Source organism: Hylobates moloch, unplaced genomic scaffold, assembly GCF_009828535.3.
Source record: "Hylobates moloch isolate HMO894 unplaced genomic scaffold, HMol_V3 SCAFFOLD_15, whole genome shotgun sequence".
Taxonomy (NCBI): Eukaryota; Metazoa; Chordata; class Mammalia; order Primates; family Hylobatidae; genus Hylobates; species Hylobates moloch.
In genome coordinates, this window is record NW_026652290.1 from 51,099,774 (window position 1) to 51,162,235 (window position 62,462).

General features: G+C 38.6%; 1 protein-coding gene and 1 pseudogene across 1 annotated transcript; one reads left to right on the forward strand and one right to left on the reverse strand.

Moving 5' to 3' along the window:
• Window positions 1–4,347: 4,347 nt before the first annotated feature.
• Window positions 4,348–12,565, forward strand: LOC116483123 (vigilin-like). Its single transcript, XM_032176861.2, is given in 4 exon segments — window positions 4,348–5,165; window positions 5,168–5,461; window positions 5,464–7,352; window positions 12,433–12,565. Coding segments are annotated over 4 exon segments (2,925 nt in total). The 5' UTR covers window positions 4,348–4,556.
• A 5,561-nt stretch (window positions 12,566–18,126) lies between these two features.
• On the reverse strand, window positions 18,127–52,574 carry LOC116483127 (putative coiled-coil domain-containing protein 144C; annotated as a pseudogene).
• Between the last annotated feature and the right edge of the window lie 9,888 nt (window positions 52,575–62,462).

Here is a 62,462-nt window from a genome sequence, read left to right on the forward strand (position 1 = left end):
TACAAGTCTATATGAACCCACAACATTACTGGGCTTGGGGTGCCTTCTAAAGATTGTGACACCCAAGTCATTTCAAATATATGAAAAACCTTGCCAAGAAGATTACAACAAATACCAAACTCCTCAATGCCCAGACACAGAGGAACATCTATGAGTAAGAAGACCATGCAGGAAAACATGACCTCATCAAATGAACTAAATAAGGCACCAGAGACTCATTCTGGAGAAACAGAGATATGTGACCTTTCAGACACAGAATTCAAAATAGCTTTGTTGAGGAAACTCAAAGAAATAAGATAACCCAGAGAAGAAATTCAGAATTCTACTGGATAAATTTAACAAAGAGATTGAAATAATATTTAAAAATCAGGCACAAATTCCAGAGCTGAAAAATCCAACTGACATGCTGAAGAATGCATCAGAGTCCTTCAATAGCAGAAAGGATCAAGCAGAAGAATTAGTGAGCATGAAGACAGCTTATTCGACAATACACAGAGGAGACAAAAGAAAAAAAAACAATAAAGTATGCCTACAGGATCCACAAAATAGCCCCAAATGAGACATATTGGCCTTAAAGAGAAGGTACAGTACAAGATTGGGGTAGAGCATTTATTCACAGGGGTGATAACAGAACTTCTCCAACCTAGAGAAAGATATCACATCCAAGTACAAGAAGGCTATATAACACCAAGCAGGTTTAACCCAAAGAAGATTATCTCAAGGCATTTAATAATCAAACTCCTGAAGATCAAGGATAAAGAAAGGATCCTAAAGGCAGCAAGAGAAAAGAAACAACATACAATGGAGCTCCAAAAGGTCTGGAAAAACTCAGTATAATACTGTATTGTGGTATGTAAACTACTCTTATAAGTAGAAAGACTAAATAATGAATGAATTAAAAAATATAACCGTAACAGCTTTTCAAGACAGTCACTACAGTAAAGATATAAATAGAAACAACAAAGTTAGAAAGCATGAGGACAAAGTTAAGGCAATTGCTACAGCAATTTTAAATATATACACACCCAACATGGGAGCACCCACATATATACAGGGAATATTATCAGAGCTAAAGAGAGAGATGGGCCCCAATACGATAATAGCCGAAGGCTTCAACACCCCATGTTCAGCACTGGACAGATCTTCCAGACACAAAATCAATACAGAAACATTAGACTGAAACTGCACTATAGAACAAATGAGTCTAATAGATATTTACAGAACATTTCACCCAAGAGCTGCAGAATACACACGTTTTACCTCAGCTCATAGACAGATCATATGTTAGGTCACAAACAAGTCTTAAAACATACAAAAAAACTGAAATAGTATCAAGCATTTTGTTGACCACAATGGAATAAAAGTAGAAATCAATGGCGAGAGGAATTTTGGAAACTACACAAATACATGGAGATTAAACAATCTAATGATGCATCTTTACAAACTGGAAACACAAGAGCAAACAAAACCAAAATAGTAGAAGAAATAATAAAGATCAGAGCAGAAATAAATGAAATTGAAATGAAAAATAACATACAAAAGATCAATGCAACAAAAGCTGGTTTTTTGAAAAGTTAAACAAAATTGACAAACTTTTAGCCAGACTAAGAAAAAAAGAGAGAAGATCTAAATAAATAGAAATGAAAAAGAAGACACTATAACTGATACTGTGGAAATTCAGGGATCATTAGTGGCTACTATGAGAAACTATATGTCAATAAATTGGAACATCTAGAAGAAATGGACAAATTCCTAGGCACATACAACCTGACAGGACTGAATCAGGATGAAATCCAAAAGCTGAACAAACCAATAACAAGTAACAAGATTGAAGCCATAATAAAAAGTCTTCCAGTAAATAAAAGCCCAGGACCTGATAAATTCACTGCTAAATTCTACCTAACATTTAAAAAGGAACTAACACCAATCCTACTCATACAATTTCAAAAAACAGAGAAGGAAAAGATACTTCCAAAGTCATTCTAGGAGGCCAGTACTACCCTGATACCAAAACCAGACAAAGACACATCCAAAAAAGAAAATCTACAGGCCAACTTCTCTGATGAATATTGATGCAAAAATCCTCAACAAAATACTAGCAAACCAAATTCTACAATACATTAGAAAGATTATCCATCATGACCAAGTGAGATTTATCCCTGAGATGTAGGGATGGTTCAACATATGCAAATCAATCAACATGACACATCATATCAACAGAATGAAGAATAAAACCATTTGATAATTTCAATGGACAGTGAAAAAAATTTGGTTAAATTCAACATCCCTTTATAATAAACACCCTCGAAAAACTTAATATAGAAAGAGTGTATCTCAGCATAATGAAAGCCATGTAAGACAGATTCACAGCTAGTATCATACTGAATGGAGAAAAACTGAAAAAGCCGTTCTTCTAAGATCTGGAACACAACAAAGATGCACACTGTCACCACTGTTATTCAACCTGGTACTGGAAGTCCTAGCTAAAGCAATTAGACAAGAGAAAACTAAAAAGAGCATCCAAATTGGAAAGAAAGAAGTCAATGATCCTTTTTTGCTGATAATATGATCTTATATTAGAAAAATCTAAAGTCTTCACAAGAAAACTGTTAGAAATGATAAACAAATTCAGCAAAGTTGCAGAGTACAAAATCAACATACAAAAATCAGTATTGGTATATGCTAAGAGTCAGTGAACAATCTGAAAAAGAAATAAAAAAAAGTAACCCCATTTACAATAGCCACATATGAAACTAAATACCTGGGAATTAATTTAACCGGAAGTGAAAGATTTCTATAAGGAAACTTTATTAAACAATGATGAAAGAAATTGAAGAGGACACCAAATAATGGAAAAGTATTCCATGTTCATGGACTGGATGACTCAATATTGCTAAACTATCCATTCTACATATTCAATGAAATCCCTCTCAAAATACCAGTGACATTCTTCACAGAAATAGAAAAAATAATCCTAAAATTTACGAGTAACCACAAAAGACTCAGAATAGCCAGAACTATGCAAAGCAAAAAGGGCAAAACTGAAGGAATCACATTACTTGGCTTCAAATACTACTACAGAGCTAGAATAACCAAAACAGCATGGTACTGGCATAAAAACAGACACACGGGCCAATAAAACAGAACAGAGAGCCCAGAAACAAATCCACACACCTACAGTGAATTCATTTTTGACAAAGGTGCCAAGAATGTACATTGGGGAAAAGACAGTTTCTTCAAATAAATGGTGCTGAGAAAACTGGATATCCATATGCCAAAGAATGAAACCAGACTCCTATCTATCACCATCTACAAAAATCAAATGAAAATAAAGACTTAAACCTAATATCACAAACTATGAAACTACTACAAGAAAGCATTGGGGAAAATCTCCAAACACTGGCCTGGAAAAAGATTTCTTGAGCAATACCCCCCTAGACACAGGCAACCAAAGTAAACATGGACAAGTGGGATCACATCAAGTTAGGAAGCTTCTGCAGAGCAAAGGATAAAATCAACAAAGTGAAGAGACAACCCACAGAATGGGAGAAAATATTTGCAAACTACCCCTCTCACAAGGGATTAATAACAAAATATATAAGGAGCTCAAACAACTCTTTAGAGAGTTAATGGGTGCAGCAAACCAACATGGCACATGGATACATATGTAACAAACCTGCACATTGTGCACATGTACCCTAAAACCTAAAGTATAATAATAAAAAAAAAAAAGAAGAAGAAAACATGAGTAGGAAACTCTGATACTACTGTTGATAAACAGTGGTTTCAGACAAGGCTGAAGCAAACCTGGAGCTGTGGGAAGTGGCAGATGAAGAATGTACATCGGGGAAAAGGGGAAAAGCAGTTATAGTCTATCTTTGATAGTGTAAGGAAATAAAAACATAGTAACAAGGGTTTTTAAAAAATTTATTATGTTTTGGTTTTAGGTTGAATATACTATACAAAATGTAGTATCTAGTAAATTTTAACAATGGAATAAGAAAAAAATAGAAAAAATCTAATAAGACTGGCAATAACAAATGCTGGTGAGGATATGGAGAAAAAGAAACCCTTATACACGGTTGGTGGCAATGTAAACTAGGGAAACTGCTATGGAGAACGGTTTCTGAAAAAACTAAAAACTGAGCTACCATATAATCCAGCAATCCCACTGCTGGCTATGTAACTAAAAGAAATGAAATCAATATATCAAGGCAATATCTGCACTCCTATGTTTGCTGCAGCAATGTTTACAATAGCTAGGATTTGGAAGCAATCTAAGTGTCCATCAAAGGACAAACAGATAAAGACAATGTGGGGCCATATAGAGGCTGGGGGTTGGGGGGAGGTCAAGCGTAGCCTCTTCTCCTTTACCAAGATCGCGGCTTGTCCCTGTTTTGCCACAGTTCCTACCTTATGAGCTCGGTTTTCTTATGCTAATAAGAGTGGAAAAGCAAAAGCTGGCAGGCTGACAGAGGCAGCCTCCAGACGGACTTTCTGGCTACTGACCGTTTTACTGTGGTTTTCCCGGATTGTGTGTAGGTGTGAGATCAACCATGAGTTCTGTTGCAGTTTTGACCCAAGAGAGTTTTGCTGAACACCGAAGTGGGCTGGTTCCGCAACAAATCAAAGTTGCCATTCTAAATTCAGAAGAGGAGAGCAACCCTCCAACCTACAAAGATGCCTCCCCTCCACTTCCTGAGAAAGCTGCTTGCCTGGAAAGTGCCCAAGAACATGCTGCAGCCTGGGGGAACAAGATCCAGCCCATCAAGGCTTCTGTCATCACTCAGGTCCATGTGCCCCTGGAGGAGAGAAAATATACGGATATGAACCAATTTGGAGAAGGTGAACAAGCAAAAATCTGCCTTGAGATCATGCAGAGAACGGGTGCTCACTTGGAGCTGTCTCTGGCCAAAGACCAAGGCCTCTCCATCATGGTGTCAGGAAAGCTGGATGCTGTCATGAAAGCTTGGAAGGACATTGTTGGTAGACTGCAGACTCAGGCCTCAGCAACTGTTGCCATTCCCAAAGAACATCGTCACTTTGTTATTGGCAAAAATGGAGAGAAACTACAAGACTTGGAGCTAAAAACTGCAACCAAAATCCAGATCCCATGCCCAGATGACCCCAGCAATCAGATCAAGATCACCGGCACCAAAGAGGGTATATCAAGAAAGCTCGCCATGAAGTCTTACTCATCTCTGCTGAGCAGGACAAACATGCTGTGGAGAGGCTAGAAGTAGAAAAGGTGTTCCACCCCTTCATCACTGGGCCATATAACAGACTGGTTGGCAAGATCATGCAAGAGACAGGCACGCGTATCAACATCCCCCCACCCAGCATGAACCGGACAGAGATTGTCTTCACTGGAGAGAAGGTACAATTGGCTCAGGCTGTGGCTCGCATCAAGAAGATTTATGAGAAGAAAAAGAAGACTACAACCATCGCAGTGGAAGTGAAGAAATCAAATCCCAACACAAGTATGTCATCGGGCCCAAGGGCAATTCACTGCAGGAGATCCTTGAGAGAAGTGGAGTTTCCGTTGAGATCCCGCCCTCAGACAGCATCTCTGAGACTGTAATACTTCAAGGCGAACCTGAAAAGTTAGGTCAGGCGTTGACTGAAGTCTATGCCAAGGCCAACGGCTTCACCGTCTCCTCGGTCACTGCCCCTTCCTGGCTTCACCGTTTCATCATTGGCAAGAAAGGGCAGAACCTGGCCAAAATCACTCAGCAGATGCCAAAGGTTCTCATCGAGTTCACAGAGGGCGAAGACAAGATCACCCTGGAGGGCCCTATAGAGGATGTCAATGTGGCCCAGGAACAGATAGAACGCATGGTCAAAGATTTGATTAACCGGATGGACTATGTGGAGATCAACATCGACCACAAGTTCCACAGGCACCTCACTGGGAAGAGCAGCACCAACATAAACAGAATCAAAGGCCAGTACAAGGTGTCTGTGCGCATCCCTCCTGACAGTAAGAAAAGCAATTTGATCCGCATCGTGGGGGACACACAGGGTGTGCAGCAGGCCAAGCGAGAGCTGCTGGAGCTTGCATCTCGCATGGAAAACGAGCATACCAAGGATCTAATCATTGAGCAAAGATTTCATCATACAATCATTGGGCAGAAGGGTGAACGGATCCATGAAATTCGTGACAAATTCCCAGAGGTCATCATCAACTTTCCAGACCCAGCACAAAAAAGTGACATTGTCCAGCTCAGAGGACCCAAGAATGCGGTGGAAAAATGCACAAAATGCATGCAGAAGATGGTGGCAGATCTGGTGGAAAATAGCTATTCAATTTATGTTCCGATCTTCAAACAGTTTCACAAGAATATCATTGGGAAAGGAGGTGCAAACATTAAAAAGATTCGTGAAGAAAGCAACACCAAGATCGACCATCCAGCAGAGAATAGCAATTCAGAGACCATTGTCATCACAGGCAAGTGAGCCAACTGCGAAGCTGCCCAGAGCAGGATTCTGTCTATTCAGAAAGACCTGGCCAACATAGCCGAGGTAGAGGTCTCCATCCCTGCCAAGCTGCACAACTCCCTCATTGGCACCAAGGGCCATCTGATCTGCTCCATCATGGAGGAGTGCGGTGGGGTCCACATTCACTTTCCTGTGGAAGGTTCAGGAAGCGACACCGTTGTTATCAGGGGCCCTTCCTCGGATGTGGAGAAGGCCAAGAAGCAGCTCCTGCATCTGTTGGAGGAGAAGCAAACCAAGAGTTTCACTGTTGACATCCGCACCAAGCCAGAATATCACAAATTCCTCATGGGCAAGGGGGGCAGCAAAATTCGCAAGGTGCGCGACAGCACTGGAGCACACGTCATCTTCCCTGCGGCTGAGGACAAGGACCAGGACCTAATCACCATTATCAGATAGGAGGATGCTCTCTGAGAGGCACAGAAGGAGCTGGAGGCCTTGATCCAAAACCTGGATAATGTGGTGGAAGACTCCATGCTGGTGGACCCCAAGCATCACCGCCACTTCGTCATCTGAAGAGACCAGGTCTTGCGGGAGATTGCTGAAGAGTATGGCAGAGTGATGGTCAGCTTCCCATGCTCTGGCACACACAGCGACAAAGTCACCCTCAAGGGTGCCAAGGACTGTGTGGAGGCAGCCAAGAAACGCATTCAGGAGACCATTGAGGAACTGGAAGCTCAGGTGTCATTAGAATGTGCTATACCCCAGAAATTCCACCGATCTGTCATGGGCCCCAAAGGTTCCAGAATCCAGCAGATTACTCGGGATTTCAACGTTCAAATTAAATTCCCAGACAGAGAAGAGAACCCAGTTCATAGTGCAGAGCCAGTTGTCCAGGAAAATGGAAAAAATCAAATGTTTATTGATTTTTGTATGTTGAACCAGCCTTGCATCCCAGGGATGAAGCCGTGGATAAGCTTTTTGATGTGCTGCTGGATTCGGTTTGCCAGTATTTTTTGAGGATTCTTGCATCGATGTTTATCAGGGATATTGGTCTAAAATTCTCTTTTTTTGTTTTGTCTGTGCCTAGCTTTGGTATCAGGATGATGTTGGCCTCATAAAATGAGTTAGGGAAGATTCTCTCTTTTTCTGTTGATTGGAATATTTTCAGAAGGAATGGTACCAGCTCCTCTTTGTACCTCTGGTAGAATTCGGCTGTGAATCTGTCTGGTCTTGGACTTTTTTTGGTGGGTAGGCTATTAATTATTGCCTCAATATCAGGGCCTGTTATTGTTCTATTAAGAGATTCAACTTCTTCCTGGTTTAGTCTTCGGAGGGTGTATGTGTCCAGAAATTTATCCATTTCTTCTAGATTTTCTAGTTTTTTTGCATAGAGGTGTTTATACTATTCTCTGATGGTAGTTTGTATTTCTGAGGGATCGGTGGTGATGTCTCTGTATCATTTTTTATTGCATCAATTTGATTCTTCTCTCTTTTCTTCTTTACTAGTCTTGCTGGCGGTCTATCAATTTTGTTGATCTTTTAAAAAAACCAGCTCCTGGATTCACTGATTTTTTTGAAGGGTTTTTTGTGTCTCTACCTCTTTCAATTCTGCTCTGATCTTAGTTATTTCTTGCCTTCTTGCTAGCTTTTGAATTTGTTTGCTCTTGCTTTTCTAGTTCTTTTAATTGTGATGTTAGACTGTGGATTTTAGATCTTTCCTGCTCTTGTGGGCATTTAGTGCTATAAATTTCCCTCTACACCCTGCTTTATTTAAATGCATCCCAGAGATTCTGGTACATTGTGTCTTTGCTCCCATTCATTTCAAAGAACATCTTTATTTCTGCTTTCATTTTGTTATTTACCCAGTAGTTACTCGGGAGCAGGTTTTTCAGTTTCCATGTAGTTATGTGGTTTTGAGTGAGTTTCTTAATCCTGAGTTCTAATTTGATTGCACTTTGGTCACAGAGACTGTTTGTTGTGATTTCTGTTCTTTTACATTTGCTGAGGAGTGCTTTACTTCCAATTATGTGGTCAATTTTAGAATAAGTGTGATGTGGTCCTGAGAAGAATGTATATTCTGTAGATTTGGGGTGGAGAGTTCGGTAGATGTGTATTAGGTCTGCTTGGTGCAGAGCTGAGTTCAGGTCCTGGATATCCTTGTTAACCTTCTGTCTTGTTGATCTGTCTAATATTGACAGTGGGGTGTTAAAGTCTCCCATTATTATTGTGTGGGAATCTAAGTCTTTTTGTAGGTCTCTAAGGACTTGCTTTATGAATCTGGATGCTCCTGTATTCAGTGCATATATATTTATGATGGTTAGCTCTTCTTGTTGAATTGATCCCTTCAGCATTATGTAATGGCCTTCTCTGTCTCTTTTGATCTTTGTTGGTTTAAAGGCTGTTTTATCAGAGACTAGGATTGCAAACCCTGCTTTTTTTTTTTCGCTTTCCAATTGCTTGGTAGATCTTCCTCCATCCCTTCGTGTATGTGCATCTTTGCACGTGAGATGGGTCTCCCGAATACAGCACACTGATGGGTCTTGACTCTTTATGCAATTTACCAGTCTGTGTCTTTTAATTGGGGCATTTAGCCCATTTACACTTAAGGTTAATATTGTTATGTGTGAATTTGATCCTGTCACTATGATATTTACTGGTTATTTTGCCCATTAATTGATGGAGTTTCTTCCTAGCATCGATGGGTCTTTACAATTTGGCATTTTTTTTTAGTGGCTGGTACTGGTTGTTTCTTTCCATGTTTAGTGCTTCCTTCAGGAGCTCTTGTAAGGCAGGCCTGGTGGTGACAAAATCTCTCAGCATTTGCTTGTCTGTAAAGGATTTTATGTCTCCTTCACTTATGAAGCTTAGTTTGGCTGGATATGGAATTCTGGGTTGAAAATTCTTTTCTTTAAGAATGTTGAATATTGGCCCCCACTCTCTTCTGGCTTGTAGAGTTTCTGCCGAGAGATCCGCTGTTAGTCTGATGGGCTTCCCTTTGTGGGTAATCCAACCTTTCTCTCTGGCTGTCCTTAACACTTTTTCCTTCATTTCAACCTTGGTGAATCTGACAATTATGTCTCAGGGTTGCTCTTCTTGAAGAGTATCTTTGTGGTGTTCCCTGTGTTTCCTGAATTTGAATGTTGGCCTGCCTTGGTAGGTGGGGGAAGTTCTCCTGGATAATATCCTGAAGAGTGTTTTCCAACTTGGTTCCATTCTCCCCATCACTTTCAGGTACACCAATCTAATGCAGATTTGGTCTTTTCACATAGTCCCATATTTCTTGGAGGCTTTGTTCGTTTCTTGTTACTCTTTTGTCTCTAACCTTGTCTTCTTGCCTTATTTCATTAATTTGATCTTCAATCACTAACACCCCTTCTTCCACTTGATCGAATCAGCTATTGAAGCTTGTGCATGCGTTGCAAAGTTCTCGTTACATGGTTTTCAGCTCTATTAGGTCATTTAAGGTCTTCTTTACATTGTTTATTCTAGTTAGCCATTCATCTAATCTTTTTTCAAGGTTTTTAGTTTCCTTGAGATGGGTTCGAACATCCTCCTTTAGCTTGGAGAAGTTTGTTATTACCGACCTTCTGAAGCCTACTTCTGTCAACTCGAAAAAGTCATTCTCCATCCAGCTTTGTTCCATTGCTGGTGAGGAGCTGCAATCCTTTGGAGAAGAGGCGCTCTGACTTTTAGAATTTTTAGCTTTTCTGCTCTGGTTTCTCCCTATCTTTGTAGTTTTATCTACGTTCAGTCTGTGATGTTGGTGACCTACAGATGGGGTTTTGGTGTAGATGACCTTTTTGTTGATGTTGATGCTATTCCTTTCTGTTTGTTAGTTTTCCTTCTGTCAGATCCCTCAGCTGTAAGTCTGCTGGAGTTTGCTGGAGTTCCACTCCAGACCCTGCTTGCCTGGGTATCACCAGCAGAGGCTGCAGAACAGCAAATATTGCAGAAGAGCAAATAGTGTTGCCTGATCCTTCCTCTGGAAGCTTCGTCCCAGAGGGGCAGCTGCCTATATGAGGTTTCTGTCAGTCCCTACTGGGAGGTGTCTCCCAGTTAGGCTACACAGGGGTCAGGGATCCAGTTGAGGAGGCAGTCTGTCTGTTCTTAGAGCTCCAACGCCGTGCTGGGAGAACCACTGCTCTCTTCAGGGCTGTCAGCCAGGGACATTTATGTCTGCAGAAGTTGTCTGATGCCTTTTGTTCAGCTATGCCCAGCAGAGGTGGAGTCTAGAGGCAGTAGGCCTTGTTGAGCTGCAGTGGGCTCCGCCCAGTTTGACCTTCCCAGCCGCTTTGTTTACCTACTCAAGCCTCAGCAATAGCGGATGCCCCTCCCCTAGCCAGGCTACCGCCTGGCAGAGCAATCTCAGACTGCTGCGCTAGCAGTGATCACGGCTCTGTGGAAGTGGGACTCGCAGAGCCAGGCATGGGAGAGAATCATCTTGTCTGCTGGTTGCTAAGACCTTGTGGAAAAGCCCAGTATTTGGGTTAGAGTGACCCATTTTTACAGGTAGTCTGTCACAGCTTCCCTTGGGAAGGGAAAGGGAAATCCCCCAACCCCTTGGGCTTCCTGGGGGAGGTGACACCCCGCCCTGCTTCAGCTCACCCTCCATGGACTGCACCCACTGTCCAACCAGTCCCAATGAAATGCACCAGGTACCTCAGTTGGAAATGCAGAAATCACCCATCTTCTGCGTCGATCACGCTGGGAGCTGCAGACTGGAGCTGTTCCTATTTGGCCATCTTTTGGGAAGTTTAAGAGAAGTCTGACTGCATCTTGTGTATAATCTTGTACCTCTCTTTTCACACCAACTTAGCATGCTGCATGTATTTTTTAAACAATGTTTTAGGTGGACTGTGGCCATTTCTCCCCTCTCTCAAGTCTTATTTGATTGTTCGTCCAGAAACAATTTTAAAATTTGCAGAGTTACATCTGGAACAAGGAGTTTGGTTGGAGGAATTTAAACCTGTAGATCATGAAAGGGATTATTCTGAATTGTCACAGCTGACATTGAGTCTGTGCCTAATGATCTAAGTGACGTGGATATTGTAATGTCTTTGAAGTTTTTATTCACAAACTGGCTAAGGAAGTGATGTACTCATTGGTTTATATCTGAAAAGAAGAATGAATAAAAACCATGTAACAATCTTACAGAAAATTAAATTCATCTTGGAATTCTTTGTGGAAATAAATTCAATGAGGTAGAACTTGGGGAAAGTTTTCCTGTAATTTATTGAAATCAAATTTGACTATAGCTTGTTGAGAATTATTGAGAATTAAGCATGTTTCAAGACTCATAGATTTGGGGGTATTTGAAGAGTAAATACTCCTCTTGTGGCTAAAATATTTTGAAGATGGTCTTTGTCCAGCAGTAACCCAAGATTCAAGGCTCCCCAGTTAACTGATGATCCAGTAAGATCACAGTTCCTGTGATAGTGGCAGAAGGTGTCCAGCAAGGAGTTAGCAGCAGCTTGGTTGGCTTGTGTTATACTCCCAATGAAGGCAGAAACCAATCACTAGCACATAAAATAATTAATTCCTGCCCTCTTGTCACAAAGTAAAATTTTATTTCACCAACTACTTTGGGGCTTAACAATTTCTCCAACCAAGAGATATTGAGAGCTTAACGGGGCCCATCGAGCTAGAGTATGGCATTAAGAATTAAACTGATTTTACTCTTTGAAAAGGTATTTCCTGTTCAAAGTAATGTCTTTTCCACCTCAAAATGAAAAATATTACATTGTATCCTGATAATTCAGCATTCTCCATTCTGATTTTTTCAGCAACTGCATTTCTTTCAGTTGCTCATTTCTTTCAGTTGCATTTCTTTCCTTCAACTGCTCAGAAGGTGGATTTCTCAGTGAAATAATCACAACAAAACCATCTCCTTACTATACAATAAATGTCACCATTTAAAATCCAAGGCCAGAGAGCCTCCTGATGCAGCATACATTCTTTTTGCCTTGAAGGGTTTCCTCTTTGCTCTACACATAGGTATTTGTGGAAGCAGACTTTCTGGAACATCGACTTTGAACACAGCAATAGGGATGGCCACACATATGAAATATCACAACAGAACAGGGTTCACCAGTACATTCTTTTGAAAAAGAGAGCAAATTATTTTTGAAACTCATTGATTTTAGCTGTTGACAAATCTACAGAACACAATCAGGCAGAATTTCTGTAAACCCTGGCTGAGATTTAGAATGTGGACATGAATGTGACTGTGAGAATTAAGCAATAATTACTGTAAAAATTCAGGTTGGGGTTGGCCACATATGATGACAACATCTCAGAGACAAAGAGGGTCAAAGAGTGTTTCTTTGATGAGTTTCTCTAAAGGTGGCAGTAAAACGAATGCCTGGCAGTGTTCTACTTTTGTCATATTCCCAGGGAGGGTGAGAGAATCATGGCACACCCAGACCACTTCCTTAGTAGGCAAGGTTAGCACTTCACCTAGAATGAATCCTCCTTGCTGGGGGGAAAAATATAGCAGGCAAGGAGAGATGTTTGTCATTTGGTGATACCTGTGAGAATGTCTCAAGCTCTTTGAAGTAGGATGCACAAGGTCCATTTCTAAATACTAGAAACGTCTTGCTGTGAAAGCACATGATGTCAGGAGTTAAGAACTCCGATGATGCCACATAGGAAATCATGTGGCAATGTGATCACCGATCTTCTTAAATGACCTTGCAGATAGCTATTACTGTACTGCTGAAGTCCAGTGCCAGTGATTTATGTTTCCCCATTGTGTTATCATTCCAGTACAAAGTATTGCCACACTTACAGCTAAGGGAAAATTATCTTCTGGGTGGATGCATACTTTTTCAGTCTCAACTTCCAAAAATTGGTCATCAAGCAGTGTGGGTTTCTGTCTTTCTATCTCAGCTTTCACCTCTACTTCATTGTAGAGATCTGAGGTGTATAGAGTGAATACCTCAGAGTTCTGGTTGCCCTTGTGAAGTTCACTATCATAAACCATTTCAATAAGAAAGTATGCCTAATTTTAGAAATCAATATTGTCCCCTGATCTATATAGAGTTCTGGGTAATTCTTGCCTTTACATTTAATAAATAATAGCTTCTGATAAGCTTGCAATGCCCTGTGGGCTTCTGTCACTAATATGTGTCATCTGAAATGTGACACATGGCCCTCCCATCAAAGAGGTTCTTGTCATGCCTGAGAGAACAAGTCCTGGATCAACATAATTCAAATTTCTTATTGTCTGTAAGTCAACACTGTCATAGAATAATTGGCAATTTTGGACTTTAAGGCCAAAATAAGTTGAGGAAATGCCTCACACCACTTTGTTAGGTATTAAAGAAGTGTTCTTGGGATCTCTTCACTTAGTTTTTTAATTCCCCACATGAATAAAACATGATGGAAGTCCTTGGTTTCAGTTTTCATCATAACACCTACCGTCATCTCAGAATCTTGACTTCTTGTTTCTGATTCCTGAAACCCAATATACTTGGAGTCATAAGGGAAATATTTATTAAGCTGTTCGGCTAGTTCAAATGCGTCAGCAAGAACTAGTAATAAAGGCACTTCACCAGGGTTCTCAAGCACTTGAATCATATTTGCTTCCACATGTTTTCTAGAAGCAAGTTATCATTAGATTATGTTTACTATAGGTGAACACAATCTCTTCTAGTCTTCATTAAGTGGTACCATATTGTAAAGAACCCACATGTGTCAAAGTAGTTTTCTGTAGATTTTGTGACTTTCATGTATATCTGCATTTACCTTGAATAACCTGTTGTGAACTGTTTTCAAACCTTCATAAAAGCATGGCCAGTTAAGATTGTGGCCAAATTCTAGTAGGGAGTTTGCCAAATCAAAAAGTCTCATACCTTTTATTTGGTTGTGAAGAGGAGGACATTAGGCTTCTTCACCTATAATTTCCCTGATGTTTCTTTGGAGGGCTCTCTTAGGGGTTACTTCAACAAACAAAGTGTTTTTTCTTTCACTGGTTGCAGTTGTGATAGAACGGATTAAAGCAACTGGCTCTCAAATGTTCCTGGACCAATATTTGCCCGTAGTAAAACCTTCTTCGGAAGCAGTTTTTCCTGTCACTGTTGAAATCAGTTGCATTTCGGGCTCCCTCCTCACCAGATTCCCAATGCTCTCTTCAATGTCTTTGAACATTGGATCCATCATATAGCTCATATAGCTGTGATAAGCAGCTGGAGCTGATGAGATGTACAGAAATTTGTTTTGTTTTCTCAAACTCCTGAGCCAGCTCTTCATGACACTTGGCTATAGCTTCTTCCTCTCCTGATGAAGTACAGAACAAAGACTGTTAAAAGCTGCACTGCACATGTTTTCAAAGGAGCCTACATCCCTCAGGATTTCTGTTCTGGAAATCTCGAAATGCTCTAAAGAATAAAGTCTATTTTGTAAAAATTTAAATAATTCCCTCCAGTAAACTGCCTTTTACAGTAAAAAGTGGTCTTGTGGTTCTCACATATTTTTCACTGTTTAGCACAATATCATAAACCTTAAATAACACCATGGAAATGAGTGATACTGAAGGGCTCCCAAGAAGTAAAGTTATGACATTACAAAGAAAAGTCGAATTGCTTGCTATGCACCACAGACTGAGGTCTACAGCTGTAGGTGCCCACCATTTCAGACAGATGATTCTTCATCTCAGAAACAGATGATATAAACTTATGATATCAATAAGTATACCATGGAACTATAAATATATGTCCTCTTCCTTATGATTTTCTTAAGTGTTTATTTTATCTAGGTTACTTTTTGTTAACTTTTATTTTAGGTTCAGGAGTACATGTGCAGGTTTGCTATATAGGTAAATTGTGTGTCATGGGAGTTTGGGGTACAAATTACTTTCTGTCACCCAGGTAATAAGCATAGTAACCAATAGGTAGTTTTTCAATCCTCACCCTCCTCCTACCCTCCACCTCAAGTAGACCATGGTGTTTGCTGTTCCCTTCTTTGTGTCCATATATAAGCAATGTTTAGCTCCCACTTATAAGTGAGAACATGTAGTATTTGATTTTCTGTTCTTGCGTTAGTTTGCTTAGGATAATGGCCTCCAGCTGCATCCATGTTGATGCAAAGGACACGATCTCAATCTTTTTAATGTCTTTGTAGTATTCCGTGGTGTATATATACCACATTTTCCTTATCCAGCCTACCAACCATGGGCATTTAGGTTGATCTAATGTCTTTGCCATTGTGAATAGTGCTGTGTGAACATATGCATGCATGTCTCTTTATGGTAGAATGATTAATATTCCTTTGGGTATGTATATGCCCAATAATGGGACTGTTGGGTCAAATGGCAATTCTAAGTTCTTTGAGTAATCGCCAAACTGCTTTCCACAATAACTGAACAAGTTTAAATTCCCACAGAAGTGCATAAGCATCCCCTTTTCTCCACAACCTTGCCAGCATCTCCTATTTTTTGACCTTTTAATAATAATCATTCTGACCGTTGTGAGATGGTGTCTCACTGTGGTTTTGATTTGCATTTCTCTAATGATTAGTGAGTTTGAGCATTTTTTTTTTCATAGCCTTGTTGGCCACATGTTATGTCTTTTGAAAAGTATCCGTTCATGTCCTTTGCCCACTTTTTAATGGGGATGTTTGGTTTTTTTTCTTCTAAATTTGTTTAAGTTCCTTGCAGATGCTGGATATTAGACCTTTGTCAGATGGGTAGATTGCAAATATTTTCTCCCTTTCTGTGAGCTGTTTACTCTGTTGATAGTTTCTTTTGCTGTAAAGAAGCTCTGTAATTAAGTCCCATTTGCCAATTTTTGTTTTTCTTGCAATTACTTTTGGCATCTTTGTCATGAAGATCATTTCCAAGTCCTATGTCCACAATGGTATTTCCTAGGTTATCTTCCACGGTTTTAATAGGTTTTCATTTTAGATTTAAGTTTTTAATCCATCTTGAGTTAGTTTTTGTATCTGGTGTAAGGAAGGGGTCCAGTTTCAACCTGCATATGACTAGCCAGTTATCCCAGCACCACTTATTGAATAGAAAGTCCTTTCCCCATTGCTTTTTTAAAATGGAGTTTGTTGAAGATTGGATGGTTGTGGGTGTGCTGCATTATTTCTGAGTTCTCTATTCTGTTGCATTGGTTTATGTGTCTGCTGTTGTACCAGTACCATGCTATTTCTGTTACTGCAGGTTTGTAGTATAGTTTGAAGTCAGCTAGCAAACTACCTATGACATTCTTCACAGAATTAGGATGAACTATTTTAAAATTTATATTGAACCTAAAAAGAGCTGGAATAGCTAAGGCAATTCTAGCTCACTTTTATAAGAATATACTATATTATACATAGAATATACAGCATATGTATTAATCAACTTTGTTATGGGTAAGGTTTCTGGCCAACAGTAGGTTGTTAAGTCAGTCAGCAGTTACATTTTGGGGAAGTCAAAATTTAGGCAAATTTTCAGCTGTGTGGGGTTCAGCCCCTCTAACTTCCACATTGTTCAAGGGTCAAGAGTACTGAAAGAGGAAAAAAAACTAAAATGAGCCATGTGTGATTCAACTGGAATTAGAATCACCAGGAAAAACTCATGGTTTTCAGTATATTCTAATATAGAAATATGGATGAATGTAAGCATGTATGTTTGTATATTTATCCATCCAGCTGTATTTTTTTGCTCTGTTCACTGAGGAAGCCTATGAGCAATGACAACTCCAATAGCCATACATATCTGCCACAATTAGTGCCCAGATCTTGGTTCTAATTACTGTCCCCTAAAGAAAGTCAGGCCTTCTGGAAAAAAATGAAAATGACTGATCCAAGGGCAATGGCAGGGAAAATAAAAGATAAGGTTGAAAGAGCTTATGCCAGAAAGTAAGCAAGTGTTCGAAGAACAATAGACAGGTCAAAAAGACATGAACTCAGCTTGAAATGGCTACCACTGGTCAAAGCTGAGGGAACCTGAACAATAAAACAACAAATTTTCCTTTCTCCCCTATTTGTTGGTTGGTTTTGTTTTGTTTTACTTATCCATGTAGAAGGAATGAAAGATTAAGACAATCATGATTTGGCAACCACCATAATAATAATTGACCCAACCAAGAATCATCCATGAAATGCTAAATCTAGTGGGTGAGATGTTAAGGAGTAACCAGATACTTACAGACCCTCAAACTATGTCCACATAAGACACTGGTGAAATACAAAGGGTAGATAGTCACTTTACCATGGACATACCTGGCAGATTCTCAACCAAAGTCAACACTGGCCAGTAATGGAGCCAAGTAACAGCATATGCCTCCAGATATGCTGCGCTGGGAAGGACTCAGCCTCACTTGTGTGACCTTCCTGCCTGAATGGCATAACCTGAACTGAATCATGAAGAAACATCCTATGAAACCAAACTGAGAGAAAATCTACAAAAAACTGACCCATACTCTTCAAACATATAAATGTCATGAAAATCAAGGAAAGACTCAGGAATCATCCTAGACTAAAAGAGACTAAAAAGACAGGACAACTTGACACAGATCAACCCCCTCCAGAGGTCAGCAACCTCAAAGATCGAAGGTAGACAGGTCCACAGAGATGAGAAAGAATCAACATAAAAACACTGAAAACTCTCAACATCATGAATTACAAAACTCAACATCATGGATTATAAAATCCTCCATCTTAAATTATTTGGCTATAAAGAATACTATTGAGACAACTGGAAAAAGTAAAATAAGGTTTATAGATGAGATATTAATGGTAAACCATTTTTAATATCCTGATTTTGATAGCTATACTATAATTATGTAAGATAATACCTTATTTTTAGGAGATACACACAAAATTATTTAGAAATAAAGAGGCATCATTCTGGCAACTTATAAACCATTCAGAAAAAGTCTATATTATGCACCTACATTTATATTTATCTAGAAAGAGAAGAGGAGGGAGAAAGGATAAAACAAAGTAAAATGTTCACATTTGGGGAACAGTATCCAAGAAGTTTTGTAATTTTCTTACTATTTCTCTATAGAAGAGGGAGAAAGCATAAAGCAAATACAGTAAAATGTTCACATTTAGGGAATAGTATCCAAGAAAGTTTTGTAGTTTTCTTACTATTTTCCTATAAGTCTAAAATTGTCAAAATAAAACAATTCTAAAAGGACAAAAATTGTAAAAAATATTGACAAATTATAACCTATTAAATGAAATAAACCACAAGTTTATATTGAATCAAGTATACGAATAAATTGAGTTTGATGAAGAACAGAGATATTTACATAGTCTCAGATTATCTCCCCACAAAATATTAATACTAATTAATTACAAGGTGAAAAAGTAACATTACAGAGGAGAAAGCTAGCAGACACCACTGTTAGTGATCAATGCCAACATCACCAGCAAGAAGGCAAATCAAAATTGTAGGTCACTCATGTCCTATGGGGCTAACAGAGCTCTAATTTCTCCCTGGGACTGAGTGCCTGAGGGGTGGGGCAGGCTGCCACTTACACCTTTCAGGCTTCTCAGTCAGTTCAGCCTGTGGGCCTTTGGTAGCCAAAACTGAACGGGAGCTGAAGGGATCCCCAACACAGCACGGCTGGTCTACCAAAAAGCAGCCAGAATCATTCTTTAAGCAGGTCCCTTATCCCATTCCTCTTGACTGGGTGAGACCTCCCAACAGGGGTCTCCAGCCACCTCCTACAGGCACGTTTGAGCCAGCAATAGGTCAGTACCCCACTGGGCTGGAGCTTCCAGAGGAAGTGGCAGGCAGCCATCTTTGCTGTTTCACAGACTTCACTGATGATACTTCCAGCTATGGGAAAAACCGAGGCAACCAGGGTATAGAGCGAACCCCCAGCAAACTGCAGCAGCCCTGCAGAAGAGTGGCCAGACTATTAAAGGAAAAACAAACAGGAAATAACAACAATAACAATTTAAAAAGCCACAAAAACCCCATCCTCAAGGTCAAAGGTTAAGATAGACCCACAGAGATGAGAAATAACCCCCAAACCCTGAAGACTCAAAAAGCCAGAGTGCCCCTGCAACAGCTCAGAACTGAGTTGAGACTGAGATGGCTGAAATGGCAGAAGAAGACTTCAGAATGTGAATAACAATGGACTTCAATGACCTAACGGAGCATCTTGTAACCCAATGCAAAGAAGCTAAGAATCATGATAATACAGGAGTGGACAGCCAAAACAGCCAGTCTAGAGAAAAACATAACTTACCTGTTAGAGTGAAAAACACACTACAAGAACTTCACAATGAAATCACAATTATTAACGGCAGAATAGGCCAAGCAAAGAAAAGAATCTCAGAGCTTGAAGATGATCTTTCTGAAATAAGACAGGCAGACAAGAATAGAGATAAAAGAATGAAAAGGAATGAAACCATCAAAAAATATGGGATTACATAAAGAGACCAAATCTATGATGGATTGGGGTACCTGAAAGAGACAGGGAGAATGGAACCAAATTGGAAAACATACTTCAGCATATCATCCAAGAGAACTAACTTCCCCAACCTAGCAAGATAGGCCAACATTTAAATTCAAGAAATCCAGAGAACCCCAGTAAGATACTCCACAAGGAGATCATCCCCAAGGCACATAATCATCAGATTCTCCAAAGTCTAAATGAAAGAAAAAATGTTAAGGGCAGTCAGACAGAAAGGCCAGGTCACCTACAAAGGGAACCCCATCAGATGAATAGCAGACCTCTCAATGGAAACCCTGCATGTCAGAAGATACTGGGAACCAATATTCAACATTCTTAAAGAATTTCCAACCCAGAATTTCACATCTGGCCAAACTAAGCTTCATAAGCAAAGGATAAAGAAGATCCTTTTCAGACAAGCATATACTGAGGGAATTCATTACTACCAGACCTGTCTTGCAAGAACTCCTGCAGGAAGCAGTAAATATGAAAAGGAAAAACCATTACCAGGCACCAGAAAAACACACTAAAGAACAAAGAACAGTGACACTATGAAGCAACCACATAAACAAGTCTGCAAAATAACCAGTTAACATCATGATGACAAGATCAAATCCACATATACTACTACTAACCTTAAATGTAAATGGGTTAAAGGCTCCAGTGGAAAGAAACAGAATGGCAAACTAGATAAAGAACCAAGACCCATCAGTATGCTGTATTTCAAGAGACCCATCTTAAACACAAAGAAACACATGGGCTAAAAATAAAGGGATGGAGGAAAATTTACCAAGCAAACAGAAAGCAGAAAAAAAACAGAGCTTGCAATCCTAGTTTCTAACAAAACAGACTTTAAGCTAACAAAGATCAAAAAAGACAAAGAAGAGCATGACCTATTGGTAAACGGTTTGATACAAACAGAAGAGCTAAGTATCCTAAATATATATGCACCCAATACAAGAGCACCCAGGTTCATAAAAGCAAGTTATTGGAGACCTTCAAAGAGACTTAGACTCCCACACAATAAAAGTGGGAAACTTTAACACCACAATGAAAATATTATACACATCATGGAGACAGAAAATTAACAAAGATATTCAGGACCTGAACTTGACTGTGGATCAAGTGGACATGATAGATATCTACAGAACTCTCCAACAAAAAAACAGAGAATATACATTCTTCCATAACCACATGACACTCTAAAACTAATCATAAATTCAGAAGAAAAACACTCCTCAGCAAATGGAAAATAACTGAAATCATAACAAAGAGTCTCTCAGACAACAGGGCAATCAGAACTCAATATTAAGAAATTCACTCAAAACCACACAACTATATGGAAACTGAACAACCTGCTCCTGAATGACTTTGGGGTAAATAATAAAATTATGGCAGAAATCAAGAAGTGCTTTAAAACTAATTAGAACAAAGAGACAACATACCAGAATCTCTAGGACTCAGTTAAAACAGTGTTAAGAGGAAAATCTAAAGCACCAAATGCCCACACCAAAAAGATAGATCTCAAGTTAACAACAACGTATCACAACTAAAAGGACTAGAGAACCAAGAGCAAACAAACTTCCAAGCTAGCAGAAGATAAGACAACCAAGATCACAGCTGAACTGAAATAGAGACACAAAAAAACCTTAAAAAAAATCAATGAATCCAGGAGGTGTTTTTTTAAATTTACTTTTTATTTCAATAGGTTTTTAAGTAACAGGTGGTGTTTGGTTCCATAAATAAGTTCTTTAGTGGTGATTTTTGAGATTTTGGTGCACCCATCACCCAAGCAGTGTACACTGTACCCAATGTGTAGTCTTTTATTTCTCATCCCCTTCCCACGCTTTCCCCCAAGTCCCCAAAGTCCACTGTATCATACTTATGCCTTTACATTCTATAGCTTAGTTCTCACGTGTAAGAGAGAACACACAATGTTTGGTTTTCCATTCCTGAGTTACTTCACTTAGAAGAATGGTCTCCAATTCCATCCACATTGCTGCAATTAGAAGAATGGTCTCCAATTCCATCCATGTTACTGCGATTAGAAGAATGGTCTCCAATTCCATACAGGTTGCTGCAATTAGAAGAATGGTCTCCAATTCCATCCAGGTTGCTCCTTTTTATGGCTGAGTAGTATTCCATGGGGTGTGTGTGTACATATGACATTTTCTTTATCCACTCATTGACTGATGGGCATTTGGGCTGGTTCCGTATTTTCACAATTATGAATTTTGCTGCTATAAACATGCATGTGCAAGTATCTTTTTTGTATAATGACTTCTTTTCCTCTGGGTAGATACTGAGGAATGGGGTTGCTGGATCAAATGGTAGATCTACTGTTAGTTCTTTAAGCAATCTCCACACTGTTTTCCATACTGGTTGTATTAGTTTACATTAGCATCAACACTATGAAAGTGTTTCCTTTTCACCACAACCATGACAACATCTATTATGTTTTTTTTTTAATATGGCCATTCTTACAGGAATAAGGTGGTATTGCATTGTGGTTTTGATTTTCATTTCCCTGATCATTAGTGATGTTGAGCATTTTTCCATATGCTTGTTCGCTATTTGTATATTTTCTTTTGAGAATTGTCTATTCGTGTCCTTAGCCCACTTTTTTATGGGATTTTTTTTTTCTTACTGATTTGAGTTCTTTGTAGATTCTGAATATTAGTCCTTTGTTGGATGTGTAGGTTGTGAAGATTTTCTCCCACTCTGTGGGTTGTCTGTTAACTCTGCTAATTATTATTATTATTATTTTTTTTGCTGTGCAAAAGCTTTTTAGTTAAGTCCCATCTATTTATCTTTTGTTTTTGTTGCATTTGCTTTGAGGTTCTTGGTCATGAAGTCTTTGTCTAAGTCAATGTCTACAAGGGTTTTTCCAACATTATGTTCTAGAATTTTTAAAGCTTCAGGTCTTATATTTAAGTCCTTGATCTAGAGTTGATTTTTGTATAAGGTGAGAGGTGAGGATCCAGTTTCATTCTCCTAAATGTGGCTAGCCAATTATCCCAGCACCATTTGTTGAATAGGGTGTCCTTTCCTCACTTCATGTTGTTTGCTTTGTTGAAGATCAGTTGGTTTTAAGTATTTGGCTTTATTTCTGGGTTCTCTATTCTGTTCCATTGGTCTATGTGCCTATTTTTATACCAGTTTCATGCTGTTTTAGTGACTATAACCTTACAGAATAGTTTGAAGTTAGGTAATGTGATGCTGCCAGATTTATTCTTTTTGCTTAGTCTTCCTTTGGCTATGTGGGCTCTTTTTTGGTTCCATATGAATTTTGGGATTGTTTTTCATAGTTTTGTAAAGAATGATGGTGGTATTTTGATAGGAATTAGATTAAATTTGTAGATTGCTTTTGGCCGTATGGTCATTTTCACAATATTGATTCTACCCATCCATGAGCATGGGATGTGCTGCCATTTGTTTGTGTCATCTGTGATTTCTTTCAGTAGTGTTTTGTAGTTTTCTATGCAGAGATCTTTCACCTCCTTGGTTAGGAATATTCCTAAGTATTTTTTTATTATTATTATTATTATTATTATTTGTAGCTATTGTAAAAAGGGTTGAGTTCTTGATTTGATTCTTAGCTTGTTTGCTGAAGGTGTATAGCACAGCTACTGATTTGTGTACACTTGTGTAGATTTGTGTGTAACTTTGTATCCTGAAACTTTGCTGAATTCATTTACCAGTTCTAGAAGCCTTTTGGATGAGTCTTTAGGGTTTTCTAGGTATACAATAATCATATCATTAGGAAACAAAAATAGGCAGACTTCTTCTTTACCACTTTGGATGCCCCTGATTTCTTTCTCTTGTCTGATTGCTCTGGCTAGAACTTCCAGTACTATGTTGAATAGAAGTGGAGAAAATGCGCATTCTTGTCTTCTTCCAGTTTTCAGGAGGAATGCTTTCAACTTTTTCCTGTTGAGTATAATGTTAGCTGTGGGTTTGTCACAGATGGCTTTTATTACCTTAATGTATGTCCCTTCTATGCTGATTTTGCTGAGGGTCTTAATCAAATAGGGATGCTGGATTTTCTAAAGTGCTTTTTCTGCATCTATTGAGATGATCATCTGACTTTTGATTTTAATTGTTTATGTAGTGTATCGCATTTATTGACTTGTAGATGTTAAACCATTCCTGCATCCCTGGTATGAAACCCACTTGATCATGGTGGATTATCTTTTTGATATGTTGTTGGATTCAGCTAGCTGGTATTTTTTTGATGATTACTGCATCTCTGTTCATCAGGGATATTGGTCTGTAGCTTTCTTTTCTCATTATGTCCTTCCTTGTTTTTGGTATTAGGGTGTCTGTTAGTCTGTTTCGGTATTAGGGTGTGTATTAGTCCATTTTCACACTGCTGATAAAGACATACCTGGGACTGGGCAATTTACAAAAGAAGGAGGTTTATTTGACTTACAGTTCCACATATCTGGGGAGGCCTCAAAGTCATGGTGGAGTCAAGGAAGAGCAAGTCACATTCTATGTGGATGGCAGCAGGCAAAAAGAAAGAGCTTGTGTAGAGAAAGTCCTGTTTTTAAAACCATCAGATCTCGTGACACTCATTCACTGTCACAAGAACAGCATGGGAAAGACTCACCCTCATGATTTGGTCATCTCCTACTGGGTCCTTCTCACAACATGTGGGAATTAAGGGAGCTAAAAGATGAGATTTGGGTAGGGACACAGAGCCAAACCATATCATGGTGATTCTGGTTTCATATAACGACTTAGGGAAGATTCCCTCTTTCTGTATCCTGTGAAATAGTGTCAATAGAATGGGTACCAGTTCTTTGAATGTCTGATAGAATTCAGGTGTGAATCCATCTGGTCCTGGACTTTTTTTGGTTGGCAATTTTTAAATTACCATTTTCAATCTTGCTGCTTGTTATTGGTCTGTTCAGAGTTTCCGTATCTTCCTAATTTAATCTAGGAGGGTTGTATATTTCCAGGAATTTATCCATCTCCTCTAGGTTTTCTAGTTTATGGACATGAAGATGTTCATAGTAGTCTTGAATAATCTTTTGTATTTCTGTGGTATCAGTGGTAATATCTCCCATTTCATTTCTAATCGAGCTTATTCAGATCTTCTCTCTTCTTTTCTTGGTTAACCCTGCTAATGCTTATCAATTTTATTTATCTTTTCAAAGAACCAGCTCTTTGTTTCATTTATCTGTTGCATTTTTTTGTTTCAATTTCATTTAGTTCTGTTCTGATATTTGTTATTTCTTTTCTTCTGCTGGGTTTGGATTTGGATTGTTCTAGTTTCTCCAGTTCTGTGAGGTGTGACCTTAGATTGTTTATTCGTGCTCTTTCAGACTTTCTGATGTAGGCATTTAATGCTATGAATTTTCCTCTTAGCTCCACTTTTGCTGTATCACAGTTTTTGATAGGTTGTGTCACTATTATCATTTAGTTCAAAGAATTTTTAAATTTCCCTCAATTTCATTGTTGACCCAACAATCATTCAGGAGTAGGTTATTTAATTACCATGTATTTGCATGTTTTGAGTGTTCCTTTTGGAGTTAATTTCCAATTTTATTCCACTGTGGTCTGAGAGAGTACTTGATATAATTTTTATTTTTTTAAATTTACTGAGACTTGTTTTGTGCCCTATCATACAGTCTATTTTGGAGAATGTTCCATGTTCTGATGAACGCAATGTATATTCTATGCTTGTTGGGTAGAATGTTCTGTAAATATCTGTTAAGTCAATTTGTTCTAGGGTATAGTTTAAGTCCACTGTCTCTTTGTTGACTTTCTGTCTTGGTGATCTGTCTAGTGCTGCCAGTGGAGTGTTAACAACCCACTATTGTTGTGTTGCCAACTACCTCATTTCTTAGGTCTAGTAGTAATTGTTTTATAAATTTGGGATCTCCAGTGTTAGGTGCATGTATATTTAGGACTGTGATATTTTCCTGTTGAACTAGTCCTTTTATCATTATATAATGTCCCTCTTTGTCTTTTTAAACTGCTGTTGCCTTAAAGTCTGTTTTGTCTGATATAAAAATAGCTACGCCTGCTCACTTTTGGTGTCCATTTGGATGAAGTATCATTTTCCACCCCTTTGCCTTAAGTTTATATGAGTCCTTATGTGTTGGGTGAGTCTCCTGAAGACAGCAGCAACTTGGCTGGTGAATTTTTACCCATTATGCCATTCTATATCTTTTAAGTGGAGCATTTAGGGCATTTATGTTCAACATTAGCATTGAGATGTGAGGTACTGTTCTATTCATCATGCTATTTGTTGCCTGAATACCTGAAAACCTGAAAGCATTCCCCTTGAAAACTGACACAAGACAAAGATGCCCTCTCTCACCACTCCTATTCAACATAATATTAGAAATTCTCACCAGGACAATCAGGTAAGAGAAAGAAGAAAAGCTATTCAAATAGGAAGACAGGAAGTCAAACTATCTTTGTTTGCAGATGACATGATCCTATATTTAGAAAACTCCATCATCTCAGCTCAAAAACTTTTTAAGCTGATAAGCAACTTCAGCGAAGTCTCAGGATAAAAAAGCAATCTGCGAAAGTCACTAGCATTCCTATACACCAACAACAGGCAAGATGAGAGCAAAATCATGAATTAACTCCCATTCACAATTGCCACAAGAAGAGTATAATACCTAGGAATACAGCTAACAAGAAAAGTGAAGGACCTTTTCAAGGATAACTACAAACCATTATTCAAAGAAATCAGAGATGACACAAACAAGTGGAAAAACATAGCTTGCAGACAGAAAGGATCAATATCGTGAAAATGACCATACTGCCCAAGGCAATTTGTAAATTAAATGCTAAGCCCATTAAACTAATATTGACATTCTTCACAGACCTAGAAAAAGCTATTTTAAAATTCATATGGAACCAAAAATAAGCCCAAATAGCCAAGACAATCCTAAGCAAGAAGAACAAAGCTAAAGGCATCATGCTACCCAGCTTCAAACTATACTACAAGACTACAGTAACCAAAACAGCATGATGCTGGTACAAGAACTGACACATAGACCAATGGAACAGAATAGAGAACCCAGAAATAAGACCATACACCTGCAACCACATGATCCTTGACTCTTTGACAAACCTGACGAAAGCAAGCAATAAATGGTGATGGGAGAACTGGTTAGCCATATGCAGAAAATTGAAACTGGACCCCTTCCTTAAACCATATACAAAAGTTAACTCAAGATGGATTACAGACTTAAATCTACAACCCAAAACTATAAAAATCCTGGAAGAAAACCTAGGCAATGCCATTCAGGACACAGGCAAGGGCAAAGATTTCATGATGAAGATGCCAAAAGCAATTGCAACAAAAGCCAAAATTGACAAATGGGATCTAATTAAACTAAAGAGCTTCTGCACAGCATAAGAACCTATCAACAGAGTAAACAGACAACCTACAGAATGGGAGAAAATTTTTGCACTCTATCCATCTGACAAAGGTCTAATATCCAGCATCTACAAGGAAATTAAATTTACAAGAAAAAAAACTCAACCCCATTAGAAAGTGGTCAAAGGACACAAACAGACACTTCTCAAAAGAAGGCATACATGCAGCCAACAAACAGAAAAATCTCAACATCACTGATCATCAGAGAAATGCAAATTAAAACCACAATGAGACACCATCTCACAACAGTCAGAATGGCTATAATTCAAAAAAATAAAAAGATGCTGGCAAGATTATGGAGAAACAGGAATGCTTTTACACTGTTGGTGGGAGTGTAAATTAGTTCAACCAGTGTGGAAGACAGTGTGGTGATTCCTTAAAGACCTAGAACCTGAAATACCATTTAACCCAGCAATCCCATTACTTGGTATATACCCAAAGGAATATAAGTAATTCTAGTATAAAGATACATGCACACGTATGTTCATTGCAGCACTATTCACAATAGCAAAGACAAGGAATCAACCTAAATGCCCATCAATTATAGACTCGATAAAGAAAATGTGGTACATACACACCATGGAATACTATGCAGCCATGAAAAGGAATGAGACATGTCCTTTGCAGGGACATGGATGGAGCTGCAGAACATTATCCTCAGCAAACCAATGCAGAAATAGACAATGAAATACTGCATGCTCTCACTTATAAGTGGGAGCCGAATAATGAGAACACATGAACACATGGCAGGGAACAACACACACAGGGGCATGGGGGAGAGTGGTGGGTGAGAGAAGGGAGAGCATCATGAAGAACAGCTAATGGATACTGGGCTATTATTAATACCTAGGTGATAGGATGATCTGTGCAGCAAACCACCATGGCACATATTTACCTATGTAACAAACCTGCACATCCTGCACATGTACCCCGGAACTTAAAATAAAAGATGGAAATAAAAAATAATAATAATTGCAGGTCACCTGATAGAATGCAGTAAGAAGATCATGGGATGACTTCTGTGATATGCTTACCAAAAAAAGTTATCATCTAAATCTTATCATAAAAAAATTCAAAGAAATCCAATGGAGCAACATTCTGTATTATTGGACTTTACTCTTCAAAAGATTTGAGGTCATAAAGGTCAAAGAAAAACTGAGAAACTGTTCCAGACTGAAAGAGTCATGACAACTAAATGAAATTCATGGACCTGAATGGGATCCTTTTGCTACAAAGAACATCATAGACAATTAAGAAAACTTGAAAAGAAACTGAGAATTAGATGATCAAATCTATTGATGTTAACTTTCTGATTATGAAGTAGTTATATAAAATGTCCTGACTTGTGGGAATACCCACTAAAGACATCAGATGTGATGGCATAATGTCAGCAATTTACTCCCAAATGGCCCAAAGGGGGAAAGTTATTTTTCCTAAAATGTGGAAATTTTCTCCAATTTTAAGACTATTTCCCAAAAGTTAATCAAATAAAGAAATGAAACAATAAATAGAAAAAGTGAGGCCGGGCACGGTGGCTCACGCCTGTATCCCAGCACTTTGGGAGGCCAAGGCGGGCGGATCACGACGTCAAGAGATCGAGACCATCCTGGCTAACATGGTGAAACCCCGTCTCTACTAAAAATACAAAAAATTAGCTGGGTGCGGTGGCAGGTGCCTGTAGTCCCAACTACTCGGAGGCTGAGGCGGGAGAATGGCGTGAACACAGGAGGCGGAGCTTGCAGTGAGCCAAGATCACATCACTGCACTCCAGTCTGGGCGACAGAGCAAGACTCTGTCTCAAAAAGAAAAAAAAAAAGAAAAAGTGAAAAGCCTTAGGCAAACCTTATTTTTCCACAAGGAAAGAGCTATATAAATCAGTGCTTAAAATTAAAATTATATAAGTTTGATTGCACTATAACAATTATATCCAAACATTGACAATGACCACAGTACCAGTATACCAAAATGATGTCTATCTAAACTTAAATCTATCACTATATATAAAGATAAAAATTATAAAATACAAACAAGCCATCAGTTGATTCCACTAAATTATTAATGGCAACTTCATTATTTGGCTGTTTAAACAGTTAACATTTGAGGAGTTCGAGTATGTAAAACTCAATAATACTGGTTTTCATTTGCAAAATCCACTTAAAAGTTAGCTGAAGAGGTCAAGAAACATTATTTAAAATACTATATAAATTTTCATCAGACATGTATAATACAGAATATTTCCCTTTAGTAAAAATGTTCACATCATATACTCAATGGGAAACAAAATATCATGTGAAAAGCCCAGAAATAAAACTGCCTTATCTTTCAGACCATGTATTTTCTGCTTAAAATCTGTGCATATTCTTTTGATGCTTCCAACACTGGATCTTGATTCAGATTTTCCTTGTGTGTAGATTCTAGAGGAGAAGCTATATAAGATCCAGTTCACATTTAGTAGCAGCTGAAAAGAAAAAGAATTATATTATTATTATTATTATTTTAAGATAGGGTCTTATTCTTTCACCTCTGCTGGAGTGCCATGGTGTGATCACAAGTCACTGCAGTCTCGACCTCCCAGGCTTAAGCAATTCTCCTGCCTCAGCCCCAAGTACTTGGAAATGCAGGCATGAGCCACCATGCCTGGCAAGGTTTTGTATTTTTTATACGGGCAGGGTTATGTCATGTTGCCCAGGCTGCTCTCAAACTCCTGCACTCCGGCAATCTGCCTGCCTCGGGCTCCCAAAGTGCTGGGACTACAGACATGAGCCAACATGCCTGGCCAAAGAAGTATATTCTATATATTTCATAGTTAACTAAGTGTAAGTCAGTAAAAAAGAGTTGAGAGCTTTTTCACTGTTAATAAGAATGAAAAGTATGTATGATTACAATACTAAGTCATTATAGATAAGAATCTGGGGAGGTTCTAAGATGGCCAAATAGGAATAGCTCCAGTCTATAGCTTCCAGGGTGAGTGATGAGGAAGACGGATGATTTCTGCATTTCCAACTGAGGTACTGTGTTCATGTCACTGGGGCTCACTGGGGCTTGTCAGACAGTGGGTGCAGCCCATGGAGTGTGAGCCGAAGCAGGGTGGGGCATCGCCTCACCTGGGAAGCACAAGGGGTCGGGGAATTCCCTTTCCTAGCCAATGGAAGCCATGACAGACAGTACGCGGAAAATCAGGACACTCCCACCCTAATACTGCGCTTTTCCAATGGTCTTAGCAAACGGCACACCAGGAGATTATATCCTATGCCGGGCTAGGAGGGTCCTACGCCCATAGAGCCTCGCTCACTGCTAGCACAGCAGTCTGAGATCCATCTACAAGGTGGCAGTGAGGCTGGGGGAGGTGTGTCCACCATTAATGAGGCTGGAGTCGGTAAACAAAGTGGCAGGAAGCTTGAACTGGGTGGAGCCCACCACAGCTCAGGGAAGCCTGCCTGCCTCTGTAGACTCCACCTCTAGGGGCAGGGAATAGCTGAATAAAAAGCAGCAGAAACTTCTGACAGCTTTAAAGAGAGCAGTGGTTCTCCCAGCATGGAGTTTGAGATCTGAGAATGGACAGACTGCCTACTCAAGTGGGTCCCTGACCCCTGAGTAGCCTAACTGGGAGATATCTCCCAGTAGAGGCCAACTGACACCTCATACAGGTGGGTGCCCCTCTGACATGAAACATCCAGAGGAAGGATCAGGCAGCAATATTTGCCATTCTGCAATATTTGCTGTTCTGCAGCCTCCACTGGTGATAGCCAGGCAAACAGGATCTGGAGTGGACCTCCAGCAAACTCCAACAAACCTGCAGCTGAGGGTCCTGACTGTTAGAAGGAAAACTAACAGAAAGGACATCCACACCAAAACCCCATCTGTACATCACTATCATCAAAGAACAAAAGTAGACAGAACCACAAAGATAAGGAGAAACCAGAGCAGAAAAGCTGCAAATACTAAAAATCAAAGGGCCTCTTCTCCTCCAAGGGATCACAGCTCATCGCCAGCAACGCAACAAAGCTAGACGGAGAACGACTTTGACAAGCTGACAGAAGTAGCCTTCAGAAGGTCAGTAATAACAAACTTCTCTGAGCTAAAGGAGGATGTTTGAACCCATCGCAAGGAAGCTACATATCTTGAAAAAAGATTACACGAATGGCTAACTAGAATAAACAGTGTAGAGAAGACCTTAAATAACCTGATGGAGCTGAAAACCATGGCACGAGAACTACATGACACATGCATAAGCTTCAGTAGCCGATTCCATTAAGTGGAAGAAAGGGTATCAGCGGTTGAAGATCAACTAAAGAAATAAAGCGAGAAGAGAAGTTTAGAGAAAAAAGAGTAAAAATAAATGAACAAAGCCCCAAGAAATACGGGACTATGTGAAAAGACCAAATCTGCGTTTCATCAGTGTACCTGAAAGTGACAGGGAGAATGGAACCAAGTTGGAAAACACTCTGCAGGATATTATCCAGGAGAACTTCCCCAACCTAGCAAGGCAGGCCAACACTCAAATTCAGGAAACACAGAGAACACAACAAAGATACTCCTCAAGAAGAGCAACTCCAAGACACATAATTGTTAGATTCACCAATGTTGAAATGAAGGAAAAAATGTTAAGGGCAGCCAGAGAGAAAGGTCATGTTACCCACAAAGGGAAGCCCATCAGACTAACAGCTGATCTCTCGGCAGAAACTCTACAAGCCAGAAGAGAGTGGGGGCCAATATTCAACATTCTTAAAGAATTTTCAACCCAGAATTTCATATCCAGCCAAACTAAGCTTCATAAGTGAAAGAGACATAAAATCCTTTACAGACAAGCAAATGCTGAGAGATTTTGCCATCACCAGGCCTGCCTTACAAGAGCTCCTGAAGGAAGCACTAAACATGGAAAGAAATAACCAGTACCAGCCACTGCAAAAACATACCAAATTGTAGAGACCATCAAGCCTAGGAAGAAACTGCATCAACTAACAAGCAAAATAACCAGCTAACATCATGATGACAGGATCACATTCATACATAACAATATTAACCTTAAATGTAAATAGGCTAAATGCTCCAATTAAAAGACACAGACTGGCAAATTGGATAAAGAGTCAAGACCCATCAGTGTGCTGTATTCAGGAGACCCATCTCATGAGCAGAGACACACATCGGCTCAAAATAAAGGGATGGAGGAAGATCTACCAAGCAAATGGAAAACAAAAAAGAGCAGGAGTTGCAATCCTAGTCTCTGATAAAACAGACTTTAAATCAACAAAGATCAGAAGAGACAAAGAAGGCCATTACATAATGCTAAAGGGATCAATTCAACAAGAAGAGCTAACTATCCTAAATATATATATATACCCAATACAGGAGCACCCAGATTCATAAAGCAAGTCCTTAGAGACCTACAAAGAGACTGAGACTCCCACAAATAATAATGGGAGACTTTAACACACTAGTGTCAACATTAGACAGATCAACAAGACAGAAAGTTAACAAGGATATCCAGGAATTGAACTCGGCTTTGCACCAAGTGGACCTAATAGACATCTACAGAACTTTCCACCCCAAATCAACAGAATATACATTCTTCTCAGCACCACATCGCACTTATTCCAAAATTGACCACATAGTTAGAAGTAAAGTACTCCTCAGCAAATATAAAAGAACAGAAATTATAACAGACCACAGTGCAATCAAATTAGAACTTAGGATTAAGAAACTCACTCAAAACCACACAGCTACATGGAAACTGAACAACTTGCTCCTGAATGACTACCGGGTAAATAACAGAATGAAGGCCAAAATAAAGATGTTCTTTGAAACCAGTAAGAACAAAGACACAACATACCAGAATCTCTGGGACACATGTAAAGCAGTGTGTAGAGGGAAATTTATAGCACTAAATGCCCACAAGAGAAAGCAGGAAGTATCTAAAATCAACACCCTAACATCACAATTAAAAGAACTAGAGAAGCAAGAACAAATTCAAAAGTTAGCAGGAAGCAAGAAATAACTAAGATCAGAGCAGAACTGAAGGAGATAGAGACACAAAAAACCCTTCAAAAAAATCAATGACCCCAGGAGCTGGTTTTTTGAAAAGATCAACAAAATTGATAGACCGCTAGCAAGACTAATAAAGAAGAAAAGAGAGAAAAATCAAATAGACGCAATAAAAAATTAAAAAGGGGATATCACCACCGATCCCACAGAAATACAAACTACCATCAGAGAATACTATAAACACCTCTATGCAAAAAAACTAGAAAATCTAGAAGAAATGGATAAATTACTGGACACATACACCTTCCCAAGACTAAACCAGGAAGAAGTTGAATCCCTGAATAGACAAATAACAGGCTCTGAAATTGAGGCAATAATAGCCTACTCACCAAAAAAAATCCAGGACCAGACGGATTCACAGCCGAATTCTACCAGAGGTACAAGGAGGAACTGGTACCATTCCTTCTGAAAGTATTCCCATCAATAGAAAAAGAGGCAATCCTCCCTAACTCATTTTAGGAGGCCAGCATCATCCTGATACCAAAGCCTGGCAGAGACACAACAAAAAGAGACCAATATCCCTGATAAACATCGATGAAAAAATCCTCAAAAAATACTCGAAAACCAAATCCAGCAGCACATCAAAAAGCTTATCCACCATGATCAAGTTGGCTTCATCCCTGGGATGCAAGGCTGGTTCAACATACGCAAATCAATAAACATAATCCATCACATAAACAGAACCAAAGACAAAAACTACATGATTATCTCAAATTGATGCAGAAAAGGCCTTTGACAAAATTCAACAGCCCTTTATGCTAAAAACTCTCAATAAACTAGGTATTGATGGAACATATCTCAAAATAGTAAGAGCTATTTATGACAAACCCACAGCCAATATCATACTGAATGGGCAAAAACTGGAAGCATTCCCTTTGAAAACTGGCACAAGACAGGAATGCCCTCTCTCACCACTCCTATTCAACATAGTGTTGGAAGTTCTGGCCAGGGCAATCAGGCAAGAGAAAGAAATAAAGGGTATTCAGTTAGGAAAAGAGGAAGTCAAATTGTCCCTGTTTGCAGATGACATGATTGTATATTTAGAAAACCCCATCGTCTCAGCTCAAAATCTCCTTAAGCTGATAAGCAACTTGAAAAAATTCTCAGGATACAAAGTCACTGTCCAAAAATCACAAGCATTCCTATACACCAATAACAGACAAACAGAGAGCAAAATCATGAGTGAACTCCCATTGACAATTGCTTCAGAGAGAATAAAATACCTAGGCATCCAACTTACAAGGGATGTGAAGGACCTCTTTTAGGAGAACTACAAACCACTGCTCAATGAAGTAAAAGAGGACACAAACAAATAGAAGAACATTCCATGCTCATGAATGGGAAGAATCAATATTGTGAAAATGGCCATACTGCCCAAGGTAATTTATAGATTCATATGGAACCAAAAAAGAGCCCACATTGCCAAGACAATCCTAAGCCAAAAGAACAAAACTGGAGGCATCACGCTACCTGACTTCTAACTATACTACCAGGCTACAGTAACCAAAACAGCATGGTACTGGTACCAAAACAGAGATATTGACGAATGGAACAGAACAGAGGCCTCAGAAATAACACCACACATCTACAACCATCTGATCTTTGACAAACCTGACAAAAACAAGAAATAGGGAAAGGATTCCCTATTTAATAAATTGTGCTGGGAAAACTGGCTAGCCATATGTAGAAAGCTGAAACTGGATCCCTTCCTTACACCTTAGACAAAAAAAAAAAAAAAAAAAAAAAAATCCCTTCCTTACACCTTACACCTTCCTTACACCTTAGACAAAAATTAATTCAAGATGATTAAAGACTTACATGTTAGACCTAAAACCATAAAAACCCTAGAAGAAAACCTAGTCAATATCATTCAGGACAATAGGCATGGGCAAGGACTGCATGATTAAAACACCAAAAGCAACGGCAACAAAAGCCAAAATTGACAAATGGGATCTAATTAAACTGAAGAACTTCTGCACAGCAAAAGAAACTACCATCAGAGTGAATGGGCAACATACAGAACGGGAGAAAATTTTTACAATCTACCCAACTGACAAAGGGCTAATATCCAGAATCTACAAAGAACTTAAACAAATTTCCAAGAAAAAAATCAAACAACCCCATGAAAAAGTGGGCGAAGGATATGAACAGACACTTCTCAAAAGAAGAGATTTATGCAGCCAACAGACACATGAAAAAATGCTCATCATCACTGGCCATCAGAGAAATGCAAATCAAAACCACAATGAGATACCATCTCACATCAGTTAGAATGGTGATCATTAAAAAGTCAGGAAACAACAGGTGCTGGAGAGGATGTGGAGAAATAGGAACACTTTTACACTGTTGGTGGGACTGTAAACTAGTTCAATCATTGTGGAAGACAGTGTGGTGATTCCTCAAGGATCTAGAACTAGAAATACCATTTGACCCAGTGATCCCATTACTGGGTATATACTCAAAGGATTATAAATCATGCTGCTATAAAGACACACGCACACCTATGTTTATTGTGGCACTATTCACAATAGCAGACTTGGAACCAACCCAAATGTCCAACAATGATAGACTGGATTAAGAAAATGTGGCACATATACACCATGGAATACTATGCAGCCATAAAAAAGGATGAGTTCGTGTCCTTTGTAGGGACATGGATGAAGCTGGAAACCATCATTCTGAGCAAACTATCACAAGGACAGAAAACCAAACACTGAATGTTCTCACTCATAGGTGGGAACTGAACAATGAGAACACTTGGTCACAGGGTGGGGAATATCACACACCGGGGCCTGTCATGGGGTGGGGGGCAGGGGGACGGATAGCATTAGGAGGTGTACCTAATGTAAATGACGAGTTAATGGGTGCAGCAAACCAACATGGCACATATATACCTATGTCACAAACCTGCATGTTGTGCACATGTACCCTAGAACTTATAATAAAAAACTGCAGAGTTGGCATAAGGATTAGGCCAATATGAGTAAAGGGACTGGTGTAGTGCCTGACAAGTAGTAGGTGCTCAATAAAAGACACTGTTGCTTCTGGAAACAAAAAAAAGAATCTGCCCATAGTTGCACACTGAATTAATGATCATTGTGGTTGTGTATCACAGCTTCTGGTTTTCTCATTCTTCATTCATTTATTCAACAACCACATGTTAAGGTACTAGACCATGACAAGTCCTGGAGTTACAAGATGAAGATGATACAGTTCACCCCCAGCAATCGTATGCTATAACCTGAAAAAGCAGACAAATAGGCAATTTCCATACCAAGTCATAGATACTCTGACAGGTGTAAAACAAGGCACTATTGGAACTCAAGAGGGACATCTATCCCAGTTTTGTCTGGATATTGAAGGCTTTTTGGTGGAGGCATGGTTAGTGGACACCTGAAAGATGAGAAAAAAAGGTTAGCAGATAGAGCAAAGAAGGAAGTGCAAAGAGCTGGAGGAGAAGGAAGACTACTGTGGAGTTCTGTGCAGTCCAGTTTGGCTGGATCCTGGAGCAAACGAGCAGAGTACAGTAAGTAGTGAGAGATAAGCCTGAGTAGCTTGACAAGAACCAAATGAACATGAGTGTTTATATTCCATGTTAAGGAATTTGGAACTTTTCCTGAGGGCAAAAGTAATCCAATGACACTGTAAATGACTGGAGACTTAAAGTGTTACCTCTCAAGCGACTGCTTATAAACTGTAACTGCTTGACTAGGTTACTAGATGAGACTGGAGTGTTTTGGCCTTAGTTGACGATGCCTTTGTTTTCTGAGAACAGTTTCTGTGTGCTGGCTGACAGTTCCATAGGGATGGCAGAAGTGAAGTGTAGAGCCAGGCTTCTTAAGCTTTTTTTTTCAAGCTATGGAATGTGATGAATTCATGAGGCATAAGTATGCTCTTCATTATACATTGCAAGTTTTCACATCTTTCATTAGATGTATGTAAGAAAGAATATTTAATGTAGTATCTATTAGCCCAAGAATGGAAAGGGATGTCATTTGCAGTTTATTTCAGACATATATTACTTAATCCAAATTTAATTCATAAATTTTGGTAACATACCTGCTACTTCTGTAGTTATATCATTTTGCAACTTCCACTGCATCTGAAATAAGTCAAATATTATTTATAATGTTTAAGAAGAGACATTATCATGGTAAGAAGCATCAATTACAAAACATGGCCTTTAAATAATACTTTTAGAGACTAGACTTAACTTGAAGATTGCTTAAATTAAAAAATCACATAAATCCCTATTTTAAGTTTAGATAATGGAGAACATATATGTGTTATGCTGTTTAGATTAATCTCACAAAAGTACAATTAATATTGGTCTGTTGGATCTATGTCATTTCAAAAGTGTGATTTTTTCCCTTATTAGTACAGAGGTTAAACAATTCAAGTCATATTCTGCAACGAATGCATTACTTTCCCATTCTTATCAAAACTCTGCCTTTTATCAAAGTCTAATCAGTTTTTCACTTTAATGAATAGTTCCTTAAAATGAACTCTCCATTCTCCACTTTTAGAAAATAATAATTTTAAAGCATGTTCTTTGCTATTAATGCAGCACAGAATCTTTAATACATACTTGAAGAAAACAGTATTGTTGTGATGCCGTGTGAAAGTTCCACTGGCAAAAGATTAAAAATATTATGCTCTCTATTATGATTAACATTTCCTTACTCATATGGACACAATGATTTCAGAAAATTTACATGAAAACAAGAATAAATATAGGTTAGAGCCAGTTTTCAATCTTAGTTTCTTTGATTCATGAGTATCTAGAATTAAAAACTAGGAAAACAATATAGAATTATTTAACTGCAACTTTGATTTCTTTTCAGAAATTAGTACCCATTTTTTGAAGCATCTGACAAGTTACAGTTATCTACTTAATTATGAAAGGTGTGGGAATATTTCAAACTTATTGCCAGTGTCTCTATCTAGAGTGCTCTTATTTAAATCTTTTGTAGAATAGGTATTCTCTCATTAAATGCCCAGAACAGGGTCTGAGATAGTTTGTGGTGATAACAATAATGATATCTAATGCCTTTACAAATTTTAGGTGTCAAGTCAATTTTTTTTTTAACTAACAGGTTTACCAATATTTTGAGACTCCTTTCCATAACATTTCTATGACAAAAACATTATAGATAGGCTTTATAGAGTAAGTAACACGACAACAGCATTACCAGCCAGGCCTTATAAAAGTAGTAATTCAATACCAGATAAAGGGGAAAGCCTTTCTTCAAACAACACTAGATATTGCCATTCATAAACACTACATAAAAAGTACATTTTTACGTGACTCAAATTAAGACATTACTACTGTAATGTTGTTATCTTTTCTCCCAAAAGCTCTTCTGGCTAAATATTTCTAATGTAATAGATTTTATTATTTCTTTATACCCCATTCACAAATATTTTCATACTACCTCAATTTTGTTAACACAAAAATGAAATAATCTTCTTAACAAATTGCTTACTTTTATACTGAAGAAATCATAACTCTGTAGAGAGAGAACACTTTTTATATAACAACTTTAAGTAAAGGTCATTTTCTCTCCAAACTCTTCAATAAGAGTACATGGTAGAAGTCACTGCCTGTCTTCCAGCCCCGGAGTGGCCTCCCCCTACATCAGTTCTCTTCCAGCCTTTCCCTGACCCTTGAATATTTCACCACGTAAACGACAGCGGAGGGCAGCTGCCTTTGGGAAAGAGATCCCAGGTCAGATGCAAAAGCAGAGGGAAAAAGGACAGACCCAGAACACAGGGAGGGAGCGCCTCTGGGACAGGAACCCAAAAGCTTAGGAAAGGGGTTTTGAGTGTTGATGGCTCCAGTTTTTTCCTGGCCAGTGAAAGGCTGGAGTGGCTTTACCTATCTTCAGAAGTAAAAACAGGCAAATATTAAGCGACTTTTTAAAAGTCCTTTCATTTTATTTTTGCTTTACCATTAAATCACACATTTTCCTCATATTTCCCTTCACAGAAATTCAGAATTGTTGTCCTCAGTTGAACCACTTAATACAGTGCCTGGCACAGATAATAGAAGGGAAAAGGAGAGAAAAGTGTCTTGGTGACATGAATCACCGTCCTATTCAGTGAGACAAGGGGGCCATCGACGGCTTTTGTAGTGTGCAGAGCAATAGCTCAGGAGAAACTGAACATCACCAGAGGAAATAAAAGAGCTTAGTAAACTGTTAATCTTCACTTTATACAACATACTAAAATCAAAAGCTACACTAGCTCCTTATGGAGTAAAATACATAAACTTTTTAATAAAATTGCTCCTCCTGTCTCCATGGCCTTTCTGTTTATCTCCAGGTGGGGATTATGTCTCAGACAGTGGAGGAAGTCAAACATCAACAATGTGAGCACATCTGCAAATATATTTATACTTTTTCATTAAAAATATAAGTAGGTGGGAAGGTAATACATGGGAGAACATATGTACCAGCACATTTCAGCTAATTAGTAGGATGCTCTTAGAAATGATCCTTTTCAAGCTACATCCCAGAGAAATCTAAGGTTCCACAGAGGACGGTGAAGGATTAAGGCATAAGAAAGTCACAGCTTCCGAGCACTGATCCTTCCTTTAGTCAGACAGCACTACTTCTGTTTTCTATGTGGTTTCCTGAAATTTTAAAAAGTTCTATTCTTAAAAAAAAAAAAAAAAAAAAGTTTTACTTAAAGGTATGAATGTCACTGATTTAGTCAACGTCCCTAATTTTATACAAGAAACAAAACAGGCTCAGAGAGACTGCAGCTTGCCTGAGGTCACAAAGCCAATTAGTTACAAGCTAGGAGTGGGCGGCTTCAGATCTTTCACTGAGCCTGGAGTTATTCTATGCCAGCTGTTTCCTTCATATTCAGAAAAGAAATACAGATTTTAAGAAAATAACTCAGAGAGGCCAGGTGTGGTGGCTCACGCCTGTAATCCCAGCACTTTGGGAGGCCGAAGTGGGTGGATTACAAGGTTAGGAGATCGAGACCAGCCTGGCCAATACAGTGAAACCCTGTCTCTACTAAAAATACAAAAATTAGCCGGGCATGCTGGTACGTACCTGTAGTCCCAGCTACTCAGGAGGCTGAGACAGGAGAATCGCTTGAACCTAGGAGGCGGAAGTTGCAGCGAGCAGAGATCGCACCACTGCACTCCAGCCTGGGTGACAGAGTGAGACTCTGTCTCAAACAACAACAACAAAAACTCAGAGAAAATGCATCTATAAACTGTCATGATGCTCTATAATGTTTAAGCATGAGACAAAAAAGAGTAGCTCTCCAAATTCTAAGTTATGAATCAAATTTAAAGAACAATTAATATCATAACTTCTGCTAGTACCAGTCAAGACACTCAATTTATAAATAACACATTTTTCAAACTGCAGAACAGAAAACTTGAAGGAGAAAATCTTTAGTTGAACCACGCAAGCAGAAACTGAGAAAATTGTTCCTTAAAAGAACGATTCATTCTCCTCCAAATAAGACTTGGTTTATGAAATCAATCAACGAGTCAATTATCCATGTTGTGAGTTATTTATAGAAAAACTGAAAACACAAAACAGATTTCTCTTTGCCATCTAGCATACGTCTGTCCAACTTCTCATCATTAACTGGTACATACAAAGACACGGGCTTAATTTCAATTATCACTTAAATCCAGCCAGAAATGATAGGAGAACCTTCATTTCCCTGGCCTCAGGTTTCAAGTGAGGACTTAGACTCTCTCTACCTATAGCTTCCTCTTGAGAGGATGTCAGATCTACCTAATGGGTGAATGTGAGCAAAGCACACAGTGTGCTTGCTTGGCTCAGGGTCTCTTTCAAAAGATGTGTCTGCCCACAGTGATATGAGTTCAGGTCTGCTGTCATCTCTGCAGTAAGCAGCATGCACCTGCGATGGGTGTCAAGCATTTGTTTTCTCCACTTAAAACTCTGTGGGTTAGTGCCTAACCTGGGATAAAATACTGTGGCTGCACGTCTGAGCCACATCCTCCCGTTAGTTATCATGAGTCTGTAATAGAGCTAGTGTGTTGATGTCCATCTATCTGACTCCTGTGTTCTGAACTCAGAAGGGAATGAGGAGCACCATTTGCTGCCTATCCACCACAGCCTAAACAAGAAAAATGACTGTATAACACTTATAGAAATAGTTTCTTCTTCCTTGACTTTTCTAATCTTACCATACATTCTTCACAACTACCTCCACTTTAAAGAGGGGAGGAGTTAGAAGGAAGTTTTTTTAAAGAAATATAATGAAATCAGTACCAATGGCAAAGTCCAATAAATACAAAGTTCACTCTTCAGCAATAACTTATTGACAGGCTACTGCTAAATTATACTTGAGATTACAGGCTGGAAATAAGGAGCCAATAAAACTATAAAAAGTACTTCTGATATATAAGACAAAGGATCCCAGGGTTAATCTATAGAATATGAAAACTGTAAATAAAAATTAGTAAAACATATGCATAGCAATCTATTATCACTACAATGGTGTTAAGTGGCAAGGCTATGTGGCAGGCCAGGTCTCACTAATTCAGGCCTCCATAACAACTGCTTTGGCACTGACTGAGTAGTTAAGTTAAATATTAAAAGCTGAAAGAGCCAGTGCCCTTATACAGGCTGGAATGTAACAAAAGCCCACCAAGGGTCTTGTCTAGGCCTTAAAGCCTGACAAAATAATGAAGGAATTCTTAACAGGACCTGTTCAGTATTAAACAAGTTTTATTGGGGATCTGAAGAAACTCCCCAGGCCTCCACAAACAAGTTTATTGGAGGTCTAATGGAATTCCCAAACCTCCATGATTTAGCAGGAGACAAAATAAGGGTAATCACCCCAGCACCTGGACCCATTTAGAGTAAATAAATTTACTGAAGCTCCAGAGGAAGGTCTTCAGGACTTAGACCTTAGTTACAGATTAAAAGAAGTTAATCAGTTATGTCTATAGATGAATGCACACTTACATGTAGATATATAGCTTAGAAGGTATATAAGCTCTGGAAAACTTTGTAATTTTGAGTTGGTCTGGTAATAATTTCCAGGCCTTCCCTGTAACTGGTTGCAGAAAAAAAAAAAAACCTCTCTTCCTCCCCAGTTTATCTGCATCTCATTACTGGGCCATGTGAAACAGCAGCCTGACTCTCAGTTTGGTCTGGGAACAGCCAGGCTCTAGACTTAATATAATGGGGTGAGAGATGCAATAAATGCTAAATGTCATGAATGTAGAGAAGACTTGTTTCAACAATCAGTTATAATAAATTATTTCTCTGGTGTGTGATTTCATACAAAATTATAACCATTTTTCTTGAGGTTAGATAAAATGCTGAGTATGATAGCACGTCACAGTAGGAATAGTCCAAAGTGTTAAAATGTTGCAAATAAAGGAGATGGATAAACAGAGCCAATATTAGTGCTATTTTTAACATTTTGCTTTTGAAAATCATAGCTAAAAATTTCTAAATATCCTTTGTTTTGTAATGCCCCACCCAGAAACCCACCCCCCTACCTTTTTTTGTAAATATCAGTTCAGGCGATATGTTACCACCTCCTCCTTGTATTAGCTGATGTTTTCCTATAGGAAATACTTAAGTTCCTAGCAACTCTAGAAGGCATCTCTTTTATGTAACTCTAAATATTCTGTAAACAACAGCTATATAAGAATTCTTCCAAGGTGTGATTATGGAGACATGCCTTTGTATCTTTTTTTTTTTTTTTTTTGAGATGGAGTCTTGCTCTGTCACCTGGGCTGCAGTGCAGTGGCACAATCTCAGCTCACTGCAACCTCTGCCTCCTGGGTTCAAGCGATTCTCATGCCTCAGACTCCCAAGTAGCTGGGATTATAGGCACCCACAACCACGACAGGCTAATTTTTGTATTTTTAGTAGAGACGGGGTTTCACCATGTTATCCAGGCGGGTCTCGAATTCCTGACCTCAAGTGATCCACCTGCCTTGGCCTCCCAAAGTGCTAGGATTACAGGTGTGTGCCATCACACCCAGCTAATTTTTGTATTTTTAGTAGTGACGGGGTTTCACCATGTTAGCCAGGATGGTCTCCATCTCTTGACCTCATGATCTGCCTGCCTCAGCTTCTCAAAGTGCTGGGATTACAGGTGTGAGCCACTGCACCCAGCACTTGTATCTTGATAAAATCATGCTTTTTAATCTCTTTTAATAGGTCTAACATGATTGGGCAAACAAATGCCCCACAAGGAAACTAGGTATGCCTTGGAACTATTACATTAACTTTAAAACAAACAAATTTTCTACTTATCTAGAAATACTAAAAAAATGAACACCCCTTCCCCCCAAAAAAAAATTTAAAAAAAAAAAAGTTCCTCAAAAATCTTCCCTTGCATCACGTCTGCTTTTTTTTTTTTTCCACCCCTGCCCCACCGCCTGAGATGGAGTCTTGCTCTGTAGCCCAGGCTGGAGTGCAGTAGCGCAATCTCAGCTCACTGCAACCTTTGCCTCCCAGGTTCAAGTGATTCTCCTTAGCCTCCCAAGTAGCTGGGACTACAGGAACACACCACCATGCCCAGCTAATTTTTGTATTTTTATTAGAGATGGGGTTTCACCATGTTGGAGGTTGGTCTCAAACTCCTGACCTCAGGTGATCCACCCACCTCGGCCTACCAAAGTGCTGGGATTACAGGTGTGAGCCACAGTGCCGGGCCTACATCTGCTTTTTATACTCTCTCAGCACCATCTTGTAAAATGATATATTACTTTGTTTTTCGGGTAAGTATTGTGAAAGGAAAATATCTTGGGCCCCCCAAATCACTAAGCTAAAAGCAAAACTCAGGCTGGAAACTGCTTAGGGCAAACCTGCCTCCCATTCTATTCAAAGTTACCTCTCTGCTCACTGAGATAAATGCAGATCTGACTGTCTCCTTTGCAAAGGCCCATCAGAAACTCAAAAGAGTGCAACTGTTTGTCTCTCACCTATCTGTGACCTGGAAGCCCCCTCCCCGCTTCCAGTCTTCCTCCCTTTGCTTCAAATTGTACCGTCTTTCCAGAGTGAACCAATGTACTTCTTACATATATTGATTGATGTCTCATGTCTCCCTAAAATGTATAAAACCAAGCTGTGCCCTGAGCACCTTGGGCACATGTCATCAGGACTTCCTGAGGCTGTGTCACGGGTGTGTGTCCTCAACCTGGGCAAAATAAACTTTCTAAATTAACTGAGACTTGTCTCAAATTTTGGGGGTTCATAGCACTAATGAGAACATTATATTTCCATCTTGCTTAACCATTTACAGACGTATTTAACATTCATTTTCCATTAGTACCCAGTGGTACAATTTCATGACTGAGGCATTCGGACGCTGATCATCTCATTTTTTTCAGAAAAATAAAACCTAAGCAAACAATATAATTAAAAATATCAGCTAGCTGGGCTCCTGTAATCTATGTATTAAAACAATCATTTAATGCACTCCCTTTTAAGCTATTTGGCCACTATGCTAAGAAACCTTAGATTTGTTTTTCTATGATTTGTTAGGACACGAAATAGCCAGGTAAACACAACAAGGTTGAGGCTCATTCCATGTGGGCCTGTGCTACTTTTCTGTACATTAAGGAGACCATAAAAACATCAAAACTATAAGCCAATGTGCACCGACTGAAAATTTTAAAAACAACAATATACACAAAGAAAACTATTTTTGTTCAAACAAATGTTTTATGGATTTTGTAATTTTTTTAAGAGACAGAATCTTGCTATGTTGCCAAGGCTGGAGTGCTGCAGTGCCGTAGCTACTTACAGGAACAATCACTGCGCACTGCAGCCTTGAACTCCTGGGCTCAAGTGATCTTCCTGCCTCTGCCTCAGGAGTAGCTGTGACTACAGGTGTGTGCCACTGTGCCCAGCTGTTGTAATTTTCCCCCAGTTGGAAAATGGACAAATGTTAGATAAATACCTTAATCTGGGTCAAGCATAGTTGAACTACATTTTTTTTTTCCTTACCAACTCTATAGTTGATACAGCTTGTCATTCTTGGATCCATTTTGAAATCCCGAGAAATAGACTCTTACTCTGAGTGAAACCACATGGTTGAACTAAAAGGTTCCTATTACCTGTCCAGGGGAGATGTCCATGGGTAGCTTTACATGGAATTTGGGGTATTAAGAGTAGAACTGATTCTGCTTGGTCACATTTGCTATTGAAGGAGTCTAGATATCATTGCCATCTTAGTCATCAATCACTCAAGTTATGGCCAGGTAGACAGACATAACTTATGTGAGCTTTACTTTAAAAATTCAAATATTTGCTTGATTTAACTATTTCAAAACCACTGTACAACTGCATAGCAATAGACACATTTTACTAAAATTGAGATTAAAACACTTTAAGTGCAATAGCAATTACAGATGTACTCATGTAAGAAAATCACAAAACTTTTAACTTAAAGAACAGATTAATCAAGTCTTGCAGGTTTATGTAACATATAAAAGTATTCACCTTGGATCCTTTTAAATAATAAATATCCATGGGTGGTTAGTGTTTGGACACCAATCATTCACATATGATGAGGGGTAGAAAACCTGAGATGATGCAGTAAACTTTAAAAGTGCCACACTAAACCCTTTAAAAGTGAACCCTCGACAAACTAAAATCAGTTAGTAAGACAAGGCACATCAAAGTATACCTTTGGTTAAGATCTGACTTAATTGCAGTTTTTAAAGAAATTTAAAATGTTTGGTTACATTTATTGAATAAAGTTAACAAAGGAGTAATCTCTTATGAATGAGAGCTCTAGGGACTTAATAACTATAAAATTTCTGTCTCCTCTCTTTATTAACACAGATAATTATTACCTTTACTTACCATACACAAGACAATTAAGTAACTGAGTATTTCACCAAATAACATACAAGAATTATATCAGAAATCTGAACACCAAAGGAAAAAAGGTAACTAACCTTCAACAAGTAGCTCTCCATGCTCTTAAAAGCAGACCTCTTTTTTCTTGGAATATGTTTTCTGTTGAGACCTTCACTATCATTAAGATTTCTAACACAAGATGACTCTAGGACTGGCCTCGTAGTGCCAGTGAATAGAGATCTGGTCTGCTTTTTCTCCACAGTAAGTTGCGTACTGACCTCTGCTATCATCTCATTAGTTCTATGAAGATTGCAAAAGACAAATGCTTAGTATTTCATTTTTTCCTAAATGATTCCTAAGTGACTTTAATTGTTCTAAAAGTTGCCATAAGAGTAAATGGAATATACCATAAGCCGTGTTTTAACTCTGAAAATGTGTTAGAGCATGCCTACTGTATCCAATTATAGTTTTACCATTGTGCTAAAAAAGTACATATATTTCTAGGGGGATTTCTAACAAACAAGTAGTTCAAATGAGGGAGGGGACAGAAAAGACTATCAATGATGCATGGCTTCACAGTTAACATTTGTTGCCTGCCTGGAATGACTCTACTTAAAAGATTCTTAAGGATGCCATTAGAATTACTTGTATTCAAAGCGTAACTATGTAAAATGATGAAGATATTAATGGGCTTGACAAAATAACCATTTCATTGCGTATAAATATATTATAACATCACACTGTACTCCTTGAATATATACAATAAAAAAACTAAAAGTAAAAATAAGAGCTAGAAGTACTTATATTTAGTAAACCAGTTAGAGATTTTCTTAAAAAACTATCTCTCAAAGACATTTTCAAACAATGGTTTTCACTGCCCTTGTACATTTCACCCATTATCTGGAAAAAAATTGAGCAATTGGCACTGAGGAATAATTCAGGGCAGCTTTTCCTAGGGGAGAATAAGACTGCTGAAATCAAAGAGAACTAAAGCAGCATGGAGGACAATCAGCTCCTAACTGTGGCCCACGCATCAGAGGCAGGGCCTGCCCTTTCTGTCTTCCACATACCCCCTCAGGCTGACCAAGGTGTTATTTTTTATCACTTAGTAAGTTATACTTCCCTTCAACCCTATGTTAATCATTCTCTACTTCACAAGTATGCCTTTATGTGGAGTGGAAAAACTATACAGGACAATTCTTCTCAAGGCACCCTCTAATGATCACAATCAAGCAAAGTGAATTACTGAGTGCCAGAATGTGCCCAGGGTAGTCGTACTTGACCCTTTTGGTTTTCAGCTGTCATCTTCCAAAAATTAATTAAACTCATTAATATTTCAAATTAAGGGAATACTGACAAACAATTTTTATAACGGTATCACTGTCTAAACTATGAAGCTTCACAAATACTTAGCTGAAACCCTAATAGATCAGGTTAGCTATATAAGAATATTAAGGGGTGGGAGGAAGCCACATAAAACCAAAAAACAGAAGGGACATGAACTGTCCTGGATTAAGACTTTAAAGGTTACATTCATTTACTATTTTCAATTTTACTTAAAGGTTCAGTTTATTTACTATTTATAATTTACAATTTTCCAATATTGTATAATCTAGTGAGCTTTCACTTCCCACAAATCTCACGAACCTGTCTCACTAAAAGTCATGCTTTTGAAGGCAAATTAATGAGCTTAACTTATTTTCTATGATTCTGCATATTGACTTACCTATTCAGTTCATTTGACAAGGATTCTCTAACTTTTACTTCTTCTAGGTAGAGTTCCTTATGTCTTTCCAATTCGGTTTTATTAAAGTTGGCTTGCGAAGTTTTTATTCTGGAGATTTCAGATTCCATATCTTTGATTGTGAGTTCCATCTGAGTTTTTATTGAAGTAGTATTATCCTCCTTTAACTGTGCTAACTGTTCTTAAGATACTGCTGCTTGTTTCTAAAATAAATTAAAAGGGAACATTTTAAAAGTAATTATAACCTGAATAATTACCCTGTGTTTGTTTCCTTTCATTTGGAGTCAGTGATTCAGAGAACAATTTTAAGTATGTGATTCAGAGAACAATTTTAAGAACAATGTGAAGAAAGAAAGAAGCTCAAGCTTAACATATTTATTATCAGTACCAACTGAATTAACAATTGAATCTGAATTGTAGCACAATTCTCCAAAGAATGACAGAACCAAGTTAAAATTTTAAAAGTGGAACAATGTAACTTAAAAGCAGTTCAAGAGTACGGTATAATTTTTAAATCACATTTTTTTTTTTTTTTACTTTTTCTATTAGTCTTGTTTTATGCCAACTGGCTTTAGTAATCAAATGATTCTGTAGTGAGAATTACTATTATGGAAGGTCATTTAGTTATAAGAATGATGGAAATGAAAATATTTAAATGAAGAAACAAATACCACCTTCCTTCTAGAAGTCTATCGAACAAATTGCTGTAAGGAAAGTACAGAAAACATGTAGAATGTATATATCCAAAATAACATGTGCAGTGAAATGAATGAGAGCACATTACAGATAGATAAACCAACCTGCAAGGTGAGAACGGCTTCATTTAATTTTTCTGCTATTTCCCTCCTTGCTTTTTCTTCAATCAACAGTTTATACTGTTCAGCTTCACCACGTTCTAACATATTTCTCTCCATATAACTTTTGAGGTTTACTACTTCTTGTTTCAGCTGCTTCTTATTCTTCTGTAGCGTTTCACATTGCTTTTGTATTGCTTTCATAGAGAATAATGTCTGTTGAAGTTGAAGAACTTCATTCTCTGCATCCAGATGTAGACATCATAAAGGTGCAGTTTCCTGTGCTTCTATAAGGTCAACCTGCATGAGTAAAACAATATAGTTTGGTAATGAAGAAGGTAGACTGAGAATGGTCTAACATAAAACTAATAATTTTTGAAATAAATTCAGTTGCAGTAAAATGTTACCTGTACTGTCGTAGATTCATAAAATACAGACCCTTGGATTATTCAGAAAATTAAAAATAAAGTTAAAACCACCAGAATTCACAGAAATATATCCTTTACTTTCATCATCTTTGCCACACAACATTTGGACTTGATCTTAGACTTCCGTTTTTCTATGATTGTTTCATGGCTTTCCTCTTTAAAATGGCTCTAAGTCACCACCTTAGCACAAAGTCTCTTATTCCTTTAACCTACTATCATTCTCCGTAACTTGCAAAGAAGTTTTAGGAGCGTATTGAATTATTTGGGCCTGAGTCAATAAATGGCTCCCATAATAAGACTCTGAAAATAAGACTCTAGTTAATAAAGAAGCACATTAAACAATGACAACAAAAAATTGCACTGAAATTTCAGTGGTGCTGAGTTGGAAAGAACTGCTTTCCTTTAGAGGAAATAATTATGATTTTTTTTATTTTATAAAGGTAAATGAAGTGGTGGTTTTAAAACATCTACAAATTGCTTGCCACTTCTCCCATGACATTCCCTCTCCTGCATACACGCTGGCATTGACAACCGGTTTCTCATGAACATAATGTGGCAGAACTGCTGTGTGACTTCTAAGGTTGGTTACAAAAAGTCACACAGCTTCTACCTGACTCTCTCTCTAGGAACACTTGTCCTTAAAATGCAGCCAACATGCTGTGAGAAAGCCCAAACCACACTGTGAATCCTCATGTAGGTAGGTGTTTGAGCTGACTTCCCTACCTAATGTCCCAGCCAAAAGCCAGCTTCAAATGCCACACAGGTGAATGAATTAGACGATTCTAGTCCCCAGCTTTAAGTTACCTCAGCTGATGCCAAGTAAGGAAAAAGTGAGTTGGCCCCACTGAGCCTTGCCTAAAACTGCAGATTGTGACCAAAACAGATGTTGTTTTGAGACACTGCATTTTGTTACATACCAAGAAATAACTGATACAGATATTGACACTACATATGGATTGCACAACAACAAAACAACAAAAACTACTAAAACATGTAGGATTACCATTGGACCAGGAGCTAAGCGGAAGATGAAAGGACCTACAGAAGAATAAGCATGAAAACAAGAAGAGTTTTAAAGAGACTGTTAGTGGAAGCCTGATGGTTCTGGAAGAAGCTGGTAGGAAAGGTTTCAAGGATAGTGAAGAAAATGATACTGGAACCTAAAGGAAAGGGCACTGTTATTACACAGCCACTGAAAGTAAAACCAATGCAAGAGATAAGCTAAAGAAAGACTACTACATATCAAGGAACCAGGACTTTCTGGGTTCAACTATCTGTTTCCTTTTTACAGCCTCTCCACATGTCAGATTCCCAAACACACAGTCCTTGACTTAGCATGGTTTGACTCACCATTTTCTGACTTTTTATAATAGTGTAAAAATGATATGCGTTGAGTAATGAAATGATATGTGTAAGCCTCTTGGCTTACAGGGGTGGCTACATCAGGATAAAGTCACTGTAAATGGAAATTATCATACATGGAAAACCCACCCACAACTTCTGATATTTGCAATTTATGATGACCCATAAAATGCAAATATCAGACATAACAAATGCAAATGTCATCCAGACATAACCCCATCCTAACTTGAGGGGCACCTGTATTGCTGAGATAAATGGCCTCTGGGATAAGATCAAATCCAGGCTGCTGCCAGGAGAATACAGTTTGAAGGTGAAGCCAAGACTGTCAGTGTAAGACCCTTTCTTAAGACCTCAGAAAGATTTAAGGTGGTGCCTCAAATTCCCTTAAAGATCTCAAGGGTATACACATCTTAAGGCACTGTCCTACTACACAGAACAGTGTGCTTCCTTCACAGGAAGCACCAGGTGAAGTGCTTATCTCAAAGAGATCTGGACAAGAGGTTTTTCCAATGACAAGAACCCAAGTAAAATTCACAAGAGACTCTAAGTATTTAAGAGAATTGTAGTAATGATAGTACTGCTTGCTAGCTTGGATTAAAAGACACCAAGACAGTAAAAATGAAAAAAGGCCTTAGGACCTAAGAAGTTCTACAGGGAGGAAGCTGGCTGAGGAAACTACTTAGCTGAAAACACAGGTCATTGCTTATGAAAAGGATACAACAAAGAGCCAAGAAAGTACAACAAAGAGCCACAGAGGATGGTTCCCATAAAGTCCAAATCAAAGAAGTGGAAGCACACATCAGTCTGTATTTCAGAATTACTATGGTCTAGTATTTCCTTTGTGACTCCCATTTTCTCTCTGTGCAATAGGAGGGTCTCTGGCAGTTTAGGACAATGCTGGGTGGGTGAGTGGTAGATAACTTGTCCCTTTAGTTAGTTCTTAAGTCTTTGTGTTGACAAGAAATGCACTCAAGGGGTTATACTCCAGAAACCACAAGCCACGGTGAATCCCTACTGAATGTGATAAAGATGGTAGGATCTTGCACTTCAAACCTGAGCATGCTGCCATATTAAATGAAACTTGTGTGTGTGGTGGGAGATTAGGATCTTGCACATTAAGCCTGAGCCTGCTGCCATATTAAATGAAACCTGTGTGTGAGGTGGGAGGTAATAATTAGAAATGAGTGTGTTTTTCAAGTGGTAGAAATTTTTAAAATTGTAGTTATAGGGCCAATTGTGCAGGTTTTAAAACATGTCTATACATTCCTTAATATGCACAGCATAGACAGAGACATCATCAAGATGGCTGACTGGGAATACCCAGCACTCACCTCTTTCAAAAAGAAAAACCAAAACAGCAAGTAGGTAGCCAGACCTTGAGGAAAACATCAGAGACCATACTGGAATTCAGCAGGAAATTGATAGGGATCCTCTGAGGACAGAAGGAAAGGGAACTGAGGTAGCCAGCCCAGCCAGGATCATCTCAAAGCCAGGACAGATTCTCCCAAATCCCTAGCTCCACAGCACCCTATACCTGTGGAAATAGGTGGTCACCTAATAGCCCAACAGGGAAACTACTCTAGGTCAAAGGGATCCTAAGTGTGTGCTCTCCAGAGCCTGGAAGCCACCTGACTGACACCACTGCCACCAACAGCAGTCCTGTCCCCTTCAGTGGCAGTGCTGTGCATACCTGTGCATACCTTTAGGAGGCCAGATAACTGGCCCACTCAATTTTGTGTACCATGAAGGAGCCTGAGAACAAGTCTGCCAAACTCACGAGAGGCGGCACCCATGTGAGCCATATGAGAGCCTGAAGACAAGGCCACTTTGCTTGCTGCTGCTGTTGTCAGTGCTCACATACACTGTCCAGGGCCCTGAGAAGCAGCCCACCCCAACCAGGTCTGTGTGCATTTACCCAGGCACCATCTACCACTAACACCAAGGGCAGTCCTACTGCCCCACTGGCACCCGCACATGGCATCCAGGTGCATAAAGACAGGGCTGCCTCATCAGCCACTGACAAAGGCTCCTGCACATGCCTTCGGTGAACCTGTGGATAACCCTGCTCCACACGCTGCCATAGGTACCCACCCAAATGTTCCTCATAGAGGGCTAGAGAAATGCCCATGCAGCCTGCTTTCACCACTACCAGCGAAGCAAGTCGTAAAAAGTTTTTTAAAAATGAAATCACACAACACCATGCTCTAGGACCACAGTGTAATAAAAATAGAAATGAATACCAAAAAGATCTCTGAAAACCACACAATTACATGGAAATCAAACAACTGGCTCCTAAATGACTTTAGGAAAAGAAACAATTTAAGGCAGAAATAAAAAAATTGTTTGTAATAAGCAAAAAGAAACATCATACCAAAACTTCTGGGATGCGAAAGCAGCATAAGAGGAAAGCTTATAGCGCAAAGCAAATATGTCGAAAAGTTAGATCAGTAATTAACAATCTGACACTGTGCCGAGAGGAACTAAAAATCAAGAACAAAATAACCCCAAAGTTGGCAGCAGAAAAGAAATAACTAAAATCAGAGCATAACTGAGAAAATTGAGGCCCAAAAATCCATACAAAGGATCAATGAAACCAAAAGTTGGCTTTTTGAAGGGATAAACAATACTGAAGGCCACTAGCTAAATAAATTAAAATACAAAACAAAACAAAAAAACAGAGAACATCTAAATAAGCACAATCACAAATGACAAAGATGACATTACAACTGATCCCACAGAAATACAAAAGATCCTCAGAGACTACAGTGAGCACCACTGTATGCACACAAACTAGAATATCTAGAAGAAATGGATAAATCCCTGGAAACACAACTTAACAAAGATTGAACCAGGAGGAAATTGAAATCATGAACAAATAACAAGTTCTCAATCAGTAATAAAAAACCTACTAGCCAAAAACAGATCCAGATCAGACTGACTCATAGCCAATTTCTACCAGACATACAAAGAAGAGCTGTTAACAAACCTACTGAAACTATTCCAAAATATTGAGGAGATACTTCTCCCTAATTCATTGTATGATGCCAGCATCATCTTGATACTAAAAGCCAGCAAAGACACAACGAATAAAGAAAACTACAGCCCAAGATCCCTGATGAATGTAGACACAAACGTCCTCAACAAAATATCAGCAAACAAAATCCAGCAACACATCAAATACTTACTTCACCACAATCAAGTCAGCTTTATATTTGTGATGCAAGTTGGTTCAAAGTATACAAATCAATGAATGTGTTTCACCACATAAACAGAGTGAAAAAGAAAAGCCATGTGATCATCTCAAAAGATGCACAAAAGCTTTCAATAGTGTCCATAATTCCCTCATGAAAAAAATACTCAACAAATTAGGCATCAAAGAAATGGACCTAAAAATAATAAGGGCCACTCTATAACAAACCCACAGGTAAAACCATACAGAATGGGCAAAAGCTGGAAGTGGGGGCTGAGTGCAGGGGCTCATGCTTGTAACCCCAGCATGTTGGGAGGCGAAGACAGGAGAATCACTTGAGGCCAAGAGTCTGAGACCAGCCTAAGCAATGCAGTGAGACTTGTCTCCATAAAATAATAAAGAAAAAATTAAAGAAAAAAGAACAAAAAAAGTTGGAAGCATTCCCCTTGACAACTGGAACAAGACAAGGATGCCCAGTCTCACCACATGTATTCAATATAGTACTGGAACTCCCAGTCAGAGCAATCAGGCAAAAGAAAGAAAGAAAGGGCATCCAAAAAGAAAAGATGCCAAACTATCTCTCTTTGCAGATGATATGATTCGATACCTAGAAAATTCTAAAGAGTCTTCCAATTTATCCTGGAACTGATAAGTGACTTCAGTCAGGACACAAAAATCAATGTAAAAATATCAGTAGCATTTCTATACACCAATAAAGTTCAAGCTGAGAGACAAATCAAGAATGTAATCCCATTTACAATAGCCACACACAAAAAAGCAAATTACTTAGGAATGCATCTAATCACGGAGATGAAATGTGGCTACAAGGAGAACTACAAAACCCTGCTGAAAAAAATCATGACACCAAACAGATAACACCAAAAAAAATGGAAAACATTCCATGCTCATAGATTGGAAAAATCAATAGCATTAAAACGGCCATATAGCCCAAAGCAATCTACAGATTCAGTACTATTCCTATCAAACTACCAATGTCATTTTTCACAGCATTAGAAAAAACTATTCTAAAATTTCATATGGAACCAGAAAAGAGCCCAAACACCCAGAGCCATCCTAAGCAAAGAGAACAAAGCCTGACACATCACATTACCCAACTTCAAACTATACTACAGTAAACAAAGGCTACAGTAAAACAAATCAGCACAGTACTGGCACAGAAACAGACATATAGACCAATGGAACAGAATCAGAAATAAAGCTACACACCTACAACCACTTGGTCTTTGACAAAGCCGACACAAATATGCAGCAGTGAAAGGACTCCCTATTCAATAAATGGTGCTGGGATAACTGGCTATCCATACGCAGAAGAATGAAACTTGACCCCTAGCTATCACCACATACAAAAATTAATGAAAGCTGAATTACATTCTTAAAAGTAAGACCTCTAACTATAAAAATCCTACAAGAAAACCTAAGAAATACACTATTTGAAATCAGCCTCTGAAAATAATTTATGAGTAAGTCCTCAAGAGCAATTGCAACAAAAGTCAAAATGAAAAATTGGGACCTAGTTAAACAAAGGAGCTTCCGCATAGGAAAAGGAACCATTCAAGAGACTAAATAGGCAACCTAAATAATGAAAGAATGTATTTACAAGCTATACATTGAACAAAGTTCTAACATCCAGAACCTATAAGAAACTTAAATCAACAAACATGAATTTTAAAAACATATATAAAAGTAGGCAAAATACATGAACAGACACTTCTCAAAAAAAAAAAAAAAGACATACAAGTGGAGAGCAAACATATGAAAAAATGCTCATCATCACTAATCATCACAGAAAAGCAAATCAAAGCCACAGTGAGATACCATCTCACACCAGACATAATGGCTATTACTAAAAAGTCAAAAAATAAGCAACAACAACCCAGATTTGGGCAGAGCTGCTACAGCATAAAGGGAATTCTAATACACTGCTGGAGAAAATGGTAAATTCATTCAGCCACTGTGGAAAGCAGTTTGGAGATTGCGCTCATGGAACTAAAAATAGAACTGCCATTCAACCCAGCAATCCCATTCGTGGGTTAAATACCTATTCCCTCCCCCCCAAAAAAATCATTCTACCAAAAAGACACATGCACCCATATATTCACTGCAGCACTATTCACAGTAGCAAAGATATAGAATCAAGCCAGAAGCTCATCAATCATGCATTGGATTAAGAAAATGTAGCACATATACAATATGGAAGACTATGCAGCTATAAAAAGAACAAAATACTGTCCTTTGCAGCAACATGGATGCAGCTGGTGGGCATTAGCCTAAGCAAACTCATGCAGAAACAGATAACTAAATACTACATGTTCTCACTTTTAAGTGGGAGCTAAACATTGGGTACACATGGACATAAAGACGGGAGCAACAGACACTGGGGACTATAAGGGGAATTGGGTTGGGACAATGGTTGAAAAATGACATGCCAGGTACTATGCTCACTACCTGGGTGATAGGTTCAACTGCACCCTAAACCTAAGCATTATGCAATATACCTTTGTAACAAACCTGCACATGTACCCCCGAATCTAAAATAAAAGAGAATAAATAAGATAAAAATAAAATGCCCTTTATAGCTTGTAACAAAAAAACACCAATAACATTCTTCACAGAAATGGAAAAAACAATCCTAAAATTCATATGGAACCACAAAAAAGCTAGACTATACAAGCCAAGCCTGAGGGAAAAGAACAAAGCTGGAGGCATCACTCTACCTGACTTCAAAATATATTACAAGGTTACAGTAACCAAAAGAGCATGGTCTCAGTATAAAAATAGAAAATTAAACCAATGGAACAGAATAGAGAACCCAGAAATAAATCCACATATTTACAGACATCTGAATTTCAACAAAAGTGTCAAGAATATACATTGGGGAAGGAACCCTCTCTTCAACAAATGGGGCTGGGAAAACTGGATATCTGTAAAAAGAATGAAACCAGGTCCCTATCTTTCACCATATACAAAAATAAACTCAAAATGGATTAAAGACTTAAACATGAGATTCAAAATTATAAAATTACTACAAGAAAATATAGGGAAAATGCTTCAGGACATTGGTCAATGCAAAGATTTTATAGCTAAGTTATCACACATATGCCAAAAAAAAGCACAGGCATAAAAACAAAAACAGATAAGTGAGGCTATATTAAAATTAAGTTTCTTCACAGCAAAGGAAATGACCAACAGAGTGAAAAAAACTACCAACAATCTGTAGACTGGGAGACAATATTTACAAATTGATTCATCTGAGAAAGGTCCAATATCTAGAATATACTGGGAATTCAAACAACTCAACAGTAAAAAATACTTAGTAATCCCCCTAAAATGTGGACAAAGAATTTAAATAGACATTTCTAAAAAGATGTACAAATGGCCACAAATATATGGAAAAGTACTGAACATCACTAACAGGAAAATGGAAATAAAATCCCAAATGAGATATCGTCTCACCACAGAATGGCTACTATCAAAAACAAACAAAGAAACAAACAATGACAACAAAACAAACAAAAAACCCAAAAAGTAAAAAATCCTGGTGAGGTTGGGGAGGAAAACAAAACTCTTACGCACTCGTGGAGGGAATGTAAACTAGTATAGCCATGGAAGTTTGTTAAAAAACTAAAAATAGAAGTGTCATATGATCCAAGAATCCCACTACTGAGTATTTATCCAAAAGAAAGAAAATCAGTATATCATCAGCATCCCCATGTTTGTTGCAGCACTATTCACAACAACCAAGATATAGAAACAACCTAAATGTTCATCAACAGATGAATGAGGTTAGTGAGTTAAAAAAATATGGTATATGTACACAATGGAATACTATTCAGCCATAAAAAAGAATAAAATTATGTCATTTACAGCAACATAGATGAGGACATTAAGTGACATTAAATGAAATAATTCAGGCACAGAAAAATAACTACTGTATGTTCTCACACATGTGGGAGCTAAAATTTTTTTAAAAAGTTAAAAAAGGATTCAATTTTCATTTCCACTTTCATTCATGGAAGTAGAGAGTAGAATTGTTGGTATTAGAGGCTGAGAAAAGTAAAGGGGAGTGGAAGATGGGGATAGGTTGGTTAATGGATACAAAATTATAGCTACATAGGAAGAATGAATTCTAGTGTTCCGCTGCATTGTAGGGTGAATATGGTTAACTAATTTTTTTTGTTTTTTAGACAGAGTCTACTCTGTCACCCAGGCTGGCATGCAGTGGTGCAATCTTAGCTTACTGCAATCTCCACCTCCAGGGTTCAAGCCATTCTCCTGCCTCAGCCTCCTAAACAGCTGGGATTACAGGTGTGTGCCACTATGCCTGGCTTGGTTAACTAATATTTTAAAAAAGCTAGAGGAGAGGATTTTGAAAGTTCACAACACGAAGAAATGGTAAATGTTTGAGGTGATGGATATATTAATTAGCCTGATTTGACCATTATACATTGTTTACACATACCAAAAATATCACTGTATATACCATAAATATGTACAATTATACAGGTCCACAAAAAAATAAAAGGAAGCCAGGTGTGAAGTCATGCGCCTGTGTTCTCAGCTACTTGGGAGGCAGAGGCAGGAAGAATTCTTCAGCCATGGAAGTCAAGGCCAGCCTGGGCAACATGGCAAGACGCCATGTCTAAAAATATAAATACATAAATAAAAATAAAAGCAAAATCATTCATCCTATACATAGACTATGGGTGAAACTTAGTGACTTGTTTCTCATGAACAGAATATGTTAAAAATGATAGCCACGTGGCTTCCAACATTACGTTAGAAGAGGCTCTCTACCACAGACTGCTCATCCTTGGAACCCAGTCCTCGTGTTGTGAGGAAGCTTGGGCCACAAAGAGAGCCTAGGATTTCCAGTGTAGATATTTGGGCATCCTGCCCCAACTAAAGTTCCAACCAACAGCCACCATCAGCAACAGACATCTTAGTGAACAAACCTTCAGATGATTCCAGTCCCTCAGCCTTTGATTTATCACACGTGAAGCTTAAGGGAGCAGAGGCAAGCTGTCTGGCCAAAGTTTTCCGAAACCACAGATTGGTGAACTAAATGAATGTTGTTCTAAGTCACTCAACTTTGGATAATTTGTTAGGAAAAAATAACCAGAAAAATAAATTTAAACAAGGAGACAATAAGAAATAGAACATCCCCGGTAGAAATTAGTCTCCTTTAAAGTAAGATCTAACAAATGTTGAGGTTAATTTATTAATGACAAACAACTCTAACGGGAAGCAGCAGACAACCAGGAGAAAGATGTAAGGACTACTGCAGAGGAACTTTAGAAAAAGTTCCTTTCCATCACACAACAGGGCCTGTTGTCGGGTGGGGGGAAGGGAGAGGGATAGCATTAGGAGATATACCTAATGTAAATGATGAGTTAATGGGTGCAGCACACCAACATGGTACATGTATACATATGTAACAAACCTGCATATTGTGCACATGTACTCTAGAACTTAAAGTATAATAAAAATATATATATAAAAGAAAAAAAAAAGAAAAAGTTCCTTTCTATTACAAATTCTGATGACTAAGGCCAGTGAGGCTTTTAGAATTTGTCCCCCAAGTTATGAAATAACGAAGATGAGGAAGGAAGGAGATATATAATTTGAAGTATAAAGAAGTTGAAAAAACTAGAAATATTTAATTAATAACCAAAAATCAGACATTGTATCTGATTTCAATGAACTGAAATTCTAAAAGTGATAAGCATCTTTGGATATTTATTAATCAATCTAGGATTCAATTTTCATTTCCATTTCCTCAATGAGGAAATAAAAAAATATTATGGAATCAATTTTAACAATCTCTGAAGTAAAACAAATGTAGTGTCCTTTGAGTGTCAAGCTATTAAATGCAATTTCCCCTTTACCTTACTTCAAGCTCATTTGTATGGAGAAGTGAAGAGCATCTCATCTTTATGTTGTACCAAAATGCTTCTCCATATCATACAAATTGACTCTGAAATTTTGAAATTCATACAACCAATTCGACTACTTGTTTCTGATAAATGCCTGGACATGACCTGATTTCAGTTGCTGCACTCCTGGAAGTTGTTCTTTGAATGGGTTGAAGTATTTATTCAATGAATGATGTACTGAGTTATAAAAGCATAGCTGTGCATCTTTATTTAAGCAAAAGGAGGTAAACGCAGGGAACTCTGGTTTCTGAGAATGTAGGATCTGTGCCAAGAAGAGGATTCAGCTCCAGGGGTGTACAAGAGAACCACCTGCTGTGTAAAAAGAGGATCTAACTGTGAACTGCAAATGACGAATTAGCTCAATTTCCAATGAGGAAAGATGACAGCCTAGACTTAATCTTGCCCTTCATAGTTAGTTAAAATCTACACGTGACTCTATGACTTATAATGAGTTAATAAAACATAATGCAATAAATAGACGGAGTCAGCATATCCTGTGACCAAGATTTGACGGAAATGGGAGTGAAGACAGAGGCACTAGGTGAGAGACAAAAGCTATGACTGGAGAAAAAAAATAATGGGATCTGTCTTTGTAAGCCTGACTCTCATCATGTCATGGAGTCAACAAGGCATAAGCTGGCCATACACTCCTTCAAGAAGCAAAAAGTGAAATTAAAGACATTCTACTACTTGAATTTCTATTCTTACATAAGACAACTGGTAATAAGCAACAGGACTGAATACGAGTTTTCCTAAAATGTGATTTGCTACTGGCATAAGGATAGACATAGCTCAATATATTAGAATTGAGAATCCAAAAACAAACCCACACTTTTATGGTCAACTGATTTTCAACATGGGTGTAAAAAGAATTAAATGAGAAATGAATAGATTTTTCAACAAATGGTGCTGGGACAACTGTATATCCACATGCAAAAGAATAAAGGTGGACTTCCACCAAATGTCATATATAAAAGTAACAAAATAGAAGCATGAAATGTAAGAACCAAAACTATAAAATTGCTAGAAGAAAACATAGCCATAAATCTTTATGACTGCAAAAAAAAAAATTAACTGGACTTTATCAAAATGTGGAACTTCTGTGCTTGAACAGAGACCATCAAGAAAGTGAAAAGGAGGCTGGGCACGGTGGTTTACACCTGTAATCCCAACACTTTGGGTGGCCGAGGTTGGAGGATTGCTTGAGCTCAGGAGTTCAAAACCAGCCTGGACAACATAGTGAGACCTTCTCTCTACAATTTAAAATTATATAAGCTTTAAAAACATAATAAATCGGGCCAGGCGCGGTGGCTCGAGCCTGTAATCCCAGCACTTTGGGAGGCCAAGGTGGGCGGATCACGAGGTCAGGAGATCGAGACCATCCTGGCTAACACAGTGAAACCCCGTCTCTACTAAAAATACAAAAAATTAGCCGGGCGTGTTGGCAGGCACCTGTAGTCCCAGCTACTCAGGAGGCTGAGGCAGGAGAATGGCGTGAACCTGGGAGGCGGAGCTTGCAGTGAGCCGAGATCGCACCACTGCACTCCAGCCTGGGGGACAGAGCAAGACTCCGTCTCAAAAAAAAAAAAAACACAATAAATCATAAAAAAAAATAAAAAGGAAAGCCATTGAAAATATTTGGAAACATATCTGATAAGGGACTTACACCTAGGGTATATAAAGAACTCTTAAAATTCAGAAATTTAGGATAACCCAGTTTTGATGTAGGCAAAGGATTTGAATAGACATTTCTCCAAAGAAGATATACAAATGGCTCATAAGCACATAAAAAGAGACTTAAAGTCATTCATCACTAGGGAAATGTGAATCAAAACCAGAATGAGGTACCACTTCATACCTCCAGGTTGGAATCATTTTTCAATAAAAAATATGAAAAATGTTGGCAAGGATATGGAGAAATTAGACCCTCATACAATGCTGATGGGAATGTAAAATGGTGCAACCACTTTGGAAAGCAGACTGGCAGCTCCTCAAAAGGTTAAGCATAAAGTTATCATATGACCCAGAAATTCAACTCATATGTATATACCCAAGAGAAAGGAACACACATGCAAACACAAAAACTTGTACATAAAAGTTCACAGCAGCATGATTAATAATAGCCAAAACATGGAAACAATCCAAAAGTCAATCATCTGATGAATGGCTAAATAAATGAGTGGTACGTCCATAAAGTGGAAAATTATTCAGCAATAAGATGAAATTAAATACTGATACATGTTACAACACAATGAGCCTTAAAAATGTTGTGGGGGTGGAACGAAGATGGCCGAATAGGAACAGCTCCAGTCTATAGCTCCCAGCGTGAGCGATGCAGAAGATGGGTGATTTCTGCATTTCCATCTGAGGTACTGCGTTCATCTCACTAGGGAGTGCCAGACAGTGGGCGTAGGACAGTGGGTGCAGCACACCATGCTCGAGCCGAAGCAGGGCGAGGCATTGCCTCACTCGGAAAGCACAAGGGGTCAGGGAGTTCCCTTTCCTAGTCAAAGAAAGGGGTGACAGATGGCACCTGGAAAATCGGGTCACTCCCACCCTAATACTGTGCTTTTCTGATGGACTTAAAAAACGGCACACCAGGAGACTATATCCCGCATCTGGCTCGGAGGGTCCTATGCCCATGGAGTCTCGCTGATTGCTAGCACAGCAGTCTGAGATTACACTGCAAGGTGGCAGCGAGGCTTGGGGAGGGGTGCCCACCATTGCCCAGGCTTGATTAGGTACACAAAGCAGCCAGGAAGCTCGAACTGGGTGGAGCCCACCACAGCTCAAGGAGGCCTGTCTGCCTCTGCAGGCTCCACCTCTGGAGGCAGGGCACAGACAAACAAAAAGACAGCAGTAACCTCTGCAG